At 38.8% G+C, this 71159-nt stretch overlaps 6 protein-coding genes across 8 annotated transcripts in view; 1 reads left to right on the top strand and 5 right to left on the bottom strand.

The window, feature by feature from the left end:
- The window catches only part of cdc73 (cell division cycle 73, Paf1/RNA polymerase II complex component, homolog), a 26614-nt gene extending 15468 nt beyond the window's left edge, over positions 1 to 11146 (bottom strand). Inside the window, exons 1-10 of the mRNA XM_079349153.1 lie at positions 10953 to 11146; positions 10184 to 10289; positions 9987 to 10056; positions 9038 to 9100; positions 8734 to 8786; positions 7705 to 7793; positions 6354 to 6567; positions 4228 to 4326; positions 3843 to 3921; positions 3578 to 3642 (exon numbers count right to left, since the gene is read on the bottom strand). Of these exons, the coding sequence (XP_079205279.1) occupies positions 3578 to 3642; positions 3843 to 3921; positions 4228 to 4326; positions 6354 to 6567; positions 7705 to 7793; positions 8734 to 8786; positions 9038 to 9100; positions 9987 to 10056; positions 10184 to 10289; positions 10953 to 11083 (969 nt within the window). The 5' untranslated portion in view covers positions 11084 to 11146. The remainder of the gene's footprint in view (positions 1 to 3577; positions 3643 to 3842; positions 3922 to 4227; positions 4327 to 6353; positions 6568 to 7704; positions 7794 to 8733; positions 8787 to 9037; positions 9101 to 9986; positions 10057 to 10183; positions 10290 to 10952) is intronic.
- On the top strand, positions 822 to 2380 carry LOC306826966 (beta-1,3-galactosyltransferase 2-like). Its single transcript, XM_079348561.1, is given in 2 exon segments — positions 822 to 1743; positions 1745 to 2380. Coding segments are annotated over 2 exon segments (1179 nt in total). The 5' UTR covers positions 822 to 1171; the 3' UTR covers positions 2352 to 2380.
- Positions 11147 to 11414: 268 nt separating the features above from the next.
- ro60 (Ro60, Y RNA binding protein) lies at positions 11415 to 17926 on the bottom strand. 2 transcript variants are annotated; one of them, XM_079348661.1, is made up of 9 exons: positions 17800 to 17926; positions 16348 to 16953; positions 15918 to 16138; positions 14617 to 14763; positions 14382 to 14519; positions 14153 to 14269; positions 13776 to 13892; positions 13442 to 13588; positions 11415 to 12999 (listed from the first exon to the last, which is right to left on the bottom strand). In XM_079348661.1, exons 2-9 carry the CDS (start codon positions 16934 to 16936, stop codon positions 12847 to 12849), a joined length of 1629 nt encoding a protein of 542 aa, XP_079204787.1. In that variant the 5' UTR covers positions 16937 to 16953; positions 17800 to 17926; the 3' UTR covers positions 11415 to 12846. The 2 variants fall into 2 exon arrangements, with proteins under 2 accessions (XP_079204787.1, XP_079204788.1); XM_079348662.1 differs by having other exon boundaries at positions 17810 to 17924.
- A 7565-nt stretch (positions 17927 to 25491) lies between these two features.
- On the bottom strand, positions 25492 to 27173 carry rgs13a (regulator of G protein signaling 13a). Its single transcript, XM_079348672.1, has 5 exons — positions 27066 to 27173; positions 26892 to 26948; positions 26735 to 26796; positions 26470 to 26636; positions 25492 to 26372 (listed from the first exon to the last, which is right to left on the bottom strand). The coding sequence occupies exons 1-5, from the start codon at positions 27131 to 27133 to the stop codon at positions 26193 to 26195; spliced, it is 534 nt and encodes a 177-aa protein (XP_079204798.1). The 5' UTR covers positions 27134 to 27173; the 3' UTR covers positions 25492 to 26192.
- A 9504-nt stretch (positions 27174 to 36677) lies between these two features.
- rgs1 (regulator of G protein signaling 1) lies at positions 36678 to 37693 on the bottom strand (the record flags this gene model as incomplete). Its single annotated transcript, XM_079347893.1, has 4 exons — positions 36678 to 36854; positions 37100 to 37266; positions 37364 to 37448; positions 37661 to 37693. The coding sequence occupies 4 exons, from the start codon at positions 37691 to 37693 to the stop codon at positions 36678 to 36680; spliced, it is 462 nt and encodes a 153-aa protein (XP_079204019.1).
- A 5612-nt stretch (positions 37694 to 43305) lies between these two features.
- Positions 43306 to 49128, bottom strand: rgs18 (regulator of G protein signaling 18). Of its 2 annotated transcripts, none has more exons than XM_079347891.1 (5): positions 48891 to 49128; positions 48391 to 48495; positions 48134 to 48198; positions 47422 to 47588; positions 43306 to 45476 (listed from the first exon to the last, which is right to left on the bottom strand). In XM_079347891.1, exons 1-5 carry the CDS (start codon positions 49010 to 49012, stop codon positions 45222 to 45224), a joined length of 714 nt encoding a protein of 237 aa, XP_079204017.1. In that variant the 5' UTR covers positions 49013 to 49128; the 3' UTR covers positions 43306 to 45221. The 2 variants fall into 2 exon arrangements, with proteins under 2 accessions (XP_079204017.1, XP_079204018.1); XM_079347892.1 differs by having other exon boundaries at positions 48134 to 48195.
- Between the last annotated feature and the right edge of the window lie 22031 nt (positions 49129 to 71159).

The raw sequence follows: 71159 nt of genomic DNA, 5'->3' as shown, positions 1-71159 counted from the left end.
TTTGAAACAACGATCAAGTTGTTTAAAGTTATTCTTGATTTTGTACAAAATTGACAAAAATGTTTTTTATGCTCTAGTCAAATGCATGGAGACTTTATGTACATGTTTTATTTCACTAAAAGATAAACTGTTTGAAAACTACAGAGCTATTTTTTGTAATTACTTGAAATCTGCTTTGTGTGTTTTGTAGATGTTGAGTGAAAACAGTACTAGGCCAATAAAACATTTTGACAAGTGAAGCAAATATGAAGTGAAATAATTTTTAAAGGAGCTGGTTCACACATGAAGTCAATCCTTAAATGGCAAAGGATATAAAATCTAGCTGTAATGTGGATAATCTAGAGCAAGAGTGGAATAGGAGATCACGGTGTGTTCGATCATCCATCACACATTTGCCAAAATAAAACAGGGCAGGAATAAGAACTTGTTTATGGAAGCTATAATGTGGCAGCTTAGATTGAAGAAAACTGCAGACGAGGTAGGCCTGTACCTCTGACTCGTTGGTATCATACTCATAAATATGGTTTGTTTATGTATTAAACAAAAGACTGAAAAAATGATTCTAAACAAAAAGTCCAGAAGATGATGATTAACATAATGACGATAAGGACAATGATGGCGGTCAACAGAAAATACCGAAACCCACTCACCCTCTTCGTCTAGCCTGCAGCCCACCAATGCACAGGTCAGAAAAATGAAATATAATAAAACCACGCCTACCGCAAATTATATCAAAAACCTGACAGCTGTTGCTGCTTCCTGTTTGCATGTGAAGGCAGCACAATACAATACTGGGTTTATCACAGCCTTTTCTATTCTTACTGTACATACCACCAACAACAACCAGCTTTGTGTTTTCTTGTAGAGTACATACTACCCAAACAATCAAAACTGAAAAAAGGTGGATCTGTGCTTCTCCAATTTTTAAAAGCTGTCAGTACAACAATATTGATACAAGTATCTTTGAGGTTACAATAAGATACTCTAGCTGGTCCATCGTATTGCTCATGATTAACTTTACCATTCTCCACTTTATAGGCAAAAACAAGAAATGAAACAATAGAGTGGACAACCCGCCACATACACTTCAGTCCAGGAGCCGAGGTCTCTTCAGAAGCTGCATCACTGAAACGTTTGACACCTGCGTGAGCAGATCAGTCCTGCTGTAACCATGCAATGGAAACGACGCCACTGCTGTTGGTACACAGCGTCTCTCTTCTATCTCCTCTCATTTCTGGGTGTGCTGCTCTTTTTGGTTCAGCCCAGGCTCACAGGTATGCCGTGGTCCAGACACCATCCTGTGGTACACAAAGGTGGCGAGCTTGCTACCACGAAGGCCAAAGTGAACACGAGCAGCAAAATGTCAGCGTGGAGGCTGGTCATCTCTCCACAGTCCACTGTGGCAAACATCAGCACACAAGAGAAGTTAGTTGCCCCCTCACCTCAAGGTGATCCAAATGTTGGGAACACTTTGCCGGTCAGTGAAGAGGGAGAACACAGGGGCAATATTACCCCTGGGCCTTACACTTATTCCATCAACGAGCCAGACAAATGTACACAGGGCAGACCGCCACCGTTTCTTGTGTTGCTGATAACCACTGAGGCTCGGCAGGTGGAGGCAAGAAACGCCATTCGTCAGACATGGGCGAATGAGAGCATCGCTCCAACTCTGGGATTCATTCGGCTTTTCCTGCTGGGAACAAATAACGGAGAGCTGGGACTACTACAGCAGAAGATGCTCGAAGCAGAGTCGCAGGCATCATGATATCATCCAGCAGGACTTCAGAGATACCTACAACAACCTGACCATTAAGACTTTGATGGGATTGAACTGGGTGGCAATACACTGCCCACAATCCAGCTACGTCATGAAGACGGACAGCGACATGTTCGTCAACACGGAGTATCTCATTTACAAGCTACTCCGGCCAGAAATGAAGCCTAAAACTAACTTTTTCACGGGGAACAACATGACAGACCTTTCACCAATTAGAAACAAAAACAGTAAGTGGTACATGCCTCCTGAACTGTATCCAGGTGAAAGGTACCCCACGTTCTGTTCTGGGACTGGTTACGTCTTCTCAGGTGACTTGGCGACAAGTATCTATCGAAAATCGCTCAGTATCCCTCGCCTTCATTTGGAAGACGTTTATGTGGGAATATGTCTGGCCAAGCTCGGTATAGAGCCGACTCCTCCGTCCAATGCATTCCTATTCAACCACTGGCGGGTGTCTTATTCCAGCTGCAAATACTCCCATCTCATTACATCACATGGCTTTCATCCCAATGAAATACTCAAATACTGGAATCACCTGCAGAGCACCAAAAACAACGCCTGCTTTAAGGAGTAGAGCGAGAACAGGCAGCAACAATATAAAAACAGAGAAAGCAAACAAATAATTAACTCAAGTTGTAAACTTGTCTCAGTCAAATCTGAGACAAGTCTTTTTTACAATACTTAATATCAGCAGTCTGAACTTTTTATCCAGTGATTCATGCACATTTGTGCTTAGGGGTTCTTAAGAGGGCTGCCTGACATGTACATCAATCAGCCATTATATAATAACCAATGACAGGCCAAGTGAATTACAATGACTACCTCTTTGAGATGGTTCCTGTCAGGTCGGATATGTTAGGAAGCAAGTGAAACATTTTGCCTTGAGGTTAATGTGTTGGAATGAGGAAAACTGGTCAAGAGATATGAGCGACTTTTATGGGAGCAAAACATGTGATAGCTGGGTAAAGATGAAGCACGGGGAGATCGTCTTGAAAGGAGAGTACATTTTTGTATGCACACAGATATACATCAGTTCTTCTCTACTAGTGGGGCGGGCGCCCCTGGGCTGGACGCAGTGAGGTGTCGGGGGGGCTTCAGAGGCATGGGGGACTTTCAGTCTATGAAAAAGTTTCTGTGAGCAGTGAAAAGAAGAGCCGAGGAGGCGTCAGAGGCAAGAAAAGCAAGTGACATAAGACCAGGACATAATATATTTTCATAATCAGGTGATTTTTAAAAAAAATCTTTATTTAGAAATTCTTTGAGATCTCGAGTGTGTCTTTGTAAGATGATGCAATGACTAAAATGCTGTTACGCCAATAAAACATGTTCAGTCAATCAGTCGTCAGTGACATCCTTTTAAAAGAGGCTGGCATCCACAGAGTCAGGTGGACAAGTCCTTCAAGGACGGGGAGCAGGCGATCAAGGTCAGCAGCCTGAAGACCCTGAAGTATACACTGTTCAGTTTCTATGGGAGCGATTGGCATGGACCCCTGTCGTTAGATTTTCTGACTCTTTTAATACTCATCCCTAGAGTCTTATTTTTGCTGAACAGTGAGCAGTTTTTCAAACAACAGCAAAGAGCTGCATAAAAACAGGAAATACAGGACCTTCAAATTACAGAACCCAATGAACTGCATTTAGTAAAAAATGTTTAGGTTGCATGATGCTTTGGTTGGCAGCTGTTTGGACAGATGCCGATAAATCTAAAAAAAAAAAAGGGACTCCTGAGAGGTGTTAAGGGTGGAGTTAAGATTACTTTTCTTACAACACTATCAGCAAACAGCAGAGCTTTGGTCTTACCGTCACTGACTTCAGGGTCATGCCGTGATATGTGCCCATGGTGTCGATCTTGAAACCCTCCGTTTCTGAAATAAAAGGAAAAGTCACTTTATTGTAGACGACTGTCAGACGGAAATGTGTTGAGTGTCAGGGTAAAATAAATTTGGACTGCCACACTTTTTTTTTTTTTACCAGAATTCCCCCCTCGGGGATAGATACAGTATATCAAATAAAATAAAAAACGATTAAATAAAATATGTATGTTTGAAGCTACAGAACCACGTACCTTCTTTTCCTTTGAATCGCTCCTGATCGTATCTGTTGTAGGCAGCTTGGACAGGCTGCTTGTTCCTTAGGGACGGGTCCTGAAAACAACACGAGGCTTACATTTTTTACTCATGTCCACGCTTGGCAGTTATTTAATTGAGCCGTACACATGGTGTAAAGATTTCTTACTACTTAAAAAGTACAGACCTTCTCTCCCTAAGTTCATTTCAAGCTTGATTTATTTAAGGATAGAGAGAGAAAGGAGCAGCAGCAGTTCACTCTTTAATGCATGCCACATTATTAAACAGCTAATCAGTATGCAAACACTATCATTTGACTGTTGCCTGGTCAATCTTAAACACTTATATGAATATATATAACACATCAGCAGCGTGCTTTCTTACAGCTTGAGAAGTGTTCTGTGCTGGTCTCTGCTCCGGTGCTCGCCCTTCTTCTCTGGCTTTCACTGACTGAAGGATGGCAAAGATGTTCTTGGAAAAGTTCTGCAGAGGAGTAACACAAAAAAAAGGATATCATCAGTGTAAGGTCCCTGCAAATCGTCATCGTTCTCATTCTTCGGTCAACGACAGTCATTGGAAAACATCAAGGTTGACGTGTCCAAAGCTCCAGGATTACATGTGAACAGATGAAGATAATTAAACTGTCTACTACCTGGTTTAATTCAAAGTAATGCACAGAAAAGGATGCATCAGTTAGTGGTCGTTATGCACCTTTATTCTGACTTGGGGCGAGTAACACACCTCACCATAAAGAATACGCAGATAACACTTCATTTCACCGCTTTTCAACACTCTCCTGTCGTCTTTTTTTTTTTATTCCACTCTCATCTCTCTCTCTGAGTGTCTTACATCTGTCTACATTACCCTCATTCATATCAGGAGTCATGAGGTAATCAATTAAATTGGCAGGAGATCTTAAAGAGAAGCATTTTTTTTTTAAATATCAAAATACTGATTTATGCCGCCAGCAAAACAATTATTTTTTCAGCAGAGATTTAAGCTGAATTTTGCCTGATAGCAAGACGTACACAGGTCTTTATGCCACAGGATTTAAATAAACACTGCAGTCAAATGATTTCAACTTAGGCAAAACTTAGGCAGACAACAAACCAGGAAGTAGGGCATTACAAGGGATGGTCAGAGAATAACTCAGAGTAACCACTCTCCTTTGTCATCACATCTTTGTACGTTCATATTAATTCCCCGACGGCATCATACATAACTGATGGTGTGAATTGACAGGGCCTCCTTTCTGCTTTTTGAGCGTTAAAAAAATACACGCGCGCACGCTGGCTCCGCTCACTGATCCCGTCTCTCCTCTAACGCCTCTGTTACTTCCTCTGCAGGTGGTCAAGAGGGAGGATCACTTAGGCCGCCCATTACACCGCCATTCACAGTGTGTGCAGAACACACAGTCTGAATAAGGCTTTAGACCAGTGGTTCCTAACCAGTCCAGTTGAAGGACCCACCATCAACCCAGTCAGATTTATCCAATAAAATAATAGTGCATTTTGGACTTTAGTTGGTATGAAACGTGACGAAACAAAGAGAAGGAACAAAAACAACATGTTAAAGAGCGCTTCATAGACTTTTTGACACATTTGTTTCCAGTCACATGTTCGTGACTCACTGAAAACAGCTCCAGGTCCCACCAGTTGAGATCCACTGCTTTAGACCATACCTAGGCTGACCACCTCTCTAATACATTTGTTTGTATATACTTCTAATTGTTATCTAACAACCTCTGCCATCAACACATACAGGTGCACCATCAGCTTGTGAGAAACAGTGTACATGTTTAACAAGACCACCAGTGTATGGCATTAGATTAACATGGTGCCATAAATAATGACTCTAAATGTCACACATCACCTCTACAATGGCGGGTAGTAGAACGTCATCGATGAAGTTAAACACATGCTGCCATCTAGTGGTCGCTTTAGTTCTTTCCGTTTTTTTATTGAAATTTTGGTCACTTGGATGTTTTTCTTTTGCTTGAAGCTCTTCAGGTTTGATAAATGTCAAACTCAAGTAGGAACAGTAAAGTTGACACTCAAGCAAAGCTCAAAGTCTTTCTCCTAACAAGTCTGTGAGATGTTAGAAAGTAGGGCTGAACTGCCTTTAACTGCTCTTTCCTGCAGGAGGACACGAACAAAACATAATCGCCGACTCCCAAATGACTTACTAACAATTGTGTATACGAATTCAGGTTAAGGCTAACACAGATATGTTCAAGGAGACCACAACATGTTCCAACAGTATGACTTCAGTTCAAGGTTATTGAGTAATTAAAAAGAGAATTATGATCGTCTCTCCATAAAGGCCAGAAATATTGTGTGAACAGTTCTTCATTAAATCTTACTTACTATGGTGGACACGAGCTGTTACAGAGCAGAAACCAAACTCTGGTACTGATCCAATGTGCAGAAGGATATCAGAGACAATGTAAATGTGCGAGGGCTGTATTGTAACCAACAGTGTGATCGGTCATCGTGCGCTTGAAGTCCTACCTTTCCGGTGCTCTGCAGGATGGTGGTCCTTGTCCTCCACACCCGCTCTCTGCTGACAATGTCTCGGGTGACGTCCACCTCGGCATCCACAAAGCTTCTCTGCTTCAGGGTGATGTCATCATCCAGATCCGTTTTGATGGTGGAGCGTTTCTTGGCCATGATTTTGGCTTTGATGGCTGCAATCTTCTCCACTGACATGGCCTCAGACAGAGACCTGGAAGATGGGGAAATAGATTTTTGATCACCTGAACAGCGTGTTGCTTGAGGAGCTGAACTGTTGATGTCAATGTGGAGGAAACAACGAAACCAAGAGCCTTTCGAATATTTGACTTGGTAATGCTGCATATCAGTACTTGTCTTAAAATAGCGGTTAGTCGTGAAATAATATTTGAGAGGTTCTTACTTCTTCTGTAACATTATTGTAGAAGCCAGTAGGTTAAAGGTCTCATATTATGCACTTTTCAAATTTATGTGTCCACTAAAGTAATTTCACAAAATCGATAATGTTGAAAAGAAAGTGTCTGTTTTCATGTACTGCTGCTACACCGCAGGCTCTCTCATCTGCCTGTATTTCTAACACTCAGAGTCCCCCACCAAGAGCAAAAAAAGGGATCCCCACGTTTGCCAAGTCTGATCTGATCTCGATATTTCCCGCCCCTTTTACCTTATTGGGAATGCTACAGTCAGTCTGGGGGGAGCTTGTGCTTGCTACAACGAGCCAATGGGCTTGGATCATTGTCTTTGTCTTGTGATGTCACTCCACACTTTTTCAAAGAGGGGGGCTAGTGGCCGAGCGTTTCATGTGGCTATTGCTACTGCTAACAGGAGAAGAGAAGTAGCGTGTCCACGGTCGTTGATTTATTGCAAATAGATGCGTCTAAACATGCAGACACCTGGAAAACACACTAGAGAGCATATAAAACCAGAAAAAAGCATAATATGGGACCTTTAAATGTTTCTATGGTTTACAGTCTACTTCAGGGGTGGCCAACCAGTCAGAGACGAAGAACCACATTTTTGACTGTGTTACTTTTAAGAGCCTCATCATACACACACTTGTGGTTCAGACTGAGAGGGGGGGGGGGGGGGGCGGGGCTGGGATTGGAAATTTTCTGTTGGCCGCCACACTGCACTGAACTGCAATCACATGCAAACACTATGATCCAGTTACTGGTACCAAATGTGAGTTCATGTGATGTGGAATAAATGATGCAACTTGGATCTGGAAGTGAACTATACCAAGAGAATGCATGTTTATTCGTTTAGCAGTGCCATCTTTTTGACGAACTGCACAGACAGATATAGCCGCTCAAAATGTTGTCCAAATGACGTTGGATACATTAAATCATACCTGATCTGGTCAGTCTGCACGATGCCCTCTTTGTGGCCCTCCAGACGGGCAGCCAGACGCTCCTTATCCAGACGCACTCGCTCCTCATCCTTAAGAAAACGGTGAACACACCATAAGTGAGCTCCACGTGAACTAACATGTTGTAATGGATGTCTACTATGAGCCCCTGTGTGCTGGATTTTACACAAAGTTCAACACTCTTAAAAATGTGAGTTTAAAATGCCACGATTACAGGAAAGTCTCCCAGGAGTCAGCACGAATGGAGAGAGATAATGTCTCTTTCTATCTGCTATTATCTTTGAAAAATGTATCACTGTGATTGACTTTTGATTCTGTATGTGATGTGGGATTCACAATGCATTGCATGCCTTTATATCGAACTGTCTGAAAAGAAAATGGCCCATGTAAGATGTTAAAGTTTTCCCTTGCTGCACTCTACCTAATGACTGTTGCGACTTCAGTGACTTCAAGGTAGGGTAGGTAATTCTTCCAGAAACACTTTTTGGTTGAAATTGTCTTTATGTCCTGACAGTAATTAAAGGCCTTATGTGCTCTGAAAAAGGAATGTAGAAAATCGTCATCTGTAGCAGCTGGAAGCCTGTAAAAACGTTGAACAAGATAGATAGATACTTTATTGGATAAAGTATCGGATGACTGATCTTTTTTTTTTTTATAAACCAATCAAGCCTCTCTACACCGTGCACGAGCCCACACTCAAAGCATGAGCTAAAATCTGCTTCTGGACCAATGGCACTAGTGCATTTAAGTGAGGGGCGGGGCTTTTGAAGGAGTACAGAGAGGATGCTACTTTCAAAATCATACTTGTTTTAGAAAATTACCAACCCTGCCTTTCATCTGAGGATATACACAAATCATTCTGAATCCAGCTTTGACTATTTCTCTGACTACACACTGACCATCCCTTTCTTTAAACCTTAAAAAACCTTTAAAACTGCTCCTGCTTGCAGAGAAAAGAGAGGAGGGAATGCTTACCAGCTACACTACAATACATGAAGGATGGCAGCTTACCTCGATTCTTGGTTTTTTGGCTTCAGAAGAAACCTCATCTGCTGCTCTTTTCACTAAAAAATGTAAAAAAAAATGTTAAAAAAAAAAATCAGAATTGTGTCATAATTTTACTGGGTGGATTTTTTTTAGACCCATTTTACTGACAGAAAAAAAGGCTAAATTAACAGAAACTATGTGGTTAACATTAGCATGATACAAAAGTTGAAATTGCAGAAGTCATTACAACATAACATGCTCATAATGCAGCACATAATGGCCAAAGAAGCAGATCAAACTTCATGTAAGAAGCACGATGTAAACTTGCCTTGGGTTGGCCTCTGCAAACCTATTTCTATAGGTGCACTTCTGTCGATGCTTGTCGATGTCGCTGTGAAAGAAAGATTAGAAAACAACATTAACAAAGTAGATCATTGGCTCCCAACCTGGGTCAGAGAGAGAGAGAGAGGTGTAGGTGTGTGTGTGTGTGTGTGTGTGTGTGTGTGTGTGTGAGAGAGACTTTCTCTTCTCAGCCGTTGTCAAAATGAAATTTACAAATATTAACTAAAATCTTTTAACAGACTTAGTGGACAGTTAATTTGAAGACAAAAGATAAAACTATTTAAAAAATAAATGATCCTAATCTCATAAGGAATATGAGATGAGGATAAATATCAGACCTCTTAATCAGCTAGATAGCCTATTCAGGTTTATTTAATTCAAATAGAGACAGTGCATATAAATGAACATAAACGTAAATAACAAAGATTGTAGCTGCAGGATTATTTTTATTGGTAGTTCCTCGGCAGGTTGGCGGAGGTTCACACACATATACTGTATTGAGTGCCCCATTGCCAGCAACTCTGAAAAAATACGGTGTCTGTTCTCTCCTCATCTCAATCGTAAATTACCTTGCCATGGAGCCTGTAACTTTGCTGGTGGGATTACACACATCTATTGCACCAAGTTTGGATATACATACACACACTAGGCATGCATTATGCACTAGGTTCTAAATGCAACAATTTAAAATTTTGATATTTTTTGACAAATGCATAACTTTTTTGTGTGTGGGTTCAGATGGGCTCAACTTTTCTACGATACAAGCATGTGACAGTGACACTTGTCGTTAATGTTTCAATAACTCTGACATCAATCAAAAGCTTAAATAAATAAGAATATAAATGCATTAAATACAGAGAAAAGTAAATATTCTCTCCCTGTGAACAGTTGAAGAAAAATACACAGTACTGGTATATCTCTAAAGTGTTACTTACAACTGTCTCCATTGAGATATGACAGCAACCCTTTCCGATCAGGTCGTCTGACAACAGGGATATTCTCAGTCTGTAAACACACACACACGCAAGCGCGCACACGCACACACACACACGGATTATTCTCCAAATACAAGCAGCACAGTTGTGGCACTGACGGGTGAAGGCAGTATTGACAGGTAGTCCAGGGTACTTACTGCAGCTCTCCGCACATAAGAGGGATGTGGAAGATGCACATTGTTGAGTAAGAACAAGATAGAGTCCAATGTATAATACTCTTTGGGCTGGCCCTCTTTACCAGTTCTGCAGGAAGAAACATAGAAAATCATCAAAATCACATGAAACGAAGTTAATTTTATTATCATTACATTTGACTACAGATAGACAAACTTTAAAGTTTTACATTTAAATTTATGTTAGTTAAAAATTACAAACAAAATAAAGGGTTTTGAGCTGCTTCTGAAATTAAAAAAATCAATCAACAATTATCTAGTTAACTGATTAACTTCTCTTAATGCAATTACTTTATGCACAACAAAAGTAATGTTTGTTTTTCCAAGAATAAAATGAGATGTTTTTATTTCTTATTGAACGTAAACTAAAGCACTAAAGTTGCAGCTCTCAGATGTCCAACTCCATGGGACCGCTACAGTTAAACACTAGCTCCCGTCGCTAACTACTTAGCATCACATTACTTACTTCAAGTCTAGCTGGAGCTACTTCTCTCATAAATACAGTTTAAGTTATGAAAAAAAACCAGATGAATATAAATGTGTTTAGTCTAGAAAAGAAGCCTAGTGGATAATATTAGGCACTGTATCAATAAAGTAACTAAAAGCAGTGTATGAAGTTGAACAGCAGGCAGAGTTGTGTTAGCATGTAGCATCTCCGAGCTCTCCACACGGGACCGACGAGCTTCAGCGGAGGGCCTGAGCAGGTATTTCAAACAGTTTAGCGCTGACATACCCCCAGATTATGTAGTTGGTCTTGACATTTTTCGGCCAGGAAAACTCTCCAAATATAACCTCATCTCCTTTTGCGACGATCTCTTTTTTCTGAATGTTATACTGGCGGAGAACACTCAACACATCCGCCATCTTCACTTGTCTTGATGTGGTGTGTCTGCAAGGCCCCCAGATATCAACATGAAGCCGACTCGCAAGATGCCTGATCTGAATCAAACTTTTATTAGGCTCTAAATTAAGGTTAATATTTATTTTCCTCCCGTTTCTTTTGGTTGTGTTTTTGCAAAAGCAGCTAATTGATTCGTTTTCTACATCTCTGCTAGGTTGATAAATGAATGTGTAGTTAATCTCTTCCAATCACTCAGTGGTTTACATTAAGTGAACTTGCTCCAGAGCACTGACAGGATGGACACTACCAGTGATTATTAACTTAACAAGCAATTAAAAAACGCAATGCAAAATAAAAAAAAGCAGCAAGGTTTTTATTGAGGGTTTACATGATAACTACAGTCAAGTACTTGGGTGTTACACAAGAGGATACATCAGACAAAGATGACAGAAAAGAAGTTAATCACGGTGATAACACTTGTCAACAAACAGAATTATTACATCTCATGTCAGACTTTCAACTAAAAAATTTATCAATCACAACTTTATACACGTCTTTACCTCGTAGCATTTTGACCTTCAAACAAGCCACATTGGACATTGTCTTAATCATTGTCTGTATCAGCATGTATGTGTGTCTTTTGGGGACTTCCTCACAGTAATAAGGTCAGAAAATTGTCTTCATGAGAACTGATTGAACTACACCAGAATGATGCTGTGGACCAAAACAAGAATCATCTAGACTCAATAAACTCTGTGCAATGTCAGAAGAAATATAAAACATTCTACTTTACATCTCTACATATTTTAACTAACATACATTCAATCAACTGTATTACAGGAAGGTTGCAATAATTGGTTAGTCATTGCATAATCAACATTCTTACATTAACATTAGGCAGTCGTTAAATAGCTATGCTTCGCTCACTCCTCAACATTATTTTGTAGTAAAAATACAAATATGTCTCCAACTTACAGTAAACTGACTTACACAACTCAACAATTCCCAAATATTCCTGTTTTTATAATATGTCATGTATCCCTTCATGGAGTAAGTTTGACAAGAGCAGAACTTTTAAAACAAATTTGGCCTTGGTAGAAAACAAATGTTAACACAGCTAAAACAAAGTCTTGACAAAGGCAAGACTTTTGAAAATGAAAAAAACAAATGTGATCATATGAATTTGATGTCAAAGATTGCAGAATGTGTTGCAGCTTTGATGGGTTTTTTTCGAAGACATTCGTTTACACATCATGATAATGCTACATAAAAGAGGGACCAACCTGAACCATCCCATCAAAACTGCTAAATCACCGTGGTATTACCATGGATACATACTAGAAGTAATTGCTCTTGAAAGTGTTCCTCTTGTTTAATTTGCCTCAGTATTTTCATAAGTGGAGGAAGATACTGACCTAAAGTTTCGCTAACCAAAATCCATCAGAGCGTTAAACAGCCTGTCACACAGGGGGCTTTGTGCATTTCTACTCCTGACTGCATGACATATCTTTTCTTATAACTTTCTTTTCACATTTCAAAACATATAAAAAGAAATATCTTCTCCAGAGTGTCGTCCAGCCCGCTGGACACTTTGTCAGTTGACCTGTATGCGATATCAAACAAAAGGAGAACTTGGAAATGTTAGTTAACATCTTTTGGATTAGTGCCGTTTTAGAGCACTCTATCTGCTAAGTGAGCCACCCTGGTCCACTTTGTGCCTTTTTATGTTTGTGCTCTAAAGTCATGACTCAGAGACTGTTGAGCCCTGACAGTCCCACTTCTCAAATCAGATCAGATCCTGGGCGAAGTTACGAATGACGCTCAGGGCTCCAAGGTCAAAGCCACAGACGCTCAGCAAACCCCTGTCTTCTGTGTCTGCGATAGCATGTCCAATTGAAGTAAGTCCACATATCACCAACTTGGAATTAGCTCCTAATTTCTGTCAAGACAACACACAAAAAAAACATATTTGGCTGTTTTAGTTGATTTTTTTAGCAGAAAAATTCCTTTTAAGCAGTCTTATATTTGGACAAAAAACATTATTCCTTAATTTTTCTGTTACAGATAAAGCCTAGTGGGGCACTAATTAAACACTTGATGACAATAGGAGGCAATATAAGAGGGAGCAGCTGAGTGTGAGTTATGTTCTTTAGAAGCAAAAGTCACAGTCAAAGTGTTGAACGTTAAATCAGTTCAACCTCATGTTGTCTCCAGATCCATAAAACTCTGTCTGTCACAACAGTGAGAAAAATTATGATTTGATAAGCCAAGCATTCAACAGATGTCACATTAAACACATTTCAATTATTTCAAAATGAATCACATTTGACATGATCCAATAAAGATCCAGTCCCTAAGCAGACATGAATTGATGAATATACTTGTCTATGCTTCTTTAAAGTCTCCACGGGGCTGGCAGTAAACATCCACAATGGGTTGTTTGTCAGAATGATGAAAACATCGATTGCTTTCCTGTTCTCTGTGGCCCATGCGATGGGAAGAGTGCAGTCTGTGCTCCCGCTCGGGATCTGGAACATGGAGTGGTGGATAGATCATAAAACAGAGGCTAATGCTACTCAACTGCCCTTTATGTGAGGACCAGCTGATGACAGTGTGTTAACACAGATGACACGCTTGTTTTAAAGGTACAGTACATGTGAATGTCATAGTGATCTTAAATTATAACTGATCTATTAGTGCTGTCCCATGCCTTACCTTAACCAGCTCAACTGTTGCCTGTGAGAGAGTCATGTCAGCAGAGACGGAGCATGGACCCACAGCACCTTCAGAGTAAGCCAGCACATCTGTATCTGCCTCTGTCCTTACAAAAATCTGCAAAAGATACAAGGAAAGAAAAGCATTGTTAGAAAAACCTAAATCATCTTTCCCACAAGTAGACACACACATTGTATCAGAGGTATAACCCTATAAGTCTCTGAATCTCTGACACCCCCTGCAGGAATCCAAAATATGTATTAACAGACACATTCCTTAATCCACTCTTCTTCCAAAGATAGGGCCGCTCGAGCAGCTGTTCCAACCGAAGCAATTATTAGCCACACTTAGCGTATTTGTCTCTGGTATAGTCTTACCATGGTAATAGCTGCAGCGGCAACAGCGGTACTGATTGACGTCCCGGGGACAATGCTGCTCAGAGACGTGCTCACGTCTACTGCCACTACGAAGCGTTTACCAAGAGGCTTCACATTCTGAGGAAGTTATAGAGAGAAAAAAAACAAGGGGGGAAGAGAGTAGACTGGTGCAATGTTTGCCGTCTTATTTAATGTTTTGTGAGAATCTTGGAAAAGAGGAAGAACCTACCATGAAACTCTTGTAGAAAGCAGAGTCCATTGCTTTGAGGATGCTGCCGTCTGGTTCCCACTTTGTCTTACCCTGATAGCCTTGGCCTCTTTTGTAGTTTTCAGTAGCCAAAAGGATGCTGAAAGGATGGATCTGTGCCTGGTTATTTCAGAGCAAAGCATACAATATTGTTGACTGAGTCATGTGACATTTAGAGAACAAATGTAAACTCTTGATTTTGATCTCAGAGTCCTACCTTCACTAGTTCCGTCTCACTCTGGATTCTGTCGCACACAGCTTGCATATCTGAACTTCCAGGTTCAAGTACTTTGTTCGACGTCATCTTACCCAAGATCCTTAGCACTGACTGGAGAGGCATTTCTTTCAACAAAGACCTCCATACCTCGAAACAATTCAAAATGTTTATCTTTATGAGATTCATGCAATAATGCTGAAAGTGCTACAGTTAAACATCTTTGGCTGCCTAACTGAAGACTTGCCTCGGCCAGTATTCAAAAGTGCTTTTTTGTAAAGTCTGCAGAGAAATGCAGTTTAGTAATTCCTGAAATTGTATACAGCCTTTTGAGACAACAATGCAATTTTTACCACACAAACAACTAGATCACTCGTGACAGATAGACGAGTTTAAAAGTCACATAATGTAAAAAAAATACATCATGTTTCTCTAGCACTATGTGTCCTTAGACTTTTTACACACCCCCCAATTCTGAGAATGGTCCGTCCTCTCTTTTACCTGCTCTATTTTTCATAATTATGTGCTCAAACAGGCCATTTGGAGATTTTCCCTTCATGACATCACAAAGGGCAGTAACTCCTCACCCAGGTGGGTGACACTCCCACAGCAAGGAGTTTGTTTTGCACTCTCAGCCTGCCTTCTCCCGATAAACATTACATCATGAAGCGAGAAAGTCCTAGTCCACCCAAGCCCTTCCAGAGGGGCGTGGTCGAAAACAGCTCATTTGCATTTAAAGCCACACACAACAAAACAGCCTGTTCTGAGCAGGGCTGAAATAAAGGGGGCTATAGGCATGATCAAATACAGGATCTGAGGGGATTTTGTGCAAGAGTTTTTCACAGACATGTTTGGGGACCTCTGAGACGTATTCAAACTCAATGAAAAAAATAATAATATGTGACCTTTAAGGGAAACTCGACCTTTTCTTGCATGGACTGTAAACCTTTTCATTCATCAACATGTTTGGGGACCTCTGAGACGTATTCAAACTCAATGAAAAAAATACTGTAAACCTTTTCATTCATCAACATGTTTGGGGACCTCTGAGACGTATTCAAACTCAATGAAAAAAATAATAATATGTGACCTTTAAGGGAAACTCGACCTTTTCTTGCATGGACTGTAAACCTTTTCATTCATCAACATGAATGAAAAGGCCCTCAGACGGCTGCTTCCAAATAACTTTATCAAGGTTACTTTTAAGTTATTTTTCAACACATATCCACAAACACACAATATCACTTTATATCCGCCATCATATCAATGGTATATAAAGTGGTCAAGCTGTGTAAAACACTCACCTGTTTGGACTTCAGGTGTTCTGTTAGCAGCTGTTCCCTCTCCAGCTTATGTTCCTCGATTAAATTGATGACCTCTGTTTCATCACAGCTGTGCTTGACCTTCTCCACCACTTCCAGGTACAGCAGCACTTTGGCCACCTCCTCAGAGTTCTCTTTGTCCGAGTAAGCCGCCTGGACTTCTTTCCACCCTTTTGTTACATATTTGCTGATCAAGGCGATCGCTGCAAATACAAACACACAACCATTACTTGAGTTCTTTACGGACATGACTTAATTCACCTCCAATAAATTAAAATCATTGAGTAAACAACACATTGTCATATTGCCTTCACAAATTCCATAATGCAAGGCATGTATAGTATATTGTAATGAAAAAGGAACGATATGTTAGCCGATCCACTGTATATATTGTAGCTCTGTGTAAACTCACCTTCATTGGCTGGTTTGGTGTGAGAGAGCCTGAGCAGATCCTGGTGCGTCCATCCCTCTCTCTGTTTACATTTGGTCACAGCCGCAGCCAGACTCATGGCGTCCTGCTCATTGTACCAATCAGACACTGCTTTCCTCAGGGCACGTCCCCAAATCCCACACTTCATACCCTCCTTCAATTCCTTCTTGTTCTGGATGAAAGAGAACAGGTGGGCAGGGTCACGACAAACTTCCTTCACAGCTTTGAACGCCGCCTGTCTCGTCTTCAGCTCTGAGTGCTGGGAGCACAGAGCCAAAGCAAAAAATGTGGGGCCGGGTCTGACAGCATGTCCATCCTGACTGAACCTTTTTATCTCCTCAACCACCTCAGCACCCTGGCCGTCCTGCAGCAGGGAGAGCAGAGCTCCAGCACTCGCCATGCTGACCTGCACTTCCTCTCTGGCTGTGTATATGTCTCCCTCTGAGCCATAGCAGAGAAAGCGGCAAAGTCTGGCCTTGTCGGTGACCTCCCATGGCCAGCCACCACCACCTGTTGAGTTTCGGGTGTGGTTGCTGGATGAAGACATTTTTGTACTCTCCGATGGCTCCATTGCAAACTACGGAAAAACTGAAACAAAAGCAGTGAAATTAAATTTACAAGGGCTACAGCAACATATAATTGTAATGGATTTGTTTAAGGTTTTGATTATCATGTTAGAACAAAGAAAATTGTTGAACCCTTTTTCAAAAACTCGAACTTGCCATTGTTTAAATTCAATAAAAAAAGTCAGCAAGATTTGAATTTATTAAATGTTACATTTCTAGAATAGATTTGACAGATGATGTCAGATGTGATCCTTATGTCATCATGAACAAAGACATCCTTAGTTTGAGCTCCAAAAACTAGTGTGGAGATCAATGATCGAGCAGAGATTCTCCAGAAAAAAAAACAAGATAACGTCGATAGACACTCACAGCCTCAGAGCCCGGACGGAAATAACTTAAAGCCGATTACAAGACATGACGATACACATGAAAGAGATGAGCCACACTGAGGTGTCAAGACAGGTTGGTAGAGAGATGTGCACACAATGTTAAATGCCAAAGTGCACCGATCTTACCTGCTTACTTTAACTTCAGTGAGATATGGTTACTAATTTAAATCAGCTCAGTTAGATGAGCTAGCAGAGGAGAGGAGAGCAGGGAGGGACTCATCACTTTAATACCGTGATCATGGTGCGTGTATCCAACCTACGTTTCTCAGGGGTTGTTGTGTATCTGATGCCCTGTCTCAAGTTATAAACCACAAAGTCCCAACATTTGAGCTTTTCCCACCGGAAAGTTGAGCTAATGAGGCTGCTTGATGCAGCTCGCCTGGACTGACCAGGAGCTGAGCTAACCTGCTCGGAGTTTACTGTTCACATCCAGTGTTTTTAAATTCTAACACGTCGTTTCAAAATACACGATGGCTTACCTTAACTTACCGCAAAAACATGTAAAAGATGTACTCCAGTGTTTATTGTGTCTGGATATGCAAAGAGGCCTCCCCTCCGCTATGACAGTCAGGAGTTAAAGGGTTAAAGGGGCGGAGCCGCAGTGGATGCTGGGATACAGAGTAGTACCAAGGTACCAGCACAGGAGCTGATAAATTAATAAATACATTTTTCTTTCTTTTATGCTTCACAGTTATGGTCTTCAAACTCCTTGCTATTACCAAAATGACATACGTTTTTTTTTTTATTTTTTTTTTTGAACAGATTTCCACCCCAGATGCAGCATTACGTTTAATGTTAGGGATCCCTAAGTGAAAGCGACCTGTTGGCCCTGTGTGAAAGTGAATGAACACCAGCATTATCGTGAGATTTTTAAACCCCCATTAAGACTCTTAGGGACATAATAGATGATCTAACAGCTTTTATTTAGAGTTTTCTTAGATTTTTCATCTAGCTTGCAGTAAAAAGATAGATGATGTTACTCCATATATTACTGCCTTGAATTTCCCTCGGGATCAATAAAGTATATATCTACCTACTAATCACTGTGACCCAAAAACAAACATGAAACAACCTGTTTAACCATTTTTTTCCTGCAAATACTTTCTGTCCAGCGACTCACAATTCATCGAGGTCTTCAGTTTTCCCCATCACCACTGGGAGGCAGTAAAACATAAACTGTAGAGATAAAGTGGATTTTTATTACACAAGTGAAGACAAACTTCTTTATTCAATAGCCTCAGTTGAGGTGTTTTTTTTTCAACCTAAAGAATTTACTGGTATGAAACAGCCTATTGTATTTCCTTGCTTTATCCTGCATGAGTCAAAATGTGTTAAATAAGAATACATATAAGACCTCTGTGCTATTTGTCCTAAACAACTTTCCTGGCTTTTTTTGCAGTCTGTGACTAAATGAGACATGAAGGGGTCGCTCTCCATCAGGCTATAGATTTTTCTCTGTACCACAACAAAACATGAAGACTTGGTTTATTGAGCCTCTCTCTTGGTCAAAAATCTAAATATACCTTTAAAAAAAAAAAAGTTAAAAAACAAAAACAAACGTAAAATAAGCAAACATACGTTACGCACGCAGATAATACGCAGATTTGTCGATAGTGTGCATAATGCAGTCGTCTGCATGGATATAGAAGCAAAAAATATCTTTGTTGGTGCTTAATTGATGCTGCTCTATGTTTATAAAGACATTTCCTGCCCTTGTTTTCTCCTGCCCAACAAACACATTTATTATACATTTCTACAAGAAGGTTTTGCTGCACATAAGCTTGAGTTTTGGCATCATATAAACTTTGTTCATACCTATCCTGGACCCTCAGCTCTGAAAAACTCTTCAAAAACATTTGCTACTTTTTTTTTTTTTAGCTCCTTTAAAGGTTTTGAGCTCTTCACATGCAAGCCAGAAGTCCAGATTTTCTTCATCAAACTTTGATTTCAGAAAGTCGTGAAATACTATTTGTCCACCGTTTACACAAGAGAACACAACTCTATTAGAAAGGAAAGAGTAAACAGCCGTGATATTAGTATTGTGCAGCATGAAAACAGATGATGATTACAATTCTAGCAAAGGAGTGCCTCAAGAGATTCTCCCAGTAGGCTTGTTTCATTTTTTCCTTCTTGCCTGCAGATGGAGGAAAATGGAAGTTTTTGGAAATGTTTACAATTAAACAAAACATTAGACAGCACAATATTAATGGCTACATTAGGATGAAACACCTGTTGATTTTTCTCATGGTAATAGACTCTGGATAGAGTTTTGTACCCTTGTTTCTATGCTTTATGTTTATAAGAGAAATGGAACAAAATATAAAAAAGACCAACATAAAGAACGTTTTAGGTGCATTAAATATCTTCACAGTAAGCCTAATTTAAAGGTAAATTAGTCTGCTGATGTACAGTACAACAAAAAGGGAAGCCACGCCATAACAGGGCTTAAGATATTATGGCTTAAAGTTCAGAAAGCTGAAATGTACTCCAGATGATCGAGAGAGGATGACAGAATGAATTAAAATAGTTGTGCAGGTGCATTTAAACAAACGCTTTCAACTTAAGTCTCTGCATTGAAAATAAGGTATGTGATGTATGTTTTTGGACAAAAGCGTCTACTAAATGAATTGCAGAAATGTAGAACATTTAAGATTATGCTTATATTGTTTTTCTTATAGGCTATTGATTGTTTTTGCCCTGAAGATCCAAAGATGTGTTGCAGAAACTGCTCATGATATTATGATAGAAACACAGACCCATTAATCCTCTCAGATGCTACCCTTTCCGCCCTCTGTATCAGTCACATTTGCACCCTAATGACTCCCTCAAACCCAGACAGAATCTCTGTTTCTCTCTGAATGAAAGCTCTGACCACAACCACCCCTTTATATCTCTCTATCTTTAACCTTTGTTTTCATACAGTCTCAATGTTACGTCATTCAAAGAAGGCCCATGTATACTCCAAGTGTGTCAAACTTGTGCTCTTGTCTAATGTATCACATCCAGCATCACATTCAAGATCAAGTGTTCACAAGGTGTCTTTTTGTTTTTTTCTTGTCTGTTCCTTGTCTGTGTTTTAACACAGTATGGATTACCTCCTCAACTCAAATTACAATCATCTAAAAAAAAAAAACAATCGGTAATCGGTCATCTTCATTATATTTATTTATTTATTTATTTGAATTATCATAATGCATATTCATCAACATGTCAGCATAAAGCAGTAATGTAAAGATGCCAGAGTTAGCACAAAAGGTAATTTTCATCCGTAGTCCTAAGGCAGGTATGGTAAACATTCAACAAGACATCACAAGACACCACAAATTACAAGTAGATCAGACAAGTTACATATAGGTTAATATGAAGACTTTAAGATCCAAGGAAAGGAGCGGATAATCTAACTGTGCGTGCATGTTTGGTTAGTTTTCAACGATTGTTTCAGTGCAGTTTTAAATGTTGAATAGGTGTCACCGTTTCTGACATGGGCTGGTAGTCTGTTCCATGTGTGCCTCTGATAGACCCCAGCATTTGGCCAAATTTAGTTCTCATGAACTACAGGCACAGTGCGTTTGAACAAACAGCACGACTGCTTCTGCTTGAGATATTGAAGTACATTTAGATTTAGATGTTAGTTTGTACAGTAAACCAAATGAACTCTATGTAATACTTTCATATCACACGATCTCAGTAAGTACTGGTACAATAATTTCATTTTCTTGAAACATTTTCTTTGCACAATTATTATTTGAACAGTTTAGAAAAGGCGAACCAACAGCCTTCAATGTCAACTTCTCTATCTCCACAGACAGGCCTCTGGTAGGGCTGAACATGATTTATTCACAACCCTAAATGGCAGTGAACGGCGTCTGTTGTGTAATGTACGCCACAGCTTTAGTAAGTTGCTTGTGAGGACATCTCATCAGAGATAACAAAGACCATACAAAGCAAACATGAACCAGAGGAACATTTTTAGAGGATTATAACTTGCCAAATAAGACAAAGGAGACTGAACTTTTGAAGAGCTCCTACACTAGTCACAAGTGATAAAACAATCCCCTTTCAAAGTCAAAGAGATTGTTGTCATCAGTTTCAAAAATGCTTACAAAGTGTTATAATGGATGCAGCAGAGTAGTAAATATGACTCCATATCAACTTTTTGAAAACGAGGCTAATGTGATGCATGTGATTGAAAATGGGGACATCATTTTCTAGAACAATGACGTGTCAGTGTCAACACTGAACATGTGTTTTGTCCCGATTAAATATGTTCAAATGTTCAAACATCAACATCTCAAATGTCCCAATATTTCAGAAAATGGTGTGATGGGGTTGTAATTATAACCTGGGTTTTTGTTGCACTTGTTTGTCATTGCCATTGGAAACTAAAAATGGAAATTTAATTGTTTTTTTCCTCAGCAGGAGAATTATTAAATCTCAAAACTTGTCACTATTTAGCGTTAAATCCAAAAATGTTTTTAGTTGTTTGTGAAAGAAAGTAAAATGCAAAAAGGACACTTTTCATTGAAAACAACCAACACTCATTGTACAGTATTTCCTCTGCTTAAATCAACTTAAAATGTTGCTTCTTTGCTATTTTTTAAATAAGCTTAGCTGTTTTATTGAAATGTCTTCTCCTCACTTTGCCATAAAAACTGGACCATATGAACTATAATTATTGAGGAAGTCATGTAAACATAAGCAGAAGAAAACAGATCTACCGTTGGTCTACATCTGATGTGTGTTACACGTAAACCACATGAGGGAAATAAAGTTTATCTAGGCCACAGGGGGACCACATCATGCAACAACCTTTCCTGTTTGTTCAGTGTCAATAACTGAATGTGGGTCATCTTGACTCGTCATGATCCTCATTTCAAGCTTTTGTAGATTAAGTCGGTCAAGAATAATTCAGTTAACTGTACAGGAAAAGAAACTGTGACATGAAGAAGTTACAGAGCCCATATTATTTTGTACATACATATACAGGTAAAGGGTATGAAAGTATGGCTCTGTGCAACACAGTCCTTTTCTATTCAACTTCATACCACAACTAAATCATCCAAAAACAAACAGTTGTGACTTTCTGATAGTCATTCACAGAGCAATGGCTCAAAAATGGAAATTACACTTCTGTATTTCTGACATGGTCGAAGATCATGTTTAATCATAGTGATGTGAGACAGCTGGAATAGAGCAGTCCGACATATCCAAACAGCAACTGGATGGATTGACATGATTTGTATGAGCATTCATGGTACCAAATAAAAAAAACATCAGACCATCAGAACGATTGTTTTTCTTAAATCTATTGGCAAGCTAACATGAATAATATTTAAGGGACATAGCGAGGAGCAATGATAATGTCTACTGTTGTTGTGGGTAGTTATTGTGCTTCTTTTTAGATCTTGAGTATGTCATGTTATGTTATGTTATGGTATGTTATGGTATGGTATTGTAACATGTCATTGTGTATCCCATATGCATAGTAAACAGAACATCAGCATTGTGAACAATGTGCACTCAGATGTTAGATCTTCATACATTTATAATAAGTGACTTTAACTGTTGAAGTCAAATGCTTAAACAAATAGTTGGCATTACAATAGTAATAGTTATGTTATTGATGACCATTGTTTGTTGTCGGATGAGACATTTTTTCTCATTGTTAAATCTAAAACCTGTGTTTGAAACAAAGACTTCTTATTTTAACTGGGTGAGCAGCATCACACAATGATCCTGTGACCTCCTGCAATCAGCCTGTGTAGTTGCTAAAGAGTTTCTCATGGTCTCTTGACACACGCAGCCGCTAAAAATACAGCAATAGAGCATAACATGTGTTCCATCAGTTATGTGATGGCAGCCTTTATGTTTCATAAAGTGGGTGAGGAGAACGTCCTGTTTCTTAGTTGTAACATTTTTGTTTGTTTTTATAGCTTCTTATAGTCATATGACTTATGTCACAGGATTGGGTTGTTGCTAACAAACAGAGCAGCGCAAATAAGGTAATGATGACCAAAAGGTTCAGACAATGGTTTCTCTGCATCAAACAGTGAAGCTGCATCTGAGCAAAATAGCAAAATAAAACAGCTCAGGATTTGTGCAAGAAATAAGAAGGATGATCTCATCCCACTAAAAGCTTCTTTGGCAAGGACATGAAATTACTGAGGTGTTATAATTGACAATTTATTTTCAATTATTTTCTGAAAGTATTACTTTTTTTTACGTCTGTGAACTCTGTGTGTGTGTGTGTCTGTGTCTGACATCCTCTTTTAACAAGTGACATCAAAAGAGGATGTGGTACAGCAGACGCTGTTCACACTTCTCCCTAATTGTTGTAACCTTTAACAATAGAGACGTGATGGGTTTCCACAGATAAACTTCCTTTTGGGGCTGTTTATGGGGATGAAAATCCAATTTCAGTTTCATGAAGAATTCTTTTTGATGGTGATAGCTGAGTGTTACATGTATGAACGACTGAACAGTATAACAAAGGCTGAATGATTCATAGAATGGCTGAAATACATAAAACTCATTGAAAAGTACCAAAGGCGAGGAACATGAAGGTTCATGTAAGAAAAGATGCTGCGTAGGTGTGAGCATTATTCAGCAGTCTTATTAGCACAATTGACGCTGCTGTCCTAGATGTTACCCTTTAGACCTGACTAATTTTCTCTACAACTACGTGCTGTTTATCCGGCTAGAAAATTCTCCTGAATTCAGAGGGAAATGTTCATAACATGAAGTGACATTTTATGGAGGTATTCACATCCAACTGTCTCGTGGGTGCATGGGTTGGATAAATGTCGCCATGACAGGAGAAAAACCTCCACACTGCTCTTCCTCAGAATCACTATTGATAAAAAAATATAAATGCCATCGGCAGGATCGTTCAATTCAGGACAAAGAAAAAAATTGGAAATAATGTATCACGTCCCGGCTCATGGGGAGAAAAGCGATATAAAATCAGATGGTGCTGGTAAATTAAAGTTATTTATTAAAACATCAGCAAAGTTATGATACATAACAGTGTGTCAAGCACAGACACCGCAGGTCATTACTTCCTGTTTAACCAGGCATGCTCCCAGTAGATCACAAAACACACAAAATGGACAATTCACTCCTCTTGTGCAATATTATTATATTACGTATGTAACATGAACATGATGCTAACCATGATGCTAACCTATATAACCTGATGCTTTGTGCAATAAAACATGGAACCCACTTGTGCAATAACATGTTCAACATGATAATATGCATAATAATCTTTTAGTTATTACTTATTTTCTAACTTTGTTTAATGGTGCACTGCATGTTTTCTCTTGTTGGCTCTCCTGCTTTTTGCTGCTGCAAAACTGTACATTTCTCCATTGTGGGATGAATGAAGGATTATCTTATTTTTCATCACAAAAACTAAGGTAAACTGAAAAAGCTAATGGGCCTCATTCACTAACAGTGTGTACGCACAAATATTCTTAAACCGTGTGTATGAATGTTTGAAGCACAAATTTGAGATTCATCAATATATTCTTACTTGAATTTGTTTTACTCTGCAAACACATTTTTGAACCTCCTCAGTCTATGCGTACGCACAAATGATTGACCAGCTTTCTAGTAAAATGTTAACATAATTAACTAAGTGCATGACATGTTCAAAATAGGATGTCCTTATGGAGTAATGGGGCATGCTAGTATGCAGGTTGTGGGCACACGCCTGACCATTTAGAATGACGAAGATGGTGGTGAGAGTATCATTCGCTGGTACAGTGATTTTGCATATGCACTTATTTTATGTGCAGTGAGAACATTTCTACTAACATGTTAGTGAATGAGGCCCATTGTGTCCTGTGCTTAAACAAGATGTTGATAAAAGGTATCATAGACCAGTATTTGTCTACTGCATAGCCTTATCAGCTAACATAAGCATTGATCTCATTTTGAAAAAATTCAGAATTATATCACAAAGACTTTCAGACATGAAGCAGGAGAAAATAATCCAGCTGTTTAGTGACAACATAAATGGATCATTTGTTGATTACATTTCTTCCTGGATTCATGAGTTGATGTGTATTTGAAGATTGTGTGAAAATTAAGCAAATGTTTAACTGAAAAGACCAGATTTAAGACATGCAAGTTCTTTTAGAACAGAGAAAAGAAAACTGATCAGACAATTTCATTACAATGATAAATATTTATTAATGAATATGTACAAATCCATTTCAATATTCACACACAGGACCTTTTAAAAAAACATTTCCAAACATTTTAGCTTATAACATTTATTTCACAACACATGTAAGACTGTGAAACTTCTATTTGCTTACTGCTGCATCAATAATAAAGTGATATCTAATCTAGGCTATTGCTTTAGTGAGTTCACAATAAAAAGGAAGGTGAGAAAATGTAGATCCCAGCTCTACTCTTGAATCTTAGGTGTTGTCAGCGTTGCAGCAACTTCCTGGCATCTCTTGCAGAAAGTCCCCAGCATTTTCATTTCATGTTTGTTGCAGCTCTGGGAAGTCCTTTGCTTCACAGAAATGAAGACATTGACCTCTAATTGACCATTGCACAAACACAGCAATATTTGGCTCATCTTCTACCCTCATACTAAGTGGTTTGGAACAACCAAATTTTAACTTTGAAACCGGTTGAAAGCGTTTTTTAACTTCAGAAACCGCTTCTTTGTCAGTTCAGAAGGGGCACATGAACAATGTCTTAATGTTTTTTTTTTTTTTTTTTTTTTTACAACATTAAACCTTCACTGACATTGCCTTCAGAAAGAGAAAATACACAATCCAGGTCCGCTCAGGTAATCCAGTATCAACTCAGTTTCACAGTCCAGCTTCTTCAAAAACAATATCTGTTTTTACATCTACGATGATTTTGCTGTGGATTCAAGAAATGCCTGATAGAAGTCAGACTTTAAAAAACGTGGGTAAGAGTCTCTCTCCATCAGCCCGTAGACAATCCTCTGGGCGTCATCGAAACAAACTGTGGTGGGCTCCTTAATGTTTCGCCTGATCAGGTCTCTGGTCTTGTGATCAATGTTGATCTTAAAGAAGAGTGGAACAAAGATGTCAGTAAATGCTAAGGTAAAGTCAGAAATGGTTTTGTAAATATGACCATAGGATTAACACCTCTGTGAATACCTCTCTCACAGCCTCCGCTTGAATGTAGCGTTTGAATATTTTTTTGGCCCTGGAGCACATCCTGAAGGATGACTTGGTCTTCTTGTAGTCTTCACACACCATCCAGAACTCAATGTTTTCATCACTGAACTCTGTCTTCAAGAAGGCCTGGAATATTTGTACGCCATCTACACAGGGAAGGAAACAGCAGCACCAGTTAGAAAGCACGAAGCAAGAAAACTGCTAGTAAAACTAAAACCATTGTAATAAATATTGTTTAACTTACATTTAGATGACAGGAGTCTCTCTAGTGATTGTGACCACTGGGACATTTCCTCAAAAGAAAGCCTGCAAAAGAAGATAGGTGAGATGTCACTCACATGTGCAAAAAGTAGGATAAACATGAAAAAGATTGTTTAAATAGAGACTTTTGCTTCACTTACCCCTCAGTGGTAACTGCCTGAGATGAACTACACTGCAGCCGAGACCTCAAGATACACCTTTTTAAGTAAACAAGGTCAAAGTCAACAAGGTATTTGTATAACATTTTCTTCCTTTATCAAAACTTTATTCCGCAATCCAACAAGAAGATAACATGCTTGTAATGAAATATTTACCTCTCTTTTCCTCTCATTTTGCTAGCGGTGTCCATGTTGAACTGCGGTGATGTGACAAGGCTTGGCATGGTAATGCTGTGTGTGTATGCAACAGTCTAAGATCTTCCACTCCTATTTTCTGTTTGAAAAAATCCACTTGGTGTCAACCTATATATGAGTAGCAGAATTTTGAAATGGGGTTGTTGAGTATCGTCACAGCATCATTCTGAGCTAACCACAGAAAAAGAGGAAGTTACAGATGACGCAGACTTGTACATAGGCCTACTGCTGCTATGATTGTTTATCTGTACTGCATATAGACCTGCATGGTTATTTGTTTGCTTTAAAGACACGTCGATGCAAATCAAGCAGTGGAAAATTCAACAGCAGATAGGCAAATGTTTCAGTCTCTGTTCCCGGACCAATGATACTGTTTTATTTTTTTGGAAAATGTTGTGCTCAGATGATTCAGCATTTATAAAGTAAATTAGACTTAAAAAAAAAAGTAAACATGTCAGGATTTAAAGCCTTCAGTCTGGGTATGCTTCTTTGTAGTTAGTAGCTGTAGCATCTGAATATGTATATATATAAATGTATATATTTATATAATTTTATTTTTTTTACTGGAATAGAAATGCAACGTCCAACTGTAGCCTAATTTACTCAGCATGTTAGCATAGCAACAGTTAGCTTGACTCTGTCCAGAGATTTCTGTCCTCTACCTCTTTAAACTACTTATAATAAAGTTAAACTCTTAACGAAAGCAAAATAAGGGGTCGGTTCACTAGCTTATGGTAAATTAAGCACATTTATCACCATCAGTGTGAAAACTGCAATAATTCCTTTGAATCTTTTCACTCTATTTACTTAACCTAATCATACGACTTTGTTAAAGATGTTCTCAACTTAGTTCTGTAAAAAATCTCTCAGAACTTGACATTGAAGCTATCTAAAGATGACAGTCACGTTTAATATTTGTTAGCGCTAGTAATAATTTAGCATATGAGTTTTAATCTTAACATTATTTAATCCACTAACATGTCTGTCTTCTTATCCTTCTGATCCTTTTTTTACTTTAACAACCTTTACTTGTTATTGCTTTGACACAACAGGTTCGACAGCCCCGTCGCTGCAGCCAGTGCCTGTCCCCCCAGCACCCCTCTACACACCCCCTCCCCCCCTCCACACACCCCCTCCCCCCCTCTCACTCCTCCCCCCCCCAGCACCCCTCCTCCCCCCCCCAGCACCCCTCTACACACCCCCTCCCCCCCTCTCACTCCCCCCAACACCTCCACCAGAACAGATATAACCTCCAGTGACAATCCATCCCCCCTCCCCCCCACCATCACCAGAGACCAGGTGAGCACGGAGCTGAAGAGACTCCGCCCCAGGAAGGCAGCAGGCCCAGACAAGGTGTGTCCCAGGATGCTAAAGGCCTGCTCTGCTGAGCTGGGGGAGCCACTTCAGCACATCTTCAACATGAGCCTGCGGCTCGGGAAGGTTCCTGTGCTCTGGAAGACCTCGTGCCTCACCCCTGTCCCCAAGAAGAAGAACCCCAGTGAGCCAGGCGACTTCAGACCAATCGCTCTGACATCCCACGTTATGAAGACCTTCGAACGGCTGCTGCTCCAACACCTCAGACCCCAGGTACAACACGCACAGGATCCCCTGCAGTTTGCATACCAGGCAAAGGTGGGCGTGGACGATGCCATCCTCTATCTCCTACACAGGGCTTACTCTCATCTGGACAAAGGGAGCAGCGTGATGAGAATCATGTTCTTTGATTTCTCAAGCGCTTTCGACACCATCCATCCCCTCCTACTGAGAGACAAGCTGACCGAGATGAGGGTGGACTCGCACCTGGTGAGGTGGATCACGGACTACCTCACAGAGAGACCACAGTACGTCAGACTGAAGGACTGCACATCTGACACTGTGGTCAGCAGCACCGGTGCACCACAGGGGACCGTGCTCTCCCCCGTCCTGTTCACCCTGTACACCTCGGACTTCCAGTATAACTCTGAGCTCTGCCACATGCAGAAATACTCGGACGACACTGCGATAGTTGCCTGTGTCAGGGATGGACAGGAGGAGGAGTACAGGAGCCTGATCGAGGACTTTGTGACGTGGTGCAGTGCCAACCATCTGCAGCTAAACACCTCCAAGACCAAGGAGATGGTGGTGGACTTCCGAAGGAAGAAACCACATCTTGAACCTGTTTCCATCAGCGGGGTCGACGTGGAGGTGGTCAGGACCTACGGGTACCTGGGGCTGCAGCTGGATGACAAGCTGGACTGGTCGCCTAACATGGACACTACCTTCAGGAAGGGACAGAGCCGTCTGTACTTCCTGAGAAGGCTGGGGTCCTTCAACATCTGCAAAAAGCTGCTGCAGATGTTCTACCAGTCTGTGGTGTCCAGCGTCCTCTTCTACGCAGTGGTGTGCTGGGGAGGAAGCTGCAAGAAGAGGGACGCAGCACGCCTGGACAGACTGGTGAGGAGGGCCGGCTCTGTGGTGGGTACAGAGCTGGACTCACTGGTGACAGTGGTAGAGAGGAGGTCTCTGGACAAAATGCTCTCCATCATGGACAACACACACCACCCTCTGCACAGCACCTTCACCGGGCAGAGGAGCATGTTCAGCGAAAGACTGCTCTCACAGTCGTGCTCCACGGACAGACTCAAGAACTCTTTCGTCCCCCTGGCAATAAGACTGTATAACACTTCACTGTCACGGCAGGGAAGAAGCGCACGGTGATCCCTGGAATCTTTTTTTTTTTTTTCTTTTTTTTTCTCACTCCTCACCTGCACTGCTGACCTCAGAGTCAGCCCCCAGTTGGACACTGTAATGCATATTGATAGTCACTTTACTGAGCACTGGTCACTTTAAAGATAATCACCCTAATCATGTCTGGTTTCATCCTACTGTTGTGTTATGCTACATCTGTAAGGGTTGACATGATCACCCTAATTCGGTCAAGTTTCACTCTATTGTCTCCAACACTTAATGCTAAGCTGCTCTTCAATAGTTGGGTACTTAACGATAACTACCCTAACCACTCCTGGTTTCACCATATTGTCTAGGACACTTAATACAAATCACTGCTCCTTTAAGTTGGTGAGCCAATTTACATTCCTGCATTGACTGTTTAACGACTGTACTCACACCTCTGGCATAAGCTCAAACACCTCTGTACATGCACATGTAACTAGTTTCTAAAGGTCAGCACTTTGTTTCTAAGGCTCTTTAACTGTTTACAGGTCTCTTCTAACCAACACATGTTTTTCTCTCCTCACAGGTTATGTACATTATGCTATATTAGTTTTAAGTCTAACTGCTAATGCTAACTGCACAGGTTTAACATATAATTATGTTTACCCTTAGTCACATAGGGGCTGCTAAATCTTGTTTGGGGGATTTGTATACAGAGGGGAGGGGGGACAGCGGGTGTGTATTGTAACTAATGTCTTGTGTCCTGCCTGTCTGTATACTGCTACTGGATGCCTTGAATTTCCCTCGGGATCAATAAAGTATCTATCTATCTATCAACTATCATCTAATTCTTTGAAAAATACCTTATAGCTTCTTTGTCTTTTTCTCAAAATCACTTGTCACATAATGACTTTGTTTCCTTTTAATAGTATTTTCACAGTGAAGGAAGTCAGGAAACAGAAAGCAGTGACATAACACAAATGTCGCCCACTCCAACCAAATTGTCATGTGGTTGTGAAATGTGTCTTAGACATAGAAGCCAGTCCTGTCTTTCTTTTTTAGGCAGGATTGAAGTGATAGACAGGAAGTATGAAGGCATCTCTTTCTTTCTTTCTTTTTTTTTACTGCAGGAGTTAACATATCCTGTTTTATTGATCAAACATCACTGTCTATGAATTTATGTATTGAATGATTGGGTGATTGATTGCAATTTGTTAACAGAAGTTTAACAGGATTGAGTTTTCTTTTCTTTTATAACAATAATACACAGGATATGGCCAAAATGTACTTTATATGTTTACTACCACAATATATAATGTATATTGTTATTTGGGTATCTATGATTACAATTTCTTTTCTACTTATTAATAACATGGCCGATTGACGCCACTCTCAGTTCTCCGTCAGTGCTATGAGAGTCATCACTGAACCCCCTACTTCCTGTGTCTTTGTTTACAGGAAGTTGTGACAAAGCAAAAGCTCTCAATTGTCATTTGGACATTCCTCTGGAATCTTAAAAAATCTTTGAAAGAGAAGAAACTTAAGATAGTTATTAGACTTTAAAAGGTCAATTTAAGAGCACAATAACGTTTAACAGGAGAGAAGAGTGTCTCTTTCATGTCCACAACACAGCTGTTTACTGCAATATGTAAATTTGGCAGCAGGCTGAGGTCATCTCACGAGGCGATACGACTGTGCAGCTCCAATGTTTCAGTCTCTATTCCCGGACCAATGATTCTGTTTTATGTTTTGGAAAATGTTGTGCTCAGATGACTCAGCATTTATAAAGTAAAATTGGACTAGAAAAAAGATTTAAAGATTTAAAGTTTTCAGTCTGGGTATGCATCTTTAAAAAATAACGTGTTGGGGGGCGCCGATAGCTCAGCGGCAGCGACTGCGCGCGTACCATGTTGCGAGGCCTTGCTCCTCGCGCGGGCGGCCCGGGTTCGCGTCCGGCCTGTGGCCACCTTCCCGCATGTCTCTCCCCACTCTCTCCCCCTTTCCGACTCTATCCACTGTCCTATCAATAAAGGCAAAAAGGCCAAAAATAATCCTTTAAAAAAAAAAAAAAAATAACGTGTTGAGCATGTAATAGCTTGTTAAACAGTAAAGAAACAAGGACAAAATCTCTCCGGCTGTAATGTCCAGCACTGCTACTATAAAGTCTTGTGCTGCTCACAATAAATAATTTCAGAAAGTCTTGATAATACAGGCTTTAAAAAAGCTCTGAGTTATTTTTAAATGTGTGGTGCCTCTGTTTGCATCTGAGATCGACATCAGAATCAGTTTTATTGGCCAGGTATGTTTAACACAAAAAGAATTTAACTTTGGTAGGCTGTGCTCTCAAATGGAGACATTAAATATTAACAATTAACTAAAAAATATAAACAAGTAATCATGTTTATTCAGAACAGCACTCTTGGCTTTTTTATAAATAGTTTCTCATGGACTTATTTACTCATTTTCTCTTTACTGAGGCAGTACATTGACGTACATTTCTAGAAATGAAGTCCAGTTTGTTGTTAACAAATCCTTCCATCTGGCGGGAAGGGATCCATAATCCTTTACACACTGTGCACACAATGTATTTCAGTTTTATTCTTTTTAAAACAATCTTACAGTGAAAACAGCAGATCATGTCTGAAGTCTTTATCAAATAATATTTAGTTGCATTCTTATGCTGGGTCCACTAAATAGCTGCCTGTGAGGGTGGTCTGCAGTAGTCTGTCTGAAGACGGTGGTCTTCTGGGATCCGACCGGTGACTCCTTTCCCACATGTCATTCCCTACCCTGTACCTTCTTTATTTCTGACTCTATCCTCCTTTCTGCCTCTGAAATAAACCTAACTAAACCTAAAAATACCATACCCATGATGGATGTTGACTTACGTGGCTTTATATAATTCAAAGTCTCTTACACAAAAACATTTCTGGTGCTATATCTCAATGTGAGCAAAGTTACACTAAGCTTGAATGCAGAAACAAATAATTGAGTATTTGTCATGCGTTTGGAAATAGAAACCAAACTATTCTTAAAAGTGAAGCTCATGCCCTGAGCAGCGTGAGAGAAGAGTCTTTTAATGTTTGAGCATTAATGTTTTTTAACAGGTATATCAGAAAAATTTAAAGTTTCAGTTTCAGTGTGTTTGAGCATTAATGTCACAACATTACCATCATGGAGATTTTCCTAATGTTGTCTGTATCAGCATCGATGGTGATAAGTGGCCCTCTGTCTGTGACATCAGATAGAAATGTATCTCAGTCATACCATCGCCTACTAAGGACTCACTAGAACTGCATACATACATAAAGAAGTATTAGGATATTTGATGTTAAATCAGTTTTGCAAATACTTTACCTGATCTGATCTGGTTTTTGATGCGTGTTTTAATCACTAACTTCATCTCGTCAGCCAGACTTTGCTTACAGTGATGTTGCTAAATAATGAGAGAAGGCACTTCCAAATACTATCTTGTACTAGTTGTTGCAAAAAAAAACTTAAATGGCCTTCATCTAGACAGGAAAGGTGAAAGTTACACAGGCGGGTGGTTTATGTGTATAATGAAATATAATGCTGCAGACTCCACTGTTAGTTAATTGCAAAGCCCAGTGTTGTTCTAGGACAATGCTTTATGTAAATTGTAAAGGTCTCACTGTCAAGCTAAATTAAAGTAGTCCTATGCATCATTTTCCCCAGACCTTGAAACGTTATTGTTGAGGTATCCTTTGCGACCCCTGTGGACAAAGTGGTACTCATCTCTTGGTTGGTTCTGGACATGAATAGTCTTCTTCCCTGACGAAAACGCTCATCAAGTTAAAGAACAGATTTTGACACAGACATAGTGGCAGCGGTGAGAGGCATGAGGAATATCTAAATAGTAATCATTTATAATGTCATACGATGCTTTAATATAAATATTTCACTGAAGATGGTTTACAATCCAGTAAAATTTGAGCCAACATGGATTTAGATCTAAACTAAAGAAAACACAACACCTTGTCATGGAGGAAAAGTAAGAATTCATACTTTGATAACATAAATGTTACAAAAAAGTTGTTGAGATTTTTCAGTCTGGAACAAAGAGGAGGAACAATTTGGAGGCAGACTAACAAATCATTCGACATAAAGAAGGATAAGTATAAAACTGTGTTCATGCACTATGAAGCTCAAACATCTCGGAAAAAACACAGATTTCAGGGGAAGTTGATGTTAATTATGTCTAGAATATGTACTTTAAAGAATTGTAAAAGCTTTCCTGTTCATGTTGTAACATTTGATGTTTCACATTTCCCAATGTGAATCTTTACTGTAAACAAAGACCGTTTGAGCAGGAACACTAACTTCTTTCACGTGACTCTAACCCTGTGTCAGAGGACATGACAAATAAAACTACTATAATTGAGACAATCTTGTCTATGACAGTCTTGCTTGCTTTTGTAGCTTATACAGAGGCAACACTATAATATCAGTATTTTTCAGTAACTCCTGGAGCGTCAAAGCTGTCTTTTTTGCACAATTGGTTTAAAGTGATTCATTTGATAAAAGCATTAACATCAAAAGTGCAACTAAACTGTCAAACTAAAGGTTTTGTGTTTGTGTGTTCATGACAGTTTACAGGAAATGTTCCATCTTTGAATGCAGCTGTTGATGTCTTTCTGTGGCGCCATAAACGGTTATCTCAGACATCTTCTTTATCGGTTGCAACACCCATCTGTGTGTTTCCTCTTGCAACCGAAAGAACTGTAACTCCCCTCATATCCTTTTTTTCTTTCATTTTCACGTCTACCTCAAATCCTGCAAACATTTTGTACTGCATATTGTGATTGCTGTGCGTCATATTCACCAGTGCAGGTTAAACATGTGGTTTCAAAACACACATTTAACAGAATTGAACAAACTAAATCTTTTATCCACAATGAGGTGTGTACATTAAGAGTCATTTTACAGGAGGAAGTTGTGGTGAGCTGTCTGCATGGCGCACAAAACCGAGTGTTAAAAAAAAAAAAAAAAACTCTGAAAATAAGTCCTCTGTATATTTAGCCACAACGTAAAAAGAACAAAACGTTCACCCAGAATCCTGCAGTCACATGGAGAATCATTGCTGTGCCTACTTCCACTTTTCAAACTTGAAAAAAATCCAGAATGAAAATGGTAAAGTTGAACGTGCTGAAAGGAACAACGTGTACTTCAAATCCCACATGCAGAGTTATTTTGTTTTGTTGTTCTGACCATGATGTCTAAAAGTTGGCAGCCGGCGCGCCTGCTGTGTTGTGTTCTTCTATTATTTGCATGCTTTTTACATAGATGATGATATAAGCTAGTAAAATCCCTCATGTACTGACTAAAAATAACAAGCAAGCAGAAAGCAGAGAGTGTACCTCATATGGTCTAATTCTACATACACAGCCTGCGCTAATCTTCACTTCATAAGGGTAAATCATTTTATTCTGACAGCATTTTCCATCACTTTTGAGATAATGTTTTGATTTGATTCCTCTCAGGTAAATTTTCATGATGAATGAACTCACACAGCAACAGTAAAGCAAGTAAAGCCACCACAGGTGCTCTACTTACAACTCACGTGTGTCTGGCTTTTCTGAAAAAAAGAAAAAAAAGAAACATGCATCACTAGACGGTGCTTCACTCACTTCCTACAAAGGATTTAGTAAATGTGATACCTTCTGCTTGCTCTAGTCGGATGTTGCAGAAACACTATACTAAGTTAGAGGAAGTGTATGCTAGTTCTGACCTCCTATTCGATGAAATGGTCGCTTGAAGAACTTTATTGCCATCTGGTGTACGGCAAGGGATAAAGGGGAGGGATAAAGTCAAGTCAGTCTGAATACCAACTATTTACCATTTCAGCATTTCAGTCTAAACACATTTATATGACGTAGTATGGATGAAAACTTGAGCTTACTGCAGACGAGACCTTGCATGCTCCTATACTAGCAGTGAGCGTGGGGTTTACATCAGGACAAATCATTGGCCGACTCATCCAGTACGGTATACAGTATGTAATTTGTATATTTATTTTGTATTGTATTATTATTTTAAGAAGCAAAAAAACATCAGAGGGATAAAGTAGTACACTTCCATGCTTCATTGTTTGAAGACTCAAAAGAGTCAAATCAAAAAGAAGCTACAGTTTGAACATAAGCTCTGCCTCTAAACAGAAAGATTCATTATGTAGTAATGGCTGAGAACTGGGGAGAGAGGCCAATCAGTTTTCTAAGAGGACACCCATGCCACCCCAGACCACAATTTTGACATGCCCCTGGTTAGAAATAGTTTAGCCCGTATTGAATCAAAAAAAGAGGATTTGCATCATGAATACAAAAAAAAAAAAATTTGAATCACATTCAAATAACCACACCCAAATATTACACAGCTACATTTACGTCTTGTTTTTTACATCTTCAAAAAATCCTTTCTAGAGTGCATATGAAAAACATCATGGACAAAATACAAAACAAGGAGGTTGAACAAGGCACTCACATATTTATTTGCATTAAAGCTGTGTTTGTCAGAGCACAAAAGGTTTAATCATTTGCATAATCAATTAGAATGAGTTGGTGATAATACTTGACAATAAAAGGAGTTATTTTTGTATCATCAACCTCATGGGGGAAAAGTAGATAATCAGGGAGGAATTATGTGCTCAATGTCGTTGGAGACTATTTTTTAAACTTCATATAATTAAAGAGATACATTATAATACAAACATTCTCTGAGCTGTATCTGTCTACTGAATCACACAGATTGAGATAAAACTACTAAACTTAGGAGCTGGATCGTCTGGCATGAACCCCTTATCCATACTGAAATCAAAGCAGGCTACAGAAGATCAGAGATGGAGAGAAGGTTTTTTTTTTTCTTTTTTTATAGGCCTTTGGTGAGAGGCTGTCAGTTTTAAAACAGTCACCTTGAATCGCCTCTCCTCAGGAGTCCCTGATAGATGTCGGATTTAAGGAACCGTGGATAGCAATCCCTGGCCATCAGACTGTAGATGAGCTTCTGTGCTGAATCAAACGAAGTCAGGGTCGGCTGGGAGATGTTCTTTGTTATGTTTTCTCTGGTACTGCAATCTATGTTGATCTGAAATCAAACAATATAGCCCAGGGGCATCTTACAACACCTCTTTTCATTATCATTCACTATAATGTTGAGAGGAGAAAGAACTTGTGTGCAGTAAAAAAGGAGGTTTAGAGTTTCATCTGCACAGATTGCACAAATGCACAGCTTTATTGCAGTCACTACATCCAAGTATAACTCTCCAATGACTTTTTAATACATAATTTTAAAAAAAGGTGGGGTTTTTTTGACAAGCTTGCAGTTTTTACCTGTTTGGGTGCTTCTGTTTGGACGAACTCTGAGTAGATCCTGTTAGCAGATGAGATCATCGCAGGGGCTGTCTTGATTTTTTTGTACTCCTCACAGGCGAGCCAAAACAGGATGTTCTCCTCACTATACTCGGATTTCAGGAACTCCCGGAAAGCTATTTGTCCGGCTGTAAATCAAACATCATGGCAAGAATCTATAAATGTAAATATATCTATATATATTTATATATACTGTTTATATGCTTGTATATTTGAAAACCTCACCTTTACAACTGAGAACTTTGTCCACAGATTCCCTCCAAGTTTCAACATCCTCCAGCGGATCCTTGGGGAAGCAACACAATCTACCCTTGAAAAGAGCATCAAGATCTATCACTAGCCCAGTTATCTGTGAACTCACTTGCAAACCATACTGCAAGACCAAATGAATAATTATTTTAAGCATTTCACATGTTTTTAAAGCAACCTTTAAAATGCTGTTCCTTCTTCATTTAGCACCTTACAGCAACCTTCAAACTCTTCAATTTTCTTTAGAATTTACTGTTGCATGGTGAGACTTACAGTGAATGAAAAACTCCCGGGTATTTTCCACATGGCTGCTGTAAGCTGTTTCCTGATGAAAAATGGTAAAGGCCCAATAATCAAATATGCAGTAACTCACTTTATCGCCATCTCCTCGTCCTCTACGAAGGGAGACAGAGATAAGATCCAGCCAGACTGAAGATGGAGTCGTGTTTGTATGGAAACAAGGGAGTCAAGTGACTGAACAAATCTAAATGATCCTCACCCAACATGGATGGAATATATGGAAATCTGTATGCAAAGTGTTGATGTTGGGAGAGACAGGGCATCCTTCCGCATCTTGAGGAGACGAGAGCTCGGCTGTGATTTATGCTGACCACACCTGTTGTTCAAACAGAGATCATTAAAATGTTATTGACGATACAAAAGTGGCAGAGGATTTATGTCACTGGAGACAAACTATAGAAAAAGATTAAGATGATTAAACTATGTATCTATAAAAACTAAAGTTCTTCAAGACTCAGTTTGAACTACAGGGCAGTGTTTTTCAGAATCATGAAGATGGTGATCTAATGGTTTTCTGTGGTACAGCACTACATATCAAAGTCACAATTTGATTTAACTAAATTATTGAACAATGGTCAGGAAGCTCTGGGAAAAATCCCAACCACAAACAAATATCCATAAACAAATTCACTATTAAGAAAAAGCCTTGTCATCCTACCATTTGCATATCTGCAGCGATACGTACTCAACAAGTTGACAAAAAATGCAACAAGTACTAAATTATTAATACGTCACCTACAACACCTTCACCTGTTGTAGGTGATCAATATAACTTCCAATATAAAGTTTTTTTCATGTTCAGCGTTTTTCAGTTTCTAAATGTGCATTAAATGTGTGTTTATTTTTAGAGGAAACCTCCAGGTTGAGAAAAAATGAAGCCATATATATTTTTACACCATGGACGGAAATTGGTGTTGCTCTCTCTTACATGTGTTTCATTTCATGTAAACAATTAATAACTAACCTGTTTAAATCATATGTAGGCTCTAAGTCATGCAGCTTTAACTAATGGTGCTCAAAACTTTGGCAGGTCATGATTGTTATTGCTGCTATTCCCAGCAGAGAAAACAAGAAGTCACAGTGAAGAGAGGACTTTTGGAGTTGTTTGTGTGGTGTTCACTTGTTGCTTACTCTACTTCTGCAGATGTGTGCAAGCAAGTGGCAAGTCTGCTACTTTTCTCCAAAATCCAAAATGGTGTTGGCCAAAATTTAGGAAAGTCTAAGTATCAGTAAGTGATACTTAGACTTATTTTATTTGTTAAGGGACAATGTAAAATATGAAAATCAAATGTTGTGCATTGTTCCACAGTTAGCTTCAAGCTAATTTACATCTGCATCTTAAATAAATTTTGTAGCTAAAGGGAAAATCAGGTGATCACAAAAGTCAGTAAAATTTATCTTTGAAAGAACACAAAGTTGTCACCAAATGATAGATGTCATTGTTATCCTTTGAGGGGTTGCTGACATTTTTTATTAGTATTTGCGATACAAGACAGTACAGTACAAGTGACATATAAATGTGGGGATTTGAAATTATGTGTTAACTTTCAAGACAGAATAAACAAGACAACAAGACAAACAGAAAGGAGCAGGAACTAATGGCATTGTTTTTTAAGGGTGTTTTGTGTGTACGTGTGTCTGTATGTGTTGGGGGCAGTAAGAGGGGATTTGGTTTGAAATCAATGTAACTAGAGAGAGAGAAAGGGAGAAGAAAAAAAAGAATAATTAAAACAAAATGAATAAATATAATAATAATAAAATTAAAATAAAACAGATTTAAAAAAATCTATGAATAATAAAATAACAACAGTTCTCTCAACCATAACAGAGAAAAAAAATAAAATAATATATATGCTGATACTTATAATATTAATAGAGACGACAACATTTTGAGTACATCAAAATAGAGACAACAGTAGAGAAGAAACAATGGTAATAATAATAGTAATAATAATAATAATAATAATAATAATATCAATTAATTACTATAATGACACTAATAATGGTACTACAAGACATAATAATGGCAGTAATTACAATATTTCTTAATCAATTGTTAGTTATATTTAGGTGTATGTATAGTTGTGAAGTTGAATATGGTTGTGCGGTTTGTTTTTATTGACAGGGTGTGATTGGTTCTCGGGCAAAAAAAAGAAAAAAACAAAAACAAAGGACTCATAGATGATGCTTGGAGTGACAGTTGAGATTGACTGATGAGGTCAGGTTTGTGAAGAGTTAATGAGCGGTAACCAGACTGAGAGTGGATCTATTGCAGGATCATCGGTGGAGAAGGGGGTGGAGATGATTTCCATGGAGATCTAATCTGTAAGTAAGTTTTTCCATTGTGTGGTCTTTGTATTGTTTTTTGATTTCCAGTTCAAGAGGATGGTTTTCTTGGTGATAGTTAGGGCGAAGAATAGTAATTTATTGTTTTATCAGGTATTTCCGAGCAAAAGGAGTGAGTGACTTTGTGATTTCTTTACAAAAATTGTTGAACAGGTGTGCAGTGTCAGAAAGTGTGCAGGTAAGTATACGAGTTGCTTTGAGTACACTTAGTACAAGTGTCTGAGGTGAAGCCCTGTGAGGTGAGTTCTGTGAAATAGCCCCTTGTATTGTATTAGTTGTAAATAAGCATTTTTAGACATTAGGTAAATGTTTGGGCAGAATGTCAGGGTCGGTGACATTTTTGAAGATCAATGAAAATGGTGGAACCGATAACAAGAGGTTCCAGTCTGATTCCACGAAGCTCTGCCATCTTTGTCTTTTTACATTCAACACAATGCATGCAATGGCTCGATATAGGTGTTCTAGTCTGTGAATTGACATTGCGTTACAGTGTTGAAAAGCACTCTGTTTATAGGGAAAAGCAGGAGCTCCACTTACAAAAACACAGCACTTCTCTTCCCTGCTGACTCTGCAGAGGTGGGACCACTCAGTCTCCCCCATTACGCCTCTGTGACATTCATTGTTAAGGTGAGACGATGAATAGACAGTCTGAACAAGGTTAAAGACATTACCAGTCAACTAACTTTGTTTATAACCAGCATGACAAGCAAACCTCTGGTAAGATATTAAATACATAATTATACCCACATACCCATATAGCTTAAAGTAGAACCAGTGGAGATTTGATATATATATATTGAGAATAGAGTTATGAATTAACAAAAATAAATAACCTTTACCAAAAGTTATAAAATAATCTGCACAACAATCTACTGGTTGTTTTCATATTGTTTTTTTTAGTTCAAAACAAGCAAAAATATTTCTGACTCATCCCTTCACAGCAGAAAATATAGCATCACTCAGTCATGTGATCATATATGAATCCCTAACTTCAACTCCTTTGCATTTGTCCGTTGTATGCAGGTCATGTCAAACAGTGACTCCTGATACATATATCATAATCAGTATGTCTAGTGCATTTTAACCTGTCCTGACCTTCCTCACCAACATTGGAGTCGTGCTGGGTTCAAACAAACCAAGAATGTAAATCACAGCAGGTGATGGAAAACACCCAGGCTACCCCTATTTGCATGTGTGCAGACAAACCAGGTTCAGGAATTTGTTTTTTAAAAAAGGCACGGCCAGGAAACCTAAGACTGCACCGAAGAGTGTTGTATTTGAGTGTTCAAGGCGCTTTCTTTTCTTTCATCTTTTTCTTAATAGTTCTAATGCAGAAAAAGACATTTAGTTGTTTTTATACTAATTCATTGACAATGAATGTGTTGGATCTGATACACAATTGCTTGTCTACAATAGAGTTGTAATTTTATCATCAGACACAGGGTAGCACTGTTGTCCTCCCAAGTGCTCCTTTCTTGTTTTACTAATATTGTATCAACCTTTCTCTTGAAATGATGCATTGGATTTGTTTCTTTTCAGTGTTGTTCCAGTGTGTAATTGGGACATGCTTCTCTAGACCAAGAGAGTGTGGACATAAGCATAAGATTCTTTTCACTCTGAAATGTTTTCTGTTAACAAAATGTTTTATTTTATTACAAAGTATCTCTCAAATTGTATCATGAAAACAAAAAGAAGAATCCTGAAGGGACCTTCAATCTGATTTTATCCTTCAAGACTATTTTTATTTTTTTTGCAGTATGAGACAGCACTTAAATAATAAATCAAACCTCAAACTGAAAGATAGAAGAACTCTAAGACAAGCATTTGCTGAGCCTTAGTACATAACATCTGAAGCATTTTATATTGTCTTGTGATGAAATTTCTTTCCTCTCTCTCTAACAATCAATGAGCTTCTGGAAGTGACTATATAGTTGAGTGAAAAAGTAAGAAACTTTGACTCCCCCCTCCTCAGAATAGCTCTATAGCTGACATATAAAGTCTTCCTCACAGAGTTGTTTTTATCTCTGCAAGTCTTCCGTCTGCACAGATCAGCCCTAAAATAATCCACCTGCTGCCTACTCAATGATGAACATGTGGCCACTTTAAATTTGTCTGCCAGGCTTTCAGCCTTTCTCTGCCCTACAACACGTTGAAGTATATCTACTTTGAATTAAAGGTATGAATTCTCACCTTGAGCTATTCAAACTGAACACAGCCTGTTCACAGTTACCCTGAATTGAATTAAGGTCTATCAATACTTTTGCAGACAACAAGTGCACACCGATTTGCTTTTCACAACTTAATATCAGAGCCTGGAAGTTAGCAAAGTTTGACTGAATTTGGCTCATGTGTAGTTCGATGTTAGGGGAAATGGATGGTTGTACAAAAGTCTGGATTGCTGAATTCAGGGGTTAAAATCCACTGACAGAATGTAAAATCTTAAAGAAAGAAATACATTTGAGATGATAGCTGCAATGAAATCCATAATTTCACAAACAATTAAGAAACTGCTTTCTGAGTGTTTTGTGTCCCTACAAGGTGTTTTGCAAGAACGTCTATAACGTGTGGATCATTTAGGGCTCTTTTTCAAAGACTTAGTCCAACATTTAAATACCAATGGGAAAGAAACAAGAAATCTGCCAGCAAATTCTTAGCAGGAAACTAATCTTAAGCTTTGATGAATTTGGCAGGCTGGCTGAGCTCCTACCTTTGTTAACACATCATTACACTTTCCCTTCCTTCTGCATTTGTAAGCAAAGAAAGCAGAAACAGCAGCAAGTACATGTCACTGCCTTCTATTGATGCATAATTAATGTGTATTGCAAGGTATTCCATGCAGGTCTGTGAAGTGATAGTAATTTGGGACGAGATGGACTTCATCCCTCTGAAGGCTCCTGGAAAGTATTCAGTATTTGTGTTAATGAGCCAAACCAGCTCAGTGTGCATATTTGTGAACAACAGCTTTATGCATGTGCCGCTGTTTTGCAGCAGAGCTACCCGAAGGTTCAGGGGCCAACTTAATGGGATCCGAAGAACTTTGAATTGATTTGTATTTGCCTTTGTAAGAAGTAAAGCCTGCACATGCTTATACAGTAACATGAATAATTCTGTGCGAGTGTCTTGGGAGTTGATAAGGTCTATTAATTTTCCAGTGATTTGGAATAGGGAGCTACACAATCACCATTCCCCCCACTAGTGTAATATGCACACATTATGGCTTCATTTGTCCTGTATAGATGTGGTAATTTAAATTGATTAATGACACTAAAGGCTTTATTAACACTGCTTTAATAAGAAAGTGTTTATTTCTGCATATCACAGTTGAATGTACAATAGCAAAGCAAAAATATATGATCATAGTAAGACATAAATATATTGGACGATAGGAAATGGAAAAACAGCAAAGAAAATTCATTTAATTTACTATTAGTATTAAAATAAAATATTTGCATTTCTGTGTGTGAAAATTATACATATAATCCATAACACAAATAATATAAATTTGTATAGCTTGAACAAAGTTTCAGTGCTTTTACTGCAACATACAGTAGCCTGGAAGGAATTGGATAATAACAGCAAAAAAATCCTGATTCCATTTTAATTAGATAAGGCCAATTACCTTGTATGCCATATTAAATGTCTTAATGTGGTCCAGGACAAGGTGCTTTTGGGTAAGAAGAGGGAACACAGTGTGACTGGTTGTACGAAAAGCCGAATACTGTCTGTTTCAGCTGAGACTCTATGTCTCACTGTCTTGCTGTCATTCAAGTACTGAAGATTTGAGAAAGTATAACAGCATCAATAAGAGTTCCATCCACTTGCAGCACAATATCTTTGAGAAAGAAAATGGGTAGATTGTTACACAAGTGCTCCAGAATACTTTTACACCACGACCCCAAGAGAGACAAATTCTGACTGGCCAAAAGCAGTCATGATGTACTGACTGTATGACATTTCTTTAGTTAGCCACATTTCACATCGATTTTAGGTGTGGACAATATTGGTTAGAGGCATGTTTGGACTACCTCGAAACTATCTTAATCGCTAATTTGACAGTTGATACCGCTCTCCTGCCAGGGGCCGTTATTATAAATAATCATTCATGTTCAATCAGGAGTAGAAACAAGGGGAACAGCGAGCTAAACTTTCATAATAGTAGTTTCACTGTGAGGTAATTCACTGGCTAAGAAATGATACACTCATTACATTACACCGAGTGTGTCGTCGACAACACGCGGGTTTCCACGGGTTTTGGATTGGATTGTTTGTGCAATCCGAAAAATTTACACGGTTTCTGAAAGCTGAGACTCTCCGCCAACCAGCTATACCTTATTGAATTTTTATCATATTGCACAAACACTCACATAATTACGGCGATCCAAAATCCACTTGGGCAAACATGTCATTGACGGCACACTCGGTGTCTCTCCAAGAAAGTGAAAAAGTACATGTCCCAATAAGTACTAGGAATACTTTAAATGTATTCTAATAGCCAAAAGGCTGTTTTAGATACTGTAGTTGCTGGAGTAAAACCCCAAACAACTTAGGAACTACTTTTATTCACCAGAAAGATAAACAATAATTGACAAATCTCTTATGGTACATAAGGGCATGAGTCCCCAGATTGCCAGCAAAAAAAGCCCCACCATGTGGACAAATGCCCCGAGGCTACCATTGTCAGCTTCAATTAGCAAATTGACTGTTAACAGTGGGAAGCAACTAGCTAAACTGCATTGAGTGTTGTTGTTTCTGTAAGCAACTAGGAATACACCTGGAAGCAACCACAACAGCTAAGAAGCAGTCCGTCTAAAGTGGCCAGATGTCCTAGCAGTAAGGTCATGCTCAATGTCAGAAGGCTAGGAACCTCAACCCTGTGGCTAATATCCCGTATGTCAGTCCCCACTCTCTCCCCCTGGTTTCCTACTCTATCCACTGTCCTATCGAATAAATGCAACAACAAAAAAGTAACATGAATACCATAAACTTGAGATTAATCACATTTTTAGCAAGTTCTGAAGTTGTCAAGGTATGTAGATATCTTCCATCCTGACTCATTTGGTTATTAAAAACATGCTGCATACACAAACCTGTGGATTGATAGCTTCTGCACCGTACAATTCATTTCAGCAATTGTGCTGCAAATCATAGATTATACTTCACTTAAGCTGCTACGCCTGCAATGCTTAAACTACCAGGCTGAATGTTCAGTTGTGGACTCGCCTCTCTCGTTGAATACACAGGAACGTGACCTTCTGCGAAACATGGTGGCCCCCGGGCCTTTCTTCTTGGTCAGGCGCAGATAAATGTCAGACGTGAGAAACCTCGGGTAGGAGTCTTTTTTCATCAGGCTGTACACTTTTGTTTGGGCAGCTTCAAAACTACTCTTTGTAGGCTTTGCTATGTCCTTTTGGATGGCCATTTTGGTGCTGTAGTCAATGTTGACCTAAGAGAAAAGAAATTGGGAAAGAATGAAAAATACAGTTAACTACAAATGGGAAACAAATGAAATTCTGTATTTTGGCTTTATTAGGACGCATCATTAAAAGTTGTGTTTGGATATGCTTTAGTTTTTTAGCTTTTACAGGTAGCTGAAACACTGAGAAGAGTTTAGACAAAGCCTTTTGGTCTTCACATGATATATAGCTGCTGAGTTCCGCAACATCATTTTGGCCTGTTCTTTCTGCCTCTCACGTTTTTCTTTAACCCTGGAACATGATCGCTTAAATTAGGAACACCATCACAAGCGCCGGACGATTTTAACCTGATATAATATACCAGATAAAAAGTACTTGTCATCAAAATATATCAAAATATGACAATACATGATAACATTACAGTAGTGTTCTTTTATTTTCCAACTGTGCCATGTCTAACAAAATGAAAATAAGTATCACGAGGGGACCTAATAAAATGCACCAAAATTAAAATTAGGGGAAAAAAAGCCTATAAAGAAAAATAATGAAACTGAAATCTTGGTCTTTGGTCCACCCATTCCAGGGACGTTTGAGACATCCCTGGTGAAGACACAGGACACATGACCAGCTGCAGGAGAGAGAAACTATTCCAAGGTGAAAATCACCTGAACACATTCCTGTAGTAAAAATATGTTTTGGAGAAGGGAAACACTCACGCCTTCAAAGATGTTAAAGACATTGCTGAAGCTACTCAGAGACCCATGACACTCAGACAAAAACTCAGAACTCAGTTTGCTTGGGTGAAAATCAGAAAAGATTATCTCATATAATTACAGAGGAAACCTGTATGTTACAGACTGTAAAGATACATTTAGCTGTTTTCTATGTTGACAAATTTGTTTTCCTCAAACAGCTCAAGATTAGCTTCTTTGCCTCAAGGGCATAATTAACAACCGAGCATACTTTGATATATACTAACATTGACCAAAGCTGAAATCTGTGTTATTTATGACCTTAAAAGAAAGGGGAGAGGTAATGCGAGTCTAAAGCTTATACTGTCATGATGAAACATCAGAGTGTTTGGATATCATCACAGATATGGATGTTTATTTTATGATTATTGCTCTTGAAAAGTTTACTGTAGTTTTTTTAAAATGTAGAATAATATAATGTTGGTTTTGCTAAGCTGTGCACTGTCATGAAATGTTTATTTTTCTAGACTAAAAGACTAAACGTTGCAAGGCCTGTTCTCAGCAATAAAAGTGAGAGCAACTTACACAGCTGACAACAATCATCGAGATTGAACTGTTCCATCTGCCACCATTATTGTGGAACGCTCCATTTATTTACATTTGGAGCAGTATATTGTATACTTCAGCATATACATTTTATGTACATCATCAGAGACTGACAGTGAGTGGGCGATGCTCTCTGCAGTTCTGTAGAAGAATGCCAAAACCTCAGACTGAAGAACAAACTCGTAAGGGTCAGATGTGCTGCAGGCAGGAAGCTCGGTTTATGGTGGTCGTATCATCCTCGCAAAGGAGATGGAAACATTTCAAACCGCTTCTGTCTGCCACAGAAATAACCATACTGGTTCAATTTCGATTTTTATGAATGTAACCATCTGATGCATTGCACCAGATTGAGCCTGAGGCTAATTTACATCTGCATCTGTCCCTTGTCAGATAAAAAAATAACATATATAGCACCAGTGCATGCAGCACAATACATGCATGACCTCACCAAGCTACTGTTCCTAACAATTGTTGACAAAGGTCAACTTGCTACAGGCTCATGCAGAGCTTTACAGTGCACCCACTCTTAGTTTTATTACAATGAAATCTCCGGCAGTACACAATGACCAATGAGGGAAAAATGGTAAAGTGCACATATTGTTAAAGCCTTAAAGCTGTTCTTGTTAGCACATTTACATCTGTGCAGTTTCTGATGAATAAATATGCCTTTTCTTACCTCTTTAGGGGCGTCCGAATCAATAAAAACTGTATAAATTAATCTCGCTTTGGACACCAACTTGGTCTCAGAATCTATGGTCTTGTATTCTTCACAGGCCAACCAGAACTCAATGTTTTCCTCGCTGAACTCCGTCCTGAGGAACTGAGAAAAGTTTTCGACCCCATCTTAAGTACAGAACAGAGACAGAGATGTACTTTAGATAGGGACACTATACAAAGCTGAACAATCTGTATTTTATGTGCCCACTTTTGATTGCAGCTGTACATACAAAGGAGGAATCAACTTTCCATAACTTCCTCTTCTAAAAGGCATCATAATGTCGCCACGACATTCTTATCTAATTTAAAATTTAATTTTAATAAAACTTTAAATGAATGTACTTCTGCACCAATATTATTTTCATGACTACAAGTACATAGTATAAAGTATTCCCCACTGAGCATATACCATGGTTTACTTTGTTTCACTGTGCCACTTATGTATATCTTGTGTCGTTATAAGGAAGTTGTCCAGTTTCAGTCTAACTATCTTTGCTAACAAACATTAGAAGCTGGAGTAAAACGTTCCACTTCTCTCCATTAAACTATTCAGCCTCCAGCACATTTGAGCAGATTCATTTTCAATTGAATTGGATCATTTGACAGCAGAAGTTAAAGTATTTGACAACAAGACAACCCATTTTTAAAAAGTTTTGAGGCTTTAAACTGACCCGAGTGCTTCAGCAATTCTTCAAAGGAGTCGCTCCATTGCAGAGCGACCTCTGGTGAAATACTGCTGCAAAAATAAAAAATCAGAGGTCAGGTCTTTCCTAATGATGCAGTAGAGAAAGTTGTGGATTATCATGAGATGTTGTGTTTGTAGATGTGTGCATTGAGTCATGGAGAGAAACTGGAAAGTGAGTTTGGCAATAAAATACCGGTCAATACCAAAGTTGCTTGTTTATGAAATTAATGGACTTTGCCTCACTTGCTGGTTGTCGTGTTCGTCTTTTTATTAGGACTGACATTTTCGTGCGAGCCAGACTTGGTGAGAAAAAGGCTGAGTCTGCTCTTCCTCTCCTTATCTTTCTGTCTGGAAACACACAAGAAGAAAAACGGTTTTCAAAACGGTGTACGTGCAGCTGTGGCGCAAAAACCAGCACCTTATCAGAGAATTCTGAGTCATAGACACATCTCTAAAGTTATGTACATTAAAAGTTACACAAATCTGTGTGGTACAATATAAAGCACCAGTTAAGTCGCATGTGGAAATGTGATTTAACAAAAAGACTGCAGTGGCTCATGGAGGACAGCAGCTTTGAAAAGTCACCAGTCTTACAAAGTGGAAGCCATGGTTGCTTTCAGTCACACTCTTAACCGTATTAAGTAAAAATAACATTCTCTAACATTTACGAAAGCATATCATGAAATTACAACTTTCTAAAAACATAACAAGCATTTAAAATTAACAGAGGTTCACACACCAACCTGCTTGTATCGTCCTTCATCTTTGGTGCCTGCAAGTCTTCTTGACAGAGCATTTTGAAACCTGCTTCCTCCTTTGGGGCCATGTAGTTGAATTGAGGAAATAGAAAAAGAAGTGTCTCCATGCTGTTCTGTCTGTCTCTGGTGTGCTAAGAGACAGGCCACAAATAGCTCTCTGACAAATTTTTAACCCATCACACGATGATCTGCCACGTCTTTTATAAACCCTCTTCGCATTTCATTTCCCATACCTTGTGTTACTTCCTGTAATGGTTCAACCTCTTGTTGCTTCTTTGGCAGCTCAAGAGAAACCCCCCGTGTTCAACATCCTGTCAACTGTTCACTAGAAAATTAAAAAAGTAAGCTCCTTACACTCATTCACTGATCAGGTTATTTTTTGTCCTGAATATAAGGTTTGTACAGACAAAAACAAAAAAAACCACTGGTTAAATAAAACACAGCTTTTAGAAGGACTTTTGTGACATGATTTGACAATGATTTTTTGATTCGTCATGGGAAAGTTGTTGATCCATTTCTTCTTTAACCTGAGACCCCTGAGCTTACTCTGTGATTCGACTTGCACCACCAGCGAGGCAGGACGCTGTTGAGCTGGAAATAATAAAATGTAATAAACAATAAAGGTGTTTGCGCAGAGTGTGGTTTTGCTCTTCAAGAACATTAGAGCTCTAATGGAGAAAGACAAACTGACTGTGACAGTGGAAAGCAAAAGTGAATAGTTGTGTTGGAGATAGAGACACATGTAAATGTCTGTAAGAGATTAAAGGAAGATAACTAGCTGTTAAAGTTGTGACAGGATACGATGAAGACAACAGTTTACCAACCTAAAAATAATGAAGATAAAATCCTTCTGTCATGTGATGTAAGTGGCTATGCTAACAGTTCGCAACTGGATTTCTCCTCTTGCTGGTGTTCTCAAGCTGGCTACTGTGATATTTATGTAGAAGTACTGTAGCCTCAATCTACCCACAGGTGAGTCAGTGAGCATTCTTGAAATATTTAGGCTGAATTGTGCTGTTAAATGTTGCTTCTTAAGCATGAGAAGGGAACATAATCATTCACTGTGTCATAAATAAGATTAAAGATTATTGCTGTCTCTGGCCACAACTAATAATCATTGGAAGTTGCATGAGTACGTCATTAAGTTTGTTCTGTTGTTGAAATAAGAGTATAAAAATAGTACAGTAGGTATAGGCAGTATGTTAATACAGGTTTTAGGCACAGCTGTTTTATTAACCTCACAGTTGAACAGGGAAGAGAAAAGGACAGGGTGTGGTGGAAAGATTATCTAAATAATTTGGTGGAAGTAAGTTTCGAACTCTCACACACTCACAGCACAGGCATACTGTTGCTTTGGTTTAGCCTGAGTTGAAGCTAGCCCGGATCTATTAGTTAGCAGAAACAACACAAACAGCCCAGTATGTTCCTCAAAGACTCCTACAGCATAATGTAATGTAAGTCTTTTATATGCAATAAACTTGCGTAGCTCAAGGCTAAATAAGTGTTTCTCCATTCTCCCATTAAAGAAAACACATTGATTTAAAGAGACTGATTGTTGCATTAAATGTGTTTGTGCAGGAGCTCAGTGAGCAGATAAACTGAAGCTGCAGTGTCCTTTTCCTTCAGGTGAACAACCTACTGCTGAATCACTAAACATTAAACTGCATCATTTTGCTTCCCTGTATATATTTGCTTCTTGTCAACATACCAGATGAGAGAACCATAATAATCAATACACAGCCCTGGCCGAAGAGGTTCTCCCAGCTGGAAAGAAAGATTAGGTTTATGTTGTTTGATTAATTCAAAGTAATATTACCATTCACAATTCTGTAACTATTTCGCCAGCACCAGGTCACATGCTGGTGTTTTCCAAAAATCAACATTTGTGTTATAGTATGAAGAGAACCAAAATAAAGAGTTGTTTGAAGATATTAAGTTCAAGTCAAAGTCTAAAGTGTCACTTAACTGAGCCAAAAATATATCTGTGTATAGCAGTCACGCTTACATTAAACAACACGTTCTCTAGTAGATGTTCATTGGTTAGCTTTATTTGTGGATGTCTGTCTTTATCTTTTGTTCCTCTATAAGGACAACTGTCTAGCTGTGGGTATGGTAACATGTAAAAATGTCTTTATAGAGTGTGTTCTGCATGTTGTTTGGTGAAAGAGGAAGTGAAGGAGTTGGAACTTTAAAGTGCTGACGGGGGCAAAGAGGGAAGCATGGGTGATGTTACTTCCCGTCTGTAAACATCTGTTCTTGCCCGTCTAGTCTGTCAAGTTCATCCGCTCATTCGTCTTTAGAAATAGAGTTAATAGTTGGTTATTTGACGATATTATTTGAAGGAGTGGTAGTACAAGTGTTTATACTAACTTAACTAACTTACTTACTAAATTGAGTCAGACAAGAAAATAAACGATTGAGAAGACACATTGTAACACACACTAACACACACTAACACAAACACACGCACACACACACACACACACATGCACACACACACACACACACACACACACACACACACAAACACACACACACACACAAACACACGCACACACACACACACACACATGCACACACACACACACAAACACACGCACACACACACACACATGCACACACACACACACACACACATAGACACACACATGCACACACACGCAAACACACACACACACACACACACACGCACGCACACACACACACACACACACACACACACACACACACACAGACACATACAGGAAAACACAAATAAACCACATAGAACCCCCCAAAAAAGTCAGGGTCAGAGCAAAATCAACCTCAAAAGTTAAAAACTAAAGTCAATGGGGAAGTACAACAAAATGCAGTTTCATGAGTGTATACTTTTACTTTAAGATTTTTTTTTTTGTCCCAACTGCTCATTTATTTAATTGTACACACTGTAATGGGGGTTATTGAAAAACAATCTGTTTTGATTATAAAGGCTAAGATTTGTATGTATGCATATATGTGTATGTATGTGTGTGTGTGTGCGTGTGCGTGCGTGCGTGCGTGCGTGCGTGCGTGTGTATATACACTCAACAAAAATATAAACGCAACACTTTTGTTTTTGCTCCCATTTGTCATGAGATGGACTCAAAGATCTAAAATTCATTCCAGATACACAATATTACCATTTCTCTCAAACATTGTTCATAAATCTGTCTAAATGTGTGATAGTGAGCACTTTTGCTTTGCTGAGACAATCCATCCCACCTCACAGGTGTGCCACATCAAGATGCTCATCAGACACCATGATTAGTGCATAGGTGTACCTTAGACTGTCCACAATAAAAGGCCACCCTGAAATGTGCAGTTTTTGCTTTATTGAGGGTCTGGGGACTCAGAACCAGTCAGTATCTGGTGTGACCACCATTTGCCTCATGCAGTGCAACACATCTTCTTCGCATAGAGTTTATCAGATTGTCAATTGTGGCCTGTGGAATGTTGGTCCACTCCTCTTCAATGGCTGTGCGAAGTTGCTGGATATTAGTGGGAACTGGTACGCGCTGTCGTATACGCCGGTCAAGCACATCCCAAACATGCTCAATGGGTGACATGTCCGGTGAGTATGCTGGCCATGCAAGAACTGGGACATTTTCAGCTTCCAAGAATTGTGTACAGATCCTTGCAACATGGGGCCGTGCATTATCTTGCTGAAACATGAGGTGATGTTCATGGATGTATGGCACAACAATGGGCCTCAGGATCTCATCACGGTATCTCTGTGCATTCAAAATGCCATCAATAAAATGCACCTGTGTTCTTCGTCCATAACAGATGCCTGCCCATACCATAACCCCACCACCACCATGGGCCACTCGATCCACAACATTGACATCAGCAAAGCGCTCACCCACACGACGCCACACACGCTGTCTGCCATCTGCCCTGAACAATGTAAACCGAGATTCATCCGTGAAGAGAACACCTCTCCAACGTGCCAGACGCCATCGAATGTGAGCATTTGCCCACTCAAGTCTGTTACGGCGACGATCTGGAGTCAGGTTAAGACCCCGATGAGGACGACGAGCATGCAGTTGAGCTTCCCTGAGACGGTTTCTGACAGTTTGTGCAGAAATTCTTTGGTTATGCAAACCAATTGTTTCAGCAGCTGTCTGAGTAGCTGGTCTCAGACGATCTTGGAGGTGAACCTGCTGGATGTGGAGGTCCTGGGCTGGTGTGGTTACACGTGGTCTGCGGTTGTGAGGCCGGTTGGATGTACTGCCATATTCTCTGAAACGCCTTTGGAGACGGCTTATGGTGGAGAAATGAACATTCAATGCCCGAGCAACAGATCTGGTTGACATTCCTGCTGTCAGCATGCCAATTGCACGCTCCCTCAATGCTTGCGCCATCTGTGGCATTTTGCTGTGAGACAAAACTGCACATTTCAGAGTGGCCTTTTATTGTGGGCAGTATAAGGTACACCTGTGCACTAATCATGGTGTCTGATGAGCATCTTGATGTGGCACACCTGTGAGGTGGGATGGATTATCTCAGCAAAGCAAAAGTGCTCACTATCACACATTTAGACAGATTTGTGAACAATGTTTGAGAGAAATGGTAATATTGTGTATCTGGAATGAATTTTAGATCTTTGAGTCCATCTCATGACAAATGGGAGCAAAAACAAAAGTGTTGCGTTTATATTTTTGTTGAGTGTATATATATATATATATATATATGATCTCTACAGCAAGCTCTAGCCCTTCGTGTGTCTAGCCCGTGTGTCTCCTTCGATGTGCCAATATAACCTCCAAAAGAAAATGTATAGGAGGCATCCTAATCAGATGTCTGAACCACCTGCACCGGCTGCTTTCCATGCAAAGGAGTAGCTGCTCGATTCCATGCTCCCTATGGGGGTCTGAGCTCCTTTCCTTAACTCTATGACTGACCTCAGCTACCATATGGAGGTAATCCACAATCCCATTCTTTCAGAAACTATACCCGAAGCTCATAACAATAGTTGAGGGTTTGATAGGTTAATCAAAAACTTTGCCTTCAGGCTCAGCTATGTTGTGGGATAAACATTAGTGTCCTTACAATCAAGTAGAGAGAAAATCTTAGTTTTAACTTTGCTCAAAATTCCATTCAGGATGTATTGATGCATTGGTAGAACAAAACATACTTTCTGTACAATCATGTTTATTGCCTGTCTGCTATTTGGAAGCACATTCGCAGCACATCAGGTTGAACACCCAGTTGTGCTTCTCAGCTTTAGGCTTGGAGTTGTACAGATGGTGTTGCTGCACTAATGACTCCTACTGGGTGGCTGGATTGCTTGTGCAGTAAATGCAAAGGAAAGAGCATCATATAATGTGAAACCTGATGGGCATCAATAGGGCAATCTTTTCTCAAACATGAGGCCAAATAAATGGACATATAAGAAGTCAATAAGGCCCGGGGTTTATTCACATCAGCCGCTTAGGAAACTTTTCTTGGCTCCATTAGCGGCCTCCATGTAATGGAACTAATGTATCATGGAGGCAGTGAATAAATGAGACCAATCCCAATAAGTTAGTCAGCATTGTAACATGCATTTTATAATAATAGAGTAGAAGGTGGTTACTTGAGGTTTTAGTCATAGCAAACTAGGTTTTAATCATAGTTTCCTCTTACTTACTTTATGTACAAAAAAAAAAAAAAAAAAAAAAAAAAGTTTCCCATAAGGATATGTTGGGCCTCCCAAGTTGAGCACAGGCAAACAAAGGACTTTGTCCAGCTTTTCTCTGAAAAGCCTGATTAGAGTACTCAAAGAGATAACAAAGAGTTTTGAGAGGACTCCTAGTCCCAGCATGCCTTGCAGGTACTCCCAGAATGCTCTGCCACACCTAACACATAGGTGGGAAGTTTGGAGTGGATAAAACCAGTCGTCTCCCATTGTTCATTCTCTTTCGAGATACCCCTCTGCATCTTGTTTCACAACATGCTTCTCTGTGTTTAAAAGTTTTGGCACGTAGGTAACCCAAGGCTTCGTAGCAGACTATCATTCGGAATTCCGAGTTCAGATCATCCACTTGAACGCATCTTCACGAAGAGCGTCTAATTTCTTATTATATTGAAACTGTGATAATATTTGCTTGGTATTTGACCACTTGGGTTTTACAAGAGTTAAACCTCTTGTTTTCTTTATTTGGGCCACTGCGTCCCGTGTGTGTTTCTCTGTGAACTCTAGTGTCATAACTGAGTAATAGAACTGATTATCAGAAAGACCAGTGTGAATATAATTCGGCCACTGGCTTCTAGTAGTCAAGTAAACTATGCTCTGAGTTGTGCATGAGTTCCAGGCTGTGATTGAGCTTTCGAGGTGCGCTGTTTCTTCTCTCTCTCTCCCTTTACGCACACGCACCTTTCGGCAGACACACACACACAGAGATCTGTGGCCTTTCAGACGCTGCAGCGACTTAGATCAGGTAGAGACAGAGTTTAACTCGGTCTCTAGACAGTAGACCAGGTTGGGAGATCTGTGTTTAGTGTCCGCCATCCTGTGATCCCACTTGGTCACGCCACCATCTTGATCTTTCTCTACCCCTCCTTTCTCTCTCTCACACACACACGTCCTTTGTTGTCTGTAGTTTAGTTATTTGTTTCATTTTCAATGATTAACTTGATGTTTATTTGGTAAACATATTTTTTATTCTGTTATAATTTAAAGCGCAGTTGTTTGTGATGACTGTGTATTTACATTGTGACATAGGTTGGGTGAAAGGGCTTTGTGTTCGGATTTCACACCTTCAATTAAATACAGATTGGTGATTATTAATGATATTGGTATTTAATTAATTAATTTGAGACTGATATTGTAATGGTTGCAACTTTGGTTGTTCCCTGATTTCAGGGTGGTGCCCCGAAGTTTAATACATCCAGTTTATGAACAAACTATTGATTTATATTAATAATTAAATAAAGTTAATTATTAATGTTAATTTGATAGCCATGTTTTACTTGATGAAACCCAACCTAATTGTTGATCAGGTATTCGCTCCTGAAAACCCCAACAGCTATATGCTGAATTTTTGCTCCATCAAAAAAACTCTAACTTCACAATATAAACCTGTACTGTGCTGCCTGTTTATTAGCTCAATATGCTTTTACAATAGAAACCCAAAAAGCTGTGAGAAAAAAAAACATTGATTTCTTTTGTGTACTTAGTCCAGGTGCACATTTACAATCTGACAAACTGGGCAAAATAAGATGTTACGATCCAAGTGCTTTGAAAGCTTTTACATTTTCATAGAAATAACAGCTGTATGAAAAGAGTGAGGGGAAATAAACATTTCTGTGCCCACATTGTGTATAAAATTCCAGATGAAATATAGGACATTAAATAGAACAAGTTACATACAAACCACAAAAATGTTTTAAAATGTTAAATATGTGTTATATATACAAATGTACTTTGTTTGTTTTGGTGGTTTTACTTTTTCATCGTTATGTGAGCAGACGTGGGATCTCCCTCTTTAATCTTTATAAGAAGGTGTAGAGCTTCCAGGAAATGCACTTCTCTTTTAGCTGATGTGTGTGAGAAGCAGACAGCAGAGACTGAACACAGCAGCCACATGGGTGCTAAACGGTGACATCATTTCCCCGTCAGTGAGTCACACAGGTCCTTCCTCAGTAGATGAAAGGCACACTACATTTCAGTGCAAACTGTCAGCTCACAGCATGATGTGAAGGTTTAATGTTGAACAGGAAGGAACCAAATGTTTTGCTCTGGTTTCATGTGAAATGTCTTTGAGTTGGGAAAAGACTCATTAGAACATACAGTATGTGAGCAGGTGTTGAGACTGTTTTACCAAAGATATACGTCAGATACAGGAACTTGTGCTGTGGTTTTCTCACCAATATAGATATGTATAGTCAATCTAGTTTGTCTTCAAAGCATCAGCTAATATTAGAATGACGACAGATAGGCTGGTCACTTACAGTAAATCAACATTTTGTTATAATCCTTTAAATATAAGAGAGGAATAGTAGACAAAGTTATTCCCTGGATTTTAATGAACTTTTTCTGAAAATGAACCAACAGATAACACAACATGATTCACGTCTTTGGTCCTAGAAAATGTACATAAACAAGATGATAATAGAAGCTTCCATGTCCACATTTACCAATGATCTTTTGACCCCTGCAATCAAGTTTCATTGGTAGACATTTATTTTAGGGCCCACATGAAAAATGTTTTATTCTACTAACAGATGTTGAAAATATACTACAGGTCCTCTCACATGACGTGAATAATGATAGATTTAACAGTTTTATTCTTTTAGTGTGGTGAGACGATAGATTAGGCCAAAACAGAGCACCACACACAACCAGATTCTATTAAAGTCTCCAAACTGGTAATCTAGACTGTCTTGCTCACATCTCTCTTACATTTTTATAAGATTTAATTTTCATCCTGAAGTCAAAAGATCAAATAAATCAGGGGAGAGATTGGGGAAAGACTTCCAGGACTACAGCCTCTGTATACATGGGGCTCAACTTAACCACTTGTCCATCAACGCTCCATCTCTATTACTCTTTACCGAAAGTTCAGCAGAATACTACTTGTAGTGTGAGTTAGGGATGAGCAAATTCATGAGGTAATTTGGGTTATTTTGCTTCCTTTTTTGGTCCTTCTTCGTTCAATGAGAAAATCCTCTCCTCGGCTGTCTCTTCATGGGCTCCCTCCAAACAACAGGATATTAGATCATTAATATTAAACATGTTTAATATACATATATGATTTGAAAAACAGTAAATCAAGCAGATCAGATTACTCTTTACGCACCTTACAAAACAGAACATTTTGGCAAGACAATATTTAGAACCAACTTTTGTCAGAATCAGGCCCAGGATCCAGAGGTGGGACAAAGTCATTGGTTTGCAAGTCACAAGTAAGTCTCAAGTCTTTGGTCTCAAGTCCCAGAGTCAAGTCCCAAGCAATGATGGGCAAGTCCCAAGTCGAGTCAAAAATCCTGACCTTCAAATTTCAAGTCCTCAACAAGTCATTAGCTGTCGTCACCAAATCAATCAATCAATCAATCAATCAATCAATCAATCAATCAATCAATCAATCAATCAATCAATCAATCAATCAATCAATCCTTTATTCATCTCTCAACTGGAGAAATTACATTTACAAATGACATGTCATTTTAACAGAGTAATAATCGATCATAGATACACATATCATGGTTGCTATTAAAATAATTTTATTTAACTGCTTAAAATAAAATAACAGTATCAGTGTTACTGACTGTTTTATTGATTTATTTTTGCTAAATTTAGTTTCTTCCATTTTTATTTGTATCTAAATTCTGTGTTGGTCCACTGAATCAGATCATTGATTTGGATCATTTTAGATCAAGTCAGGAAATTGACAAATTGATTGAGATTGAGATTATTTCCAACCCAAGTTTTAACTCCAATAAAGACAAAAGAAAACAACCCAACAGGATGTTAACATATGAGTCTGACATATGAGATATTTTGACAAACAAATGAAACTCAATGCTGCCACCTGATGACGTGTTGAAAAATTATAAAAAACAAAAGTTACTCATCAAACACATGTCAAAGGAACTTGTGCCTTGAATACTCCAGTTCAAACAGGTGTGAATTGCAGCTGTGAAATGTCAACAGATATTTTCCTCCATTTGATGACAGGCTAGAGACTCCAAACAGGATGATGCATGTTCATGTTAGCAGTTTCACATTGAAGATGGAGTGTGTCAGCTCTTCTTCTCGAGGCTTTTCTGCCTGCAGATGCAAAATGCTAACTCTGTTCTGATTACCATACCCGCTGCTGTTCAGATCGTTGGTCACATTTTAGATTTTTCTCCTTTTGCCGATATTGTGTTTTTAAATCAAAACAGGCCGACTCCTACTCCTGTGAACAAATTGGCTCTGCTGTTGAATCCAACTTCCATTTCATTTGAGAATCAAATACGAGTGAGACTCCAGCACTCTGCCTCCCCATGAATATTACATCTGAATTCACTCACTGTTTCACATTTTTCAAGTTGTTTGTGTTGTAATGGGATCCAAAAAAGTAGGCGCTTTTACAATTAATGATGTTTTTTCTTCCTTAAAATATTCTGTTTCAGTCCTTTCTGAGGAAATTGTTCCCGTGGTCCAGACATAAGAATCTGGGCTGCAGCCGAGTCGAGTTGGACCTGCAACAGGAGGGATTATTTTTTACTGGAATGCACTGTTCCTTTGCGCAGACACCCTGAGTGATGTGCTTGTAAAGAGGCCAGGACAGAGTTCTTTATCATCAGTCTATGAGACTTTCAGAGAGTCTCTCAAGTAATCAGGTCCACATGCCAATAGTGATGGATTCCACTCTGCAGCTGCCGACGACACACACACATACAGCTCAGAATTTACATTCACAAGTTTTACTTAATCAATACACATTTGAGAAGAGGCATCATCTGCAGGCTCATCTTTGTAATTAGATCTAACTCTTCTATTGGTATATGAGAAAATGCACGAGTGAGATGACCTCTTATTTAGTGTTATCACATCAGCATGTTTCTTACTTTGAGTCAGGATTCGACTCCTCTAAATGGCAGACTTAAAGCAAATACAGGTAGACAAGCAGCGCCTGACTCTGCCAAAAATCAGAAGGATGCTAATGACATTGCTGTAAAACAGAGCGATCATTTGAATCCATTAGCTGAAAGCATTTGTGCAGCTCATCGTGACAAAGAGAAGAAAGCAAAAAATGGCCGTCCATGCTCCCTAGTCTGGCAAAGAGGGAAGCTGCCTTTTTTCCCGCAGTGAAGGATATCGGGCATCTGGACGCTGCAGGACTGTTAAAACTTTGGAAACAGACGCTTGATTTTTCACATTCCACCTGAGAGTGAGAAATGTAATACAAGTTTGACTGCAGGACGATGAGTGAACAGACCCATGCTGTGATTCAGATTGGAGTTCGAATGTGGAGAGGTTTTCTGCAGGAGCAGGCATTCCTCTGCTGTCCTATTTTAGATCACTTTAATATTTGTATTCTCTAAGACACATTTACATTAATGCAGTCAAATTCTTCTGAAAATAATAATTTTACACTTAAGTGAATAGATAAGAGCCACAGGGGGACTTTGTAATTGCTTTTTTGTCATAATTATTTTGATAATAATACTAAAGTGTCCAATTAGCCTCCTCATATTGAAAACATCAGCCTTTTTTTTTAATAAATATGAACCCCACACATACTCAAGTTTTGCATAAATCTGAGTTCTCTCCACACGAAGGAAAAAAGGGAAAATAATGTTTCTAGCCCAAAAGGGCTAACAGCAGAAGGGATCTTTTTTGATACTCTGCCTCCCCTCTACGGAGAGGTCAATGGTCAGAGTCAGCGACAGGGCAGTCATCCTGGCTCTGGTGGGGATTTGATGTCACTTTCAAGGACATCTTTGGGAAAAGTGTTTCTCGGGTGTTTAAGTATTAAGGTCAGTCCCCCTTAAAGATCCACCCTGCTACCTAAAAGTCACCTCCGGGAAACTTCTTGAGCAATGCATAATAAAAACAATGCATTTAAGCTTCTCTCAGGAGTTATAAGCTCAATAAACTGAAATGTTTACTGATACCCTAACCCTAGAGTACCTATGAAAGCAAAAAAGACAGAAATATCTGAAATAAAGTTGATTATTTCTTAATATATATTTTTTAATGCCCATAGCTGCTACCGGGCCACACAAGTCAAAGCTTTCATTAAGATTTGTCACACTTTACTTTCCAATCCTTTACTATGCTTATGAGCTGGGGGTAGTGACCAAAATAATGAGATCAATGATACAAGTGTTGGCTGGGTTTAGCCTTGCAGATAGAGTGAGGAACTTTGACAGCCAATGGGAGCTCAGAGTAAAGCCGCTGCTCCTTCACATCAAAAGAAGCAGGATGAGGTGGTTTGGGCTCATCTGATCAGGATGTCTCGTGGTCGCCTACCTCGGGAGGTCTTCCATATATGTCCAACTGGGAGCAGACCCCGGTAGACCCAAAGCTCTCTGGAGGGATTACAAATCAACTCTGACCTGGGGACACCTTGGGATCCCCCAGGAGGATCTGTAAAACATTACTGGGGAGAGGGAGGTCTGGGGTGACTTGCTTAGCCTGCTGCCACCTGGCCTCTCATAAGCAGAAGATAATAGATGAATGTCAGGATAGTGTTTATAATCCTCCTTGCCTCTCCCTTTGTGTATCTCTCTGTTAGTCTCAATCCATCTATCTGTCTGTCTCTCCATGTATCCCTCTTTTCTCACCAATGATATCTAATGATAAGTTCTTGCTTTTGGTGTTTTAATGTTGGGTATGTTTAAATAATCCCCCCCCAAAATTGAACTTCTCTCCATGTAAAAGTATCCTGAGACGACTTTTGTAATGATTTGGTCCATAAATACAAAGTTATTAACTGATTCCCACAGCCATCTGTAAAGTCTGAAACAGAATAATATTGCGTTGCAGAAATCTCTCCTGCCACTCCTCGGGATCTTTTCTGCACTATGTAGGAGTGAGTGAGTCACAGTGGTCCTACTAAATGCTATTGTATCTGTTATTACAGACTTTCTCACATTTTAATTTAGACTATTTATGTTACATCATCAAACGCTGACACTGTACTACATGCTTTCTATTCTCTTCCTTTCTTTCTCTCCTTGAGTTATTGTGAAGGATTGAATGTTTCATGACTCATCACTGAAGCTGCTCATCCTCCCTCCCTCTTCCAACTCTCTGATCCTGTCTTCAATCTATGAAAGTTCACTTCCCCTGCTCTCACTTTGTGCGAGGCTAGTCTAATTAGAGTGTATTATTTGGCTGATGGTCTGTGAAACACATTGCAGCAATTATCAGTGCACTATAAACAGACGGTTATCTGTGAAATCCCTCCGCCTGCAGCGTGCGAGGATGGAAGCGTGATTAATATGCAAAGAAACCAGGTCACAGATAAAACTATCCATCGGTCAGACTGGAGACTCCTACAGAGAAAACAAAAGTGCTCTCTGCATTTGGTTGAGAGCAGATATCTTGTCCTGACATGAGGAAAGTCAAAGTTGTAAAGGAAGTATTTCATGAACATAAATGAGTCATTTTATTTCTGTATACAAAGTGTTAAACATTTCTCTACAGCTACTTTAGTCAGGCATTTTCAGTGTCAAGTTTCTTAGCTCTAATCATTCATACGTCTAATAATCATTTATGTAATAATGATGATAAAATTATATTTGTTTTCATAATGGTGAACATCTGTTTTGTAAGACACTCATAAACGAGCACATTAATCATCTGTCACGAAAGGAAAAAATTAGTCAGAGTGACTCAGCAGCCAAAAGTGAATAATATTCCCTACTGCCATTACAGAGCTGAATGAAATAAACATTATTGTGTATTTATAAAGGCATGTACTGTTGATATGATTCGATGAAATATTCTAGAGGAGGAACTACCGGTAATAAATAAGATAAGTAATTCAGCAAACCTCCACTATGAGTCAGGTCTCGAGTCCCCGAAGAAGAATCAGAGGGTAATCCAAGTGGAGTCTCCATTTTGAGTCTGAGTCCGTAATGTTGTCTCTTTTCAGGATCAGCTTCAGTTCTTCTCTTTATCATATTTATTTCATTAATTGCTAAACGCTTCTGAGTGTCAACTCTCTTTTATCTGCATGTTTATGCTCATGAATGCTTTCTTTAACTGTTTATTTTGAGAGTATGTTTATGCTTAATAATTGATATATCAATTATAAATGTTGTCAAGTGAGCATGCAGTGATGTCACTACAGCAGCTATTGTGGGACATTTAAGAAGCAGAACTATAAATGGAAATTTTGAATAAAAAAATTGGTGTCAAACTTTAAAAAAATTGACTGAGGAAACTCTCGGGAGAGGACTGATAGACCATGAATAAATCTAAAATATAAAAAATTGATAGAGTAAATCAAAAATGATTTTGATTTTCAATAATGTTACAGTGGTGTTGTTTCATGCTTAAATGTGCGCCTTTTTGAGGAGACAACTATTTATGCTGTGGGTGTCCAATAAACTTAAAAGTACCTGCAGCCCACTCGCTATTAACTAATTTAAAATGTTACTCCATTATGCAATCATGCTTAAATGATGCCAGTGAACAACTCATCTCCAAGGCAGATGAGCACAATTTTTACTCATACACAAGCTAGTAAGGCAAGGCAAGGCAAGGCAAGGCACGTTTATTTATATAGCACTGTTCAGACACAAGGCAATTCACAGTGCTTTACAGACATAAAAACATAAAAACATTAAAACAGAGCTTAAGGAAAGAATGCAACAGAAATGTATAAAAAGTAAAAAGTTTATGCTAACATTAGCCAGCTTTAAATTCAATTGTTCTAGCAATGCAAAACAAATAAAGCAGTTAGTCCTTATCCTAAATTATTTTACTCTTACTACTATTAAAGAGGAAAAGAAAAGAAAGAATAAATACAAACATGTGTAACAGCAAAGTTGCCTCACATGGTTATACAGATAACAGGATACCGTCTGATAATGCCATGACTAACCAGCTCTTCACTTCATTTCTTTTAATTTTGCCATCTGGTGAGGATGCTGACTTTCCCTTAAGGGTTCAGGTTTAGCTTCTGTAGAAAAATAATAAAGCAATTATCTGATTCACAATCTACATTTTCAAAATGTGAATCAAATAAGAATGTGGAAAGCTGTTTCACAATTATTTTTGTTACTCCCTGCTGGTCTGATGACAATGATGAAGTGTTATCTCAAACCTAAATGACATTAGATAAAAGACAACACATGAACATAAAATCTGAATTTGAATACTAAAAAAGTTTTGTCATTATTGGGAAAGTAAAACATTATAAATAATATAGCTGTACATTTAGGTTAAAAAGTAGCCTTGTAGACACCTTTAGTGAAAGTACAGTAAATGTTATTCTGGAGGGGAATTTCCCTTTTACTTGTGTTCAAAAGTAATAAGAACATCAAGACTCCTTAATAGTGGTAATATTGAGCTTTAAACTTTAATGTTCAACCTGTAGAGACACCTTAGATATTAACAGGAACCTTAATCCTTGTATAATATCGGTAACAGCTTGAATCATTATGTTATACAGTTCATAATAGTGTTTACACAGCAGTTTCCATCTTCAGCTCCCTATATAGTTTTCAATCTTATTAGTTATTCTAAGTAGCTTGTGTTCTAGTTAATTCAATACATTTGGGCCTCATTAAAGAGTTTCTTAATGAATAAAGAAAGGACTAAATGTGCTCTGGAAGTGACCTGGGATGGTTTAGAAGATCATTAAAATCACCAGTCATCAAAGTGTTGGCCGATTCTCCCTGATTAAAGAGAAAATGTGAACAAAGCTGTTTCCAAAACCTAGTTAACTAAATATGTCCTGTTTACAGGGTGCTACTTTTTGTAATTACATCTGACATAAACACCTGCACACAAGTATATTTTTCTGTACAGTAATTAAGAAATCATTTGAAAAAGAAAAGAGGAGTGGAGAAGTACATTAATAGATTCAGCTCCTCATTAATTCAAACTGACCCTGTGAGTATGAGCACTGAAAAAAAGTGTCATTACTCCAAATGAATTGTGATATTTTAATTTATTTAAATGACCATGACAACCATGTTAACAAATGTAAAATATTATTATCATAAAACCCATTTGCATTATGGGAATTAAAGTCACTGCCCTTACACTGATGCTATTATATATGTGAATCCATTTAATTTATTTATGAGAGAAAGTTTCAGAAATGTGACGAGACACAGATAATGCTCCCTTGCCATTTGTTGTAAGCCATGTTAAACGCTGAAGAGATTTGTTTAGCGTGTTTGGGTGCCTCATGCAAATTTGATTTGCCAGCAGTCTGAAAGAAAAGTATAAAAATAAATCTCAGTGCTGACTGCTGAATTTAGGAAAGGTTAACAAAGTTCAGCAGATCATGATGCAAGTTCAAGCAACTTTTTGATTTTCTCAAAACAATTCTACCACTACTTCCATTTCAAAGGAATAATTTACTTTATGCATATTATATTGTAAAGTGCTCTCACAGTATGGTAATGCAACACACACTTGAGGTTGTTATTGATGGAATTTGATCTTCTGAAGGTGAAAGAAGGACTTACAAGAGGTTAGAGAATGAAGCTTATGAATGGGAAATTTAAAGGTTTGAACACAAGTTCTCTCGGCTACTTAGTTGTTTCCCTTATTAGTAAAGATACATTTGATGTTGCTCCTAGCGCGCACACAACTCACTGTATCTCCTTTAGGAGGCTGTGTAAAGCTTCGTTCTACTGAAAATCTCCCAATTTTTTTCTGTGTTGGCTGCATGTGTGAACACAATCAACCACATTTTTCACTCCAGCATTATCCAGACTCATTCATGCCAGCCTCCGAGTAAAATGTCTGCAAGAAATCAGGTAATGTGTGAATACTATTGGCACAGACTGTAAAGCCTTGAAGTGTAAACCGGCAGAAGCGTCTTGCAACAGTAATCGATGAGTAATGTGTTTGATTATTCTGGAAACTCTGAGAAGTGGGCCATTGCCACACAAGGCTTTCTTCATCGGATGATAACTTATGGGTTCCAGGATTGCAACGTGATCAAAGATCAGAAAACAGGAAATATTTAAAGATCTATTACATATTGTAAATGTATACATTGTCTTCCACAGATGACTCCCTGTTTTCCAATATTCCCAGTCTCAATCTATGTCTGAGTTTCATGATACACGCTCTCTGTCCATACACTGAAAGTGGTTTTGTTCAGTTGGAATCAGCTTTATATCCTCGTCTAATTTGTTAGCCTACAGCTTTAATCCAAGTTAATTTAGACAAGTCTGACATTAAGTTAACATGGTTTGTAGCTGCTGGACCACAAACTCCAAAGTGAATTTAGCTTCCAACTTTTTTTTTGTGGAGATTTCAGATTACATTTCAAACTTAAAAGGCATCTTTCAAAATCATCCCCATAACCATTCCTCTCATATCCTGCCCTTGTTGAGATGTATCAACACATCTTCCCCATGGTGGAACGAGAGCTGTTTTGCCCTAATTAACCCACTTAGATTGTATCCGAGGCCAAGATTAAACGATACCTTTCATTCTGTGCCGGCAGCTGGCCTCATTCGTCTTCAGGACACAACTTCTCTGTTTTAAGTCAAGGGTAAAAGAACAACACTCTGGGTGGTTCTCTACTTGTACCACTTAGAGTTTGGACAACTGAGCCAGCATAGGACAGCATCTCCTCAGAGCTCACTTATAAATCCATGACTTCTGCACCAATCCGCTAGTTTCTTTCTTTTATTTTTGTTTCTTTTTCAACATGCTGAGAGATTGGAAGGAGAGCTTGCTCTTTGATGTAATGTTCTTTCAATGGATGAAAGTGCTATCACAAAAAAACTGGAAATTAGATATGTGAAGCATTCTTCTCCACTTTAAAAAGTCCATGTTTGGTATTCATGCAAGCCCACCAGGGACCTGTTGGGGTTCCTCCCTGCTAATATTCAGGGGGATTAAGTGTGGGTGTGATAGAGGACACTCTTACTTTCCCACATTCTTTTGTAAGAACTAATTAACGTGCACCGAAAACATTCAGCCTTGAATATTCATTCAATTCAATTCAAAAGACTGGAGACCACTCGTGCTGAAAGTGTACGTCTGGGCCTTTCAGATTTTATTTTGGCAAACTGAAGAAGCCAGTCCTTCAAAGTGAGAGTAAGTTATTCAATGTTTGCTATCTGAAGAAGGAATTGATCAATTGCAGACATCTTCAAATTGCAGCAGTATCACTCACTGACAGAAGTACGGAAGACGATCAATAAATCAGCTTTATACTTAAATCTGATATCTGATATATATCAGTCAGGACTTTCAGATAAACAAGACACGTTATGCGGTCAATGATGTTTGCACAGTCGTACCTCTCAGTCAGACTGATTTAACAATTAATATCTCACTCCACTCTGAAGGCTGTACTTACCACACACTTATAGAAATGAAAACAATCCAGATTTCTATTAAATCTTTGCTGCTGTTTATCTGCTCTCACGGGACGGAGGTTGGACAACAAAGAGAGACTGATCCTCTGTAACTTCACATAAGTATATAACACTTTAAAATAATAGCTGTCAGGCCCCAAAAGGTTATGAAAAGTTAAACATGTAATTATTCTTATAATCGGGTGAAAATGTGAGTGTTTAAAGTTCCTAAAAGGTGAAACATGAGCTGACAGCTTTATTAACACAGAAATGCATTGACTGAATTTATTTTTCATCAATTCTCTCCCATAAATGATACAGGAGCTGTCATTATGTAACAGAGAAAATGTATGATGTGTTTTCCAACAGCTAAAAATAGTTTGAAGTCTATTAAACTAAAACATTTGAGATGCCACAAAGCATTGTTTAATTATTAATCAGAAAGACTTTCTGATTATATTGTTTTGATCTAATGGTCAACACTGAACACTCCCAATAGAATTTTTTACCACAAATTGCTCAGATGAAGCCTGAATAGCACCTGTCGATGGCTTTCTTGAACCAAACAAAAAAACTCAATTTTCCACAAGTGTTTGTTTTGATATAGAACAATCTGGTTTGATTCAGTACATTTTGGGACGATAAACCGAAGGGAAGAAAAAAAGAATGGCCAGTACAGAATTTTGTTTGGCGCGGACTTAATGCACAGAACTGAACCGCTTGGTGGAACAGGGCTAAAAAGATCAATGCAGCTGTACTGTAATTGATTTGTTGGGATCTTCAGAAACAAATTGTGAAATAAACAAGTTAAGTTAATGGAGTAACACTCGACTTACCAGACATTCCTATGTTGTTTCAAAATAAAAGCAGTTGTTTTGTCTTAAATACACAAAATAATTTTGAACATGCAATTAAAAATCAGATTAATTGTGATTAACTATTGTTATATAGCCATATTAAGAATATTAAACGTATGACAGCCCTCACAAGTACACATTTGATCTTCTGATTGTTAATGGTTTGATTTGTAAATGTTTTCTTTTTCTCTTTTATGTCTGTATCTCCCTCTGTCATGATGCATTCAATGTCTTGTGTGAAGCACTTTGAGTAGTTTCGGAAATGTGCTTTACAAATAAACTTGCCTTACCTACAATTTCTTTTGAATAAACACTCTTGATACTGCATAAACAATTACTTGCTACCAAACTCAATTAATTGTAAAGCCTATTTGTTTACCTGATTAAGTCTTGTTGCATTTTGCATTTTTTTTTACAGTGAATGTGTGTTCTCCTTCTTTGTGTCAATGACTGTTGACCAAGGTTGTGACACAAACCAGTCATTTATTCTTCTCGTTTTGCTTCTCTGACCAGCTGATTATGGGCATTATAGCTATTTTAAGTATCCAACTATCCAGCATCAACTTAAATTAACCAATCACCCTGCTGCTGTGAAAGTTTAAATCTGTTTTCCTCTCTGCTCTGTCACTTTGTCTTCTCAGCATGATCTTTCCGATCTTCCTTTATCCCAGTCACATCCAATCCATCTAATCAGTGTCCAGGCTCAGCTCCCCATTAGTTCATCGCTGCTGTCCACCACTGGGGGGCCAGACTCCCAGCAGGGGGGTTTTACTGTCCAGCTCAAGGTCTCACTACCCCTTTAAGTACATGGAGATGTCATGATAGGGTCTAATAGCATAATACTTTGATTTTTTTCCCCCTTTTCTGAACTTCTAATATAAATAATTGTTCACTTTTAATGAAGTGTCTCCTGATTGAAATGAATTAAATTCCTGTGAACATTGGTGCACATCAAGTTGACAGGCTGTTCAAAGTGTTTAATCAAGTTAAGCTTTATATGGGAAGAAATTTTTAATATTCAGTTCTATCGACCTTTTATGTTATGAAAGTTTTATTTATCTAAGAAGAAAGGAAGTGCATACAAAAGAATAAAAAGTTCAAATAAAAACTATGAAAACCTTACTCTCTCTGTGAAGAATCTTTGAAGCTCTAATTTTGGAATTATGCCTTGCTTGTTTTCGTCCTTTGTTCATCATGAGGGAGAAGCCGACAACAAAAGTGTTTTCTATGCTTGCTACAGGGCCAAACGACTGCTTGAGTCTTTTTGATCTTGGAAGGAGTGCTTGTCCTAGAAAGGATCTCCACCGGGAGCATCATGAATGTCTTGTTGCTTGCATGTGAAACCATGAATAGAAAAAATGCAGCGAGTGACTGACGGCTGCCTCAAGGTGAGAGAAGCTGCAATGGGACTCAACAGGATGCCTGATCAAAACCTCAGACTGGATGGGCCAGGAGTAGGTGAGAGAGTTACACTTTGTCCACCCCGATCACTCGAGAACACGTCTCATCACTGCTGAAAAATCCTATTTCTTATTACAGGCTTGTGTCACTCTGTGGCAACTCGCTCTCACCCGTCAACTGATGAAGCCTTGGAGCTGTTTTGGGGAAGTTAAGTGATGCAACCTTCCATCTTGTATGCTGAAATGTTGCGAGTCACGTCACATAGGCTCTCAGATGTTCCGAGAAGGGGTACGGGGGCCCTGCTGACATTATTGTTTCAACAACACAGGATTAAAGGCTTTGAATGCATGTTAAATATTCACAGACTTTTTACTGACCGGCACTGACGCTGGCGCTCCTCACCCCACTGTGATGCTACTGAGATAGATAAGAGAAGGAAGCATTCACACTTCTGTCACTTCCCAAGTTACAAAGAGAGGGAGAGAGCTGTTGTGCGTCAAATGAGATTTCTCCCAGAAATAAGTAGACGTGGAAAAACAGGGAGATGTTTGTGATGCAGAAACCGTGTGAAAACCCCCCCAATAAAACACGTGCAGCAAAAGTGCCAGGAATAACACACGTGCACATAGAGTTTCACATTTCTAAGGTGTAACACAAATGATCTTCCTGCTACATGATATTTATGTGCCATAAATGGTTGTTAAATATCGAACTCTTTAAGCAAACTTACATTACTCTTTAAGCGAATTGAAGATACATGTAAGAGGTTCAGAACATTTAAGAAGTTGAACAAATGAATATTTTATACTCTCAATTATTTGTGCCTCAAGCTTTACTCATCATGAAGATGTAAAAAAGATCCAACTCCAGTGAAATCATAGTTTATCACTTTCTCTCTGACAGAAAAAGCGTTGTACCTTTTCAAGCTTGAACCACAGCTCTTGAAGTGTCAGACGTTCACTAAAAAAACATGACACTATCAGGCCTTTCATTGGGACATGGAGTCAGGATGCTGGTGTCTTTGGTTAATGAAAAACATGTTTTTCTTTTTAAATTGGATAGGTTTTTTTTAAAAGTGGTGTACAATCTGTCTCCTTCAACTTCTTATGAAACCAGCCAGAGAGTTCCTCTCATTAAAAACATTTCTTTAAATCTCATGAATTTCAAGGTAAAAGTGAGCTCACTTACTTACTGAAGCTTTATGCTAACAACAAATTTAATCATTGAGAAAAAGTCCAATGAACAAACTGCTGAACATTTTGCTTATGATCATTGAAGTCAAACAGTGACAGGCAGTCAGAAAAGGTAGGCAGTGCTGACCTTGTCTCAAATCTAAAACTTTATAGTTACATATAAACCTGATAGTAATTCATGAAAAAACAAGTAGTATAAGTGTTATTACTATATATTCCACCAATATCTATTTCTGCATAACATTAGCTACATCTGAATTGTTGATTGCAAATGAGGCAGTGACCATGCACTGATTTATAACAATCAGTAGAATAAGCAGGGTCTCTACACTTCAACTCTGCCAGGTTCTACACCTTACCTGAACATCTTGTGGCATCATAGCTTTAGTTAGGTTTCTTGTGCAGCTGAATTTGAGCAGAACCACTTGAACATTAGAGCCCTCTCTTGTAGCATACCTAAATCTAGTCAATATCATTGTCAGGTGTATAGCTGCAGACATCTCAAAATGTATTCAAAATACCAATATAGGCCTGGTAGCAAAAATGTTAAACCGGATGCCCTTTCCAGGCAGTTTGTTAAAGACAATAAAGAAACTGAATTACCTGACACCATTCTGCCTTCCTCGTGCCTGGTGGCATCAGTTACGTGGGAGATCCAGTCAGTAGTTAGGGAGGCTCAAAAGGATCACCCGGACCCAGGAGGAGGGCCGCCTAACGTTTTGTTTGTTCCAGATGTGGTTCGCTCGCAGGTTCTGCAGTGGGGACATTCATCTAGGATGGTTTGCCATCCTGGCATCACCAGA

This window comes from Symphodus melops (genome assembly GCF_947650265.1).
Source record: "Symphodus melops genome assembly, chromosome: 7".
Lineage (NCBI taxonomy): Eukaryota > Metazoa > Chordata > Actinopteri > Labriformes > Labridae > Symphodus > Symphodus melops.
Note: the sequence above shows the minus strand (reverse complement) of the source record. Positions and strands in the feature narration are given on the sequence as shown.

Coding starts and splice junctions, on each gene's coding strand:
- ro60 (XM_079348661.1), bottom strand. CDS start 16,936: ATGGAGCCATCGGAGAGTACAAAAATGTCTTCATCCAGCAACCACACC. Junction 14,270..14,381: donor CTTTCTACAAGAGTTTCATG/GTAGGTTCTTCC, acceptor TAACTTCCTCAG/AATGTGAAGCCTCTTGGTAA. Junction 13,893..14,152: donor CCGCTGCAGCTATTACCATG/GTAAGACTATAC, acceptor TATCTTTTGCAG/ATTTTTGTAAGGACAGAGGC.
- rgs13a (XM_079348672.1), bottom strand. CDS start 27,133: ATGCCAAGCCTTGTCACATCACCGCAGTTCAACATGGACACCGCTAGC. Junction 26,637..26,734: donor GAGACTCCTGTCATCTAAAT/GTAAGTTAAACA, acceptor TTCCCTGTGTAG/ATGGCGTACAAATATTCCAG. Junction 26,373..26,469: donor AAGCGGAGGCTGTGAGAGAG/GTATTCACAGAG, acceptor CTCTTCTTTAAG/ATCAACATTGATCACAAGAC.
- rgs18 (XM_079347891.1), bottom strand. CDS start 49,012: ATGGAGACACTTCTTTTTCTATTTCCTCAATTCAACTACATGGCCCCA. Junction 48,496..48,890: donor ATGAAGGACGATACAAGCAG/GTTGGTGTGTGA, acceptor GTGTGTTTCCAG/ACAGAAAGATAAGGAGAGGA. Junction 45,477..47,421: donor ATTCGGACGCCCCTAAAGAG/GTAAGAAAAGGC, acceptor CTTTTCTCTTAG/GTCAACATTGACTACAGCAC.